Here is a 72,089-nt window from a genome sequence, read left to right on the forward strand (position 1 = left end):
CTGGGTTAACCGGTTAACGCAAGACAGAATTTAATTATTTTAATTATCATAACAGTGTTAACCAGTTAACGCCCTGGGTTAACCGGTTAACGCAAGACAGAAAACTGTTCCTGCGCTAACAACGAACAGAATGCAGAATTATCCGCATTTTTCGCCGTTGGAGGACTTCCGGACCTCCGATTTCGCTTCCGTAAAAAGCTACACGTCCAGAAAATTACGACTCATCCAAATATAGGTTCATTCACAGTTTTAACGTAATTTATTCATCACAATTCAAGGGTATTTCTCCAAACCTAATTAGAGTCAATCAATGGCTTATTACTACCCATTACATGTTAATCCATAATACCCATTAAACGACGATAAACCCCCCTTACCTGAGTTAATCCGGCAATTGATTCTTTGAACTTCAATAATCGTGAATTCTCCTCTTGAGCCCTAGCCTCTTCTTCTCCCTTTCTCAGTTTCTTCTCTTTTCTCCCAATTATTACGTGTTCTCTGTTTTCACGTATAAAAACCCTTTTTACCAAATGGGACTCTTTTCCGATTCCAAAAATCGTTCCAATTCCAACTTTATTATTCCAATAATAATAATCCAATAATATTCCAATTATTTAATTAAATTAATAAATATACTAATAATAATATATATATATATGAATGGTTTATCTTTTATTTTGAAAAATAATACCCTCTCATTCATATTATCATCATAATATACTATTAAACTTAAATTAAATAATTATCATATTTTATCGGGGTGTTACATCATGCATTCCGGATTCCCATGGGGAATTCCTCTCAACTTTGTGCCTGAAGGTTTTGCGCTTACTTTTGCTGCCATGCCGGCATCTAGCCCGGTCATGTCTTTTCCACCTCCAGTTGTTCATACGTTGCCTCGTGTTGAAGATACCATCTATCATTCAGAGCCGTCTGAGGGACCAAATGTTTATGAGAAGATGGATGAAATGAAAGACCAATTCCTTGAGTTGCGAAAGGAGTTAAAGACCATGAGGGGAAAAGATTTGTTTGGTAAGAGTTCTGCAGAACTTTGCTTGGTTCCATATGTCAAGATCCTGATGAAGTTCAAAGTCCCTGACTTTGAAAAGTATAAGGGGAACACTTGCCCACTCAGCCATCTTGTCATGTATGCCAGGAAAATGTCGACGCAAACTGATAATGACCAGTTACTGATTCATTACTTTCAAGATAGTCTGACTAGTGCCGCTCTAAGGTGGTACATGGGTTTGGATAGTGTGAGTGTTCGCACGTTCAATGATTTGGGTGAGGCTTTCGTAAAGCAGTACAAATACAATGTGAATATGGCGCCAGATAGGGACCAGCTGAGGTCGATGCCTCAGAAGGACAAGGATACGTTTAAAGAATACGCCCAGAGATGGAGAGAGCTAGCCGCTCAGATTACCCCGTCGTTGGAAGAAAAGGAGATGACCAAGATTTTCCTCAAGACCCTGAGCTCGTTTTACCTCGAGCAAATGATTGCTAGTGCCCTCAGTGACTTTATCGAAATGGTAAATATGGGGATGAGATTAGAAGAAGGTATCTGAGAGGGACGGTTGTCTAAAGAAGGGGTATCATCGAGCAAGAGCTATGGTAACAGTTTCGCTAAGAAGAAGGAAGGCGAGACCAATGAATTATCAGTGGGGAGGTAGAGGAGGCCTCATGTCAGAAGAAGTCCATAACCCTGTCAACACCATCATCAAGTATCATCTGTTATTCTAGTATTTTCCAATAATCAATCAGTATCAATTCAACAACAACGTCAGCAACTGCCACAACAAAGAACAAACAACTACAACTACAACAACATCAATAATCAACAACAACAGAATTTCGAGACGAAGAAGGTCTCTTTTGACCCTATTCCTATGACTTATGCCAAATTGTACCCATCTTTGGTTCTCAAGAACCTTCTTCAACCAAGAAATCTCACAAATACCAGAACCACTTCCATGGTGGTATAAGCCAGAGCTTCATTGTGCCTTTCGTCAAGGGGCTCCTGGCCATGATATTGAGAATTGATATCCGCTTAAATATGAGGTTTAAAAGCTCGTGAAGAGTGGGATGGTGTCTTGCTCATGGTAATTCCTCTGTCAACATGGTAGGTGGTTGTCTAGGAAGTTTCCGAGTATTTGATGTGAGACGTATTTGTCGATCTTTGGTTGAGATGCATAAGACCCTGTGCACCATCAGTGATTGTGAGCATGACCACGACAGTTGTATGATCTGCAGTGTGAACCCCCGTGGGTGTTCAGTTGTCAAGAGAGATATCCATAAGTTGATGGATGAGAATGTAATCCAGATTCAACAATCGAGGGATATAGATGATGTCAATGTAATAGTACCAGTGTTTAAAACTCCAGAGAGGGTGGTAATTCAGTTTGATAGCAGCAACAGTAACAACGTCAACAAATCGGTATCGCCGTTGGTAATACGATTAGTGGGCCCAATCCCATATGCATCCGATAGGGCTATTCCGTATCAGTATAACGCTACTATGTTAGAGAATGGTCAAGAGGTTTCATTGTCTACGACCAATTCTGTCGTGAGTATTGCTGATGTTACAAAGGTGACCCATAGCGGTCGTGTTTTGGGGCATGTGTTTCCAAAGGATGTAGAAGATGTTAGTAATAAGGTTGATGTGCCTACAGTAGATCCAGTTAGTGATCAAAAGTGTCAGTCTGGTGAATCCAGCAGTTTGAAGCCTAATGATGATGATGAGGTGCTCCGTTTGATAAAGAAAAGTGAATTTAATATGGTGGAGCAACTGCTCCAAACTCCTTCCAAAATTTCAGTGTTGTCTCTGCTTATGAATTCTGAAGCACACAGATAAGCATTGCAAAAAGTATTAGACCAAGCTTATTGGAACATGATGTGACAGTAGATCAGTTTGACCATATTGTGGCTAACATCACTTCCTGCAACAATCTGAGCTTTTGTGATGAAGAACTTTTGAAGGAAGGAAGAAATCACAACTTAGCGTTGCACATATCGATGAACTACAAAGAGGATGAGTTGTCAAATGTGTTGGTTGATACCGGCTCTTCTTTGAATGTACTCCCCAAATCAACTCTTTCTAGATGATCATATCAAGGAGCTCCGATGAGATATAGTGGCGTGATCGTCAAAGCTTTTGATGGTTCTCTCAAAACTGTTATAGGAGAAGTGGACCTTCTAGTGAAGATAGGTCCGAGTGATTTCCAAATTATTTTCCAAGTAATGGATATCCACCCGACCTATAGCTGCTTGTTGGGAAGGTCGTGGATACATGAGGCGGGAGGTGTGATGTCAACTCTGCATCCGAAGTTGAAATTTGTGAAGAATGGTAAGCTCGTTATCATTGGAGAAGAGAAAGCTTTGTTGGTAAGCCACCTGTCGTCTTTATTATATATTGAAGCTGAGGATGAGATTGGAACTCCATTCCAAGCTCTATCTATTGCTGAGGAGAAGAAAGTTGGGGCACCCATGTCCTCTTTTAAAGACATGTAGAAGATTGTTGAAGACGATAATTCTGATCAGTGGGGCCGAATCGTAGAGGTCTCCAAGAATAAGAGCCGAGCCGGTTTGGGTTTCCAACAAGGATCGTCAGTTGAAGATGTGCAACCCAGTTTCCGTAGCGGAGGGTTCATTCATGGTAATGAACAACACTCAGTTGTAGTAATCGAGGGGGGTGAAGATGAAGATTGCACTAATTTTGTGACGCATGGAAAAGCTTGCAACAATTGGACCACTGTTGATGTTCCTGTTATTGTTCATCGCTCTAAGTAATTGTTTTTATCATTTTTGAAAATCCTTCTCCTATGCCTAAGGGAGAAGTGAAAATTGTTTGGCATCTTTTAATTTGATCATTCATAAAATGCAATTCTATTCATCCACATCTATGATGTTTTTATTTTTACTTTTTGCTTTTCTGAAAATGGTAATCACAAAAAAACATAAATAAATAAACAACAATTGTCCATCTGCATAATATTTGGTCACAATTCACTTATCTAAAATCAAAATATCAAATCATTATGCAGGTTGGTTTCTAAAGCCATTGAATACAATGATCTTACTCCTACTCCAAACTTTGAATTCCCTGTGTTTGAGGATGAGGAAGAAGGTGATGAAGAAGTGTATGATGAATTGTCTCGTCTACTTGAGCACGAGGAAAAAGCCATTCAGCCATTCAAAGGGCAGATTGAGTTAGTCAACTTGGGTTTCGAGGATGATGTGAAGGAAGTCAAGATTGGGTCTCAACTGTGTCCAGAGGTTAAGAATGGGTTGGTTGATCTTCTTCGAGAGTATTCAGATGTGTTTGCTTGGTCCTATCAAGACATGCCTGGGTTGGATTCTAAGATTGTGGAGCATAGACTGCCATTGAAGCCAGAATGCCCGCCAGTCAAGCAGAAGTTGAGAAGGACTCATCTTGATAAGGCAGTAAAGATCAAAGAAGAAGTGCAGAAGCAGATTGATGTTGGTTTCCTTGTTACTGATGAGTATCCGCAGTGGGTGGCCAATATTGTGCCTGTTCCAAAGAAGGATGGAAAATTTTGTATGTGTCTTGATCATAGAGATTTGAACAAAGCTAGTCTGAAAGAAGATTTCCCTCTGCCAAACATTGATATGTTGGTAGACAATACATCTAAATTTAAAGTCTTTTCATTTATGGATGGATTTTTCGATTATAATCAGATTAAACTGGCACCTGAAGATATGGAGAAGACCACATTCATTACACCTTGGGGAACATTCTCTTATAGAGTGATGCCTTTCGGTTTAAAGAATGCTGGTGCAACTTACCAAAGAGAAATTACCACTCTTTTTCATCATATGATGCATAAAGAGGTCGAAGTCTATGTTGATGATATGATTGCTAAATCCAATGACGAAGAAGGACATGTTGAGCATTTTTTGAACCTATTTCAGCGTTTGAGGAAGTATAAGCTCCGCTTGAATCCTAATAAGTGTACATATGGTGTTCGTTCTGGTAAGTTGTTGGGCTTTATTGTCAGCGAGAAGGGTATTAAAGTTGATCCTGCCAAGGTCAAAACAATACAAGAGATGCATGCGCCCAAAACTGAGAAGTAAGTCAGAGGTTTTCTCGGCCGCTTGAATTATATCTCAAGATTCATTTCACACATGACTACCACGTGTGCAGCCATATTCAAGCTTCTTTGGAAAGATCAGTCTTGTGATTGGACCAAAGATTTCCATAAAGCTTTTGATATTATCAAAGACTATCTGCTTGCGCCTCCGATTCTGTCTCCTCCTGTTGAAGGAAGACCATTGATCATGTATTTGACTATGCTTGAAGAAAGTATGGGTTGTTTTCTAGGTCAGCAAGACGAAACTGGAAAGAAAGAATATGCTATTTACTACCTCAGTAAGAAATTCATCGACTATGAGACTCGGTATTCTATGCTTGAGAAGACTTGTTGCGCATTGGCTTGGGCTGCTCAGCGTCTGCGTCAGTATATGTTGAATCATACCACTTGGATGATATCCAAAATGGATCCAATCAAGTATATTTTTGAGAAGCCTGCTTTAACTGGGAGGATCGCCCGTTGGTAGATGTTATTATCAAAGTATGATATTGAATACTGATCTTAGAAATCGATCAAAGGTAGTATCTTGGCTGACCATTTGGCTCACCAACCAATTAAAGATTACCACTCAGTGCACTATGATTTTCCTGATGAAGAGATTTTCAACTTAAGGATGAAAGATTTGATGAACCATTGCTTCAAGAAGGTCCAGAACCTGGTTCCCATTGGGGCATGGTATTTGAGGGAGTTGTTAATCAGTATGGTAATGGCATTGGGGCAGTGATTATTACTCCTCAAGGCACCCATTTTCCGTTTACAGCTAGATTGACTTTCAAGTGTACAAAAAATATCGCTGAGTATGAAGCTTGCATTATGGGGCATGAAGAGGCCATTGATCTCAGAATCAAGTATTTAGACGTCTATAGAGATTTAGCTTTGGTTGTGAATCAGATTAAAGGTGATTGGGAGACGAATCAGCCCGGTTTGATACCATATAGAGATTATGCGAGGAGGATTTCAACTTTCTTTACAAAGGTTGAGTTTCATCATATCCCTCGAGATGAAAAGTGGATGGCAGGTGCTCTTGCAACGTTGGCTTCCATGATTGTGGTGAAGTTTTGGAATGAAGTTCCTAATTTGACTGTGATGCATCTTGATAGGCCAGCCCATGTGTTTGCTGTTGAAGAGGTCAAGGATGAGAAGCCATGGTATTTTTATATCAAGTGTTTTCTCCAAAGTCAGACCTACCCGCTCGGGGCATCTTTAAAAGATAAGAAGACTTTGAGGAGATTAGCGGGCAACTTCTACCTGAATGGTGATGTGCTTTATAAGAGAAACTTTGATATGGTTCTGCTCAGAGGTGTGGATAGACACGAAGCAGAAATGTTGATGACTGAAGTCCATGAAGGTTCCTTTGGTATTGATTCCAATGGACATGCTATGGCTAAGAAGATGTTGAGAGCAGGTTACTATTGGTTGACAATGGAATCTGACTGTTGCAAGTTTGTGAAGAAATGCCACAAGTGTCAAATATATGCAGATAAGATTCATGTTCCTTCGACACTTTTGAATGTCATTTCTTCTCCATGTGGGGGATTGATATGATTGGCATGATTGAGCCCAAAGCTTTGAACGGACATCGTTTCATCCTAGTGGCTATTGACTACTTCACAAAGTGGGTTGAAGCGGCATCGTATGCGAATGTGACCAAGCAGGTTGTTATAAGGTTCATCAAGAATCATATTATATGACGTTATGGTGTGCCAAGCAAGATCATTACTAACAATGGATCGAACTTGAACAATAATATGGTGGAAGCTCTTTGCAAAGACTTCAAGATTGCACATCATAATTCTTCTCCCTACATACCGAAGATGAATGGGGTTGTTGAAGCTGCAAACAAGAACATCAAGAAGATCATTTATAAAATGGTTGTGACGTATAAGGATTGGCATGAGATGATCCCATTGCCTTGTACGGGTATCGTACATCCATCTGCACTTCAACAGGGGCAACCCTTTTCTCACTTGTTTATGGCATGGAAGTTGTGCTCCCGGTAGAGGTTGAGATCCCATCATTGCGTGTCTTGATGGAAGCCAAGTTGACAGAAGTTGAATGGTGTCAAACCAGGTATGACCAGATGAATTTGATTGAAGAGAAGAGGTTAACTACCATGTGTCATGGTCAATTATATCAGTAGAGAATGAAGAAAGAATTTGATAAGAAGGTCAGGCCTCGTGTGTTTAGAGAAGGTGACCTTGTGCTCAAGAAAATTCTATCTTTCAAACCAGATTCTAGGGGCAAATAGACTCCTAATTATGAAGGCCCATATGTTGTTAAGAAAGCCTTTTCAGGCGGTGCTTTGATTATTACAACTATGGATGGTGAAGAGTTCACTCGTCCTGTGAATGCTGACGTAGTCAAGAAATACTTCGCCTAAAAAGAACAGAACAACTCGCTAAGTTGAAAACCCGAAAGGGCGGCTTAGGGAAAAATGAGCGTCTCGGTGGATTGAAAACCCGAAAGGGAGATCCAGGAAAAAGTTAGAGACATAAAACAGAAGAAAGATTATCCTGATAAATTGAGTACCCCATCTTGGGGCAATTTATGCAAAAATTAGGGATCATGGCAAGTTGTTGATCTTCAGTCTTGAAGACTTTCTTGAGCACAATGTTTGGTTCTGATTCATCTTCAACCAAAGCCAAGAGCACAGTGGATATCAAAGTTGGTAGAAGGATTAGTGATCATTGTACTTAATGTAGCCCTTTTTCATGTAAATTACCATTTTTCAACTTTTGTAATGATCTATGGAGTCTTGTCATTTACAGACTACCATCATATCAAATAAAGTTGAGCTTTTATCCAATTGTTTCTACTCTCATTTATTCGGCTAATTAGAATTAAATTTTATTGTGATCATTTTGAAATTAAATTTTTAAAATAAAAATCATGTTTTCTTAAATAATAAATGCAATTACTTTTTTTAAAGAGCAATCGATTTCATTAAGGGATGTTCACAACGGTTCGAGAATAGGTAAGCCCTAAAATGCAAAGCATTGTTGGTTTTTCCTCAAGCAACTGGTGTGATCTATGTTTCTTCCCCGGCAACTTTCCAGCATCTCCATCCAAATTTTGTTGGTCTCGCCAGCTAAGTTTATATTTGCCTCCCTCGAGTTGTAGGCGCGCCATCGCAGCAGTTTGCACGACTCAGCAGATTGTGTTTCCCCATAAGTTGCCATCAAAGTTGTCCCTAACCTCTGTTAGCCCTGACTCTTGAGCAGTATTTTCGATCCTCTGCAAGGTTGTCTCCCATTTGATATGGTGTTGACCTAAAATTCCCCACGGAATCGATAATGCAGTTTCCTCAGTAGATTCTCTCCTCTTTTCCCCAGCCAGGGTTGAGCTTTTGAGGTGGCCGGTTCTCTCCAGAGATGCTTCCCTCCTGTGAGGATTGGCTGAGAATTGTATCGATCATTCAGACCAGTGACATTTGTATCCTTTATGACCGTTTTGTCAGCATAATCATCATATATACATATACATTCATTTCATTATTGCATTAATAATGCACTTTGAGATTCATTGTTTCTCTGATCCACTACTACGGTGGTATACTTTTTCCCCCGTGCAGATTTGGTTTGTCTGTCCTCTTTCAATTGTAGAGTGTCATCCCATTAAGCAGAAAGAATTTAACCTTTCTCACTCCCTACTGAGTTATTTCCTCGTGGATGATTATCATTTCAGTTTACTCCCCAGTTGATTATCTGGATGGAACCACTCCCCTTGAGTTATCTCCTCATTGGGTTGAGTCTTTGATTGACCGTTTCTTTCTAGATCTTACCTAGATAGATGCTTTTGGTCCCTTGAGAGTTTATCACCCAGTAACTGGTAATATTCTTCTCAACTGGCTAGTGTTTCACTTTTTCCCAATACCTGGCAAAAGTAACCCTTTCCTCCCCAGCGGATTCATTTTCACGTCTCCCCGGAAGTTTATCCTTGATATGTTCATCCTAACCGATGACGGATACTTTCTTCCCCTGCTTTGAGTCTATCCTTGATATGTTCGGCCTAACCGGTTACGGATATTCTCTTTTATGGTATTCTACCCAATAAAAAGGTCGTTGTAATCCCTATTTTCTTTCCCCAGAGAGTTAATCCTTGATATGTTCATCGTAACCGATGACGGGGTTTCCTTCTCTTTGCGGTCTTCTGCCCAGTAACTGGTAGTTGTAAATCTTGCTTCCCCTTGGATTTTATCCTTTATATGTTCATCTTAACCGATGACAGATATTCTCTTTTCGGTATTCTATCCAGTAACTGATAGATGTAATCCATATTCCTCCCTGCAGAGTTTATCCTTGATTTGTTCATCCTAACCGGTGATGGATATTCTCTTTTCTGGTATTCTATCCAGTATCCGATGGATATAATTCCAACTTTTTCAGGCAGTTTATCCTTGATATGTTCATCTTAATCGGTGATGGATATCCTTCCTAATGTCCCCTTTGAGTCTATCCTTGATATGTTCACTTTAATCAGTGACAGATATTCTCTTTCTTTGCGGTATTCTACCCAGTAACCGGTAGTTGTAAATCCTATTTAGCTTTCCCCGGCATGTTATTCTTACCCAGTAACTGGTAATGAATACACCTTCTATTGCCCCCAGCGAGTCATCCTTGGTATGTTTACCCTAACCGGTAACGGATGCCCTCTATGTCAGAATTTGTTATCCCCTTAACCAGTAACCGGTAGTGGATAATATACTTCTGTTACTCCTGTGTTGAAGATCATTTCTTCCCCAGTTTAGTTTGAGTTCATATTTCCTCAGTGAAATCTATGTTTCCTACTTGGGTCGAGTATTTCAGTTTTATTCTGATCTACCTGTTTCCCTTGTAGATGTTCCTTTTATTCTCCGGATGCGTCTTTCCATTGATTTATTTTCATTGAATCCCTCGAGTCCCCCAGCATTTTTTAAAGTCATAGCCTGGCCTACACACACCCCTTTTACCCCCCCCCCCCCAAGAGTTTTTGTCTCCCAAGTGAGTTTTCCTTTCGGAATGCATTGTACTCCTACGGACTTTCGGTCTCTCCGGATTCTTTTCCTTTGTGGCAACTTTTCCCCACAAAGATTATTCTTATATTCAATCATATGCATCATTAGGTCTCTTAGGGACCAAAATTTGTTTCTATATGTTGTTATTTAAGTCCATTATGCTGAGTCGATGCGAAGATTTTAACCTTCATCTCCTCAGCTAGAACGTCCTTATATAGGGGCAGCTGTGAGACCCCAAATTTGACCCTAAGATCCCTCATGCTATTCTCATCATATGCACTAGCATTGGGATCACACCTTAGCATCCTCCTTACACCTTATTCATTGGGTATGCATTAGGAGAGATCAACAAGCACCATTTGATTGTATCATATTTTATTTTTCTTTATTTTTACTAATCAAAATACCAAAAATATGTCATTGTATAGTTTAACTCTTTTGTAGGTAGTGCACATGCTCATATATGCCCTATCAAGCTCACATATAGGGTTTAAGATCCTCATTGCAAGGAGCTCAATTAATAATTGGTTTACTATGGCTCTGAGTATCATATATGGATCCTCATGATCTTCACATGTTATTTTGATCAAGAAATCATCAAAAGTTTTGAGTTGGTTTGCCTTGGAAACCCTAATTCATCTAGGTATCTTATGTGACTTCTTCAACAACTTTCTTCACCAATTGATCAAATATTTCAAGGGATACTTCATATTTCATCATCTTATGCATATATGATCCTTTATGAGTCCCAAAAGTCAAGAGAATGTCAAGCTAGCAAGTTGGTTCATGGTGGTTGACCAGAGAAAGTCAACTGATCAAAACTGGGGTTCCCTAGACCGTATCTCCTACATTTTTTGTCATATGAAAATGATTCCAAGAGAAAAGTTACTCTAAGTGACATTCCAAACAACTTTCATATTAAGTTCTAGAGCTAGTTTTGCTTGGAAAGTCATTTTAATGGTGAAAGATTATAGGTCATTTTGTCTAAACCCTAATTTAGGGGTCAACTTACCAAGACCATAACTTGCTCAACTTTTATGAGATGAAATCCATTCAAGTTTCATAATCAAATTCGAGATGTCTACTTCGATTTTTATGTTTGGAGTAAGTGCAAATTCAACTTGCATATACATGTGATATAAGGAAACATTATAGGTCATTTTAGCCCAATACCATTGAACAAGTGATTTTCCTCAACTTCTAAAATGCATAACTCCTTAATTATAAATCCAAATGAGGTCAAATTTGTTACCAAATTAAAGGGAACTGGAAGACCTACAACTTTAATGAAGGAACATTTCTCATTTGAAGCCCATAGAAAACGTTACTCAAGGTGGAAGAAGTGAACATATGGTTTGGTACTTAGAATTTTTTTAGATATGTTTGATTTTCCAAACTTCCACATCAAAATTCATCATTATCCAAGCTTCAAATGAAAAAGTGTTCAACACGAAAGTTCTTACTCTTAATCTAACCTTTCCAAAAAGTCCAAATTCATCCCATTTGGACAAAGAATGAATGACTTGCGCATGGCTTAAAGTTGAAGGACCATTTGGAAGATTTGAAGTTCCACTTTCCATACACGAATGCATGGCCTTTCCACATGACTTCAGCATTGTTTACACTCAATTTTGGACCTAAATGCATCATTACATGGGCCTATCACACGCCCATGCATCCATGCAAAGGTAAATTGCTATTTTTGGAATTTTGAAAGGAGGGTGTGAAACCAATTGCATTGCCTATAAATGAGACCCTTCATGCTCAAAATTATGGACCCTGGCGTGCAAGCTTTGAATCAGCAACCCTAAACCCTCACATTCAAAGGATAAGCTTGGTGATTTTCATTGAAAATCGAGTTTAATCTCCCACTGTTTTTGAGATTGAAACTCCAAGAGTCCATCACTTTCCTTGATCCATTTCCACTCCATCTAGCATCTGAAGCAAGGCCAAGCATAATTGAGAGCAAGATCGTGCCAATCTGAAGTTGCAGTGAAGGTGAATTTCTGAATTTTCCATCTCTTCGATTCTCACTCAATTCTCCATTATTCTTGTTATTTTTGGTTGTCTGAAGTCCTACCAATGTAGGCAACAAGATTAAGTTACTTGAGGTCAAATCGAAGCAACCCAGATCATGATCCTCAAAATTCAACTCCCTGTATATTTCTATATACTTTGAGTTAGGTGAAATGGAGGCCAGATTCGAGCTCCTGGGCATTTTTACTTTAAATTCATGTCCTCTTTTTTTAATTTTGGTGATGGTTGAGGGTGGACCAGTCCGGTGAGGTCCACCGGAGCTCTGACTCCGGCGGTGTATTGGCACGCTTTTGAACCACATGATCCTTCTAATTTCTTTTAATCTTGAGCGTCCAAAGTGATTGCCACGCGTGTGGAATATTTGACTAGGGAACCCATGGATAGCGCGCTATGATCCACTTGATATGTCACCTCAATTAATGAGGGAGATCAAGTGGTCCACGTTTTTTTGTAATTTCTGATTTTCATTTTAATTGACTTATTTTTATTAATTCATATTAATTCATATTAATTTTAATAGTGATCCAAAAAATATGGGACTTTCACCAAAAAGTCTCAAATATTTTTCTCTTTCATTTTCTGAATTAAAATTATTTTTTGGATCAATATTAATATTTTTCATGATTTAATTGTTTTTGTGCATATTTTTAATTGTTTAAAAATACTTTTAAGTTTCCAAAATTTATGAAATTTTTTCTCCAAGGTCCTTCAACCTTGTTTGACATATGATAAATCTCTTGACCATTTATTTGGTGTTTTGAAGAGGTTTTAGGTTTTTGATCAACCATATTTTGATTTAATGCATTTTTTAATTGAATTTTAATTGTTTAATTGTAAATAAATTATGTTGAGCTATCTTTGTTGACTTCTTGAGTTTGACTATTGTTGTTGGGCCTTGGTCAAGGTTGATTTGACTTTGTTAGATTAAAATCATTGAATTTAGGGGATTGATGAAATATACATTTCATCTCCCAAAATAAATGAATGATTTTAATTTGATAAAAGTCCTCCACAAACCAATTTGAGTTTATTTCGTTTCCCCTCCCTCTTCATCTTCAATCCCTTTCTATCCCTTCCATTCCATTGACCTATGGTATCTCTATATCCTCCTAAGACTAATTGGTTCATAAACCAATTTAAGTATGGATAAGATTAGGTCCACCCTTTTGCCATTTTCTTTTAAGTGTGGTATGTTTTAGGAGTATGGTTCATAATATCGTATCTCTAACATGCATTAACACTAAAATTTCTATTGCTCAGCCTCAAATAGTTGTGACTTCTACATAAGTCCAATTACGATTGTTTAACATAGCGCTAAATTTTGACCCAAAAGCATAGCATTCTAGTAAGTGAGATTGTAAGTCTCCCCCCTTTCATGGTATTATATGGAAACTTAGCATTTTTTCCTTCCTTTGGAAGATGTCTTAGTTCAAGGATCCATGCTTGTGAGTAGAGGGTTGAGTGTTCTCCAAAGAATGACTTAAACAATTGAAAAGCAAAAGCAATACTAGCTTCTAATCAACTAACATTTGACTAACTTTTAATTTCAAGTCATTTACTTTATGCACTTTAAATTCAAGTCTTTATCTTTTGTCATTATTCATACCATTTAACTTGTTTATTTTAATACCATTTTCACTTTGCTCACTTGAGTCATATCTTGTGATTATACTTGTTTGTGTATTTTGTTTGTGTTTGTGGTCTTTTGACCTTAATGTACATAATAACAACAAAACCCCTAAAAAATATTTGTGCGGACTGTTGGATTTGATCTGATACATTGGACTTAGAATTAGGCAACACTCCCTATGCAAAAAGGACTTGGCCAATGCCAACTTTTCTGAAGCCAGTCATTGTGAATTGAACTTTCATCTGAAGCAAGTATTGAGATCCCTTTTAAGTTCATCTGCAACATGGTATTGATGCAATTGTTATTCTGAACTTGTGACTAATGAGTTATTTTGAGCCATTCAAAGGATTATTTCATCTGATACATGGGGAAGATTATGAAGAAGATCATAAAGTTGCTAAGCTTGGATGTGGCTATCTTTATTTGATGCCTTGCTCTTCTTGCTATTTGTGTAGTGATATTGCTTGATTCTAAAAGTTCAAGGGAAAATTGAGTTTCTATATGACATTCTTGTCTATTGGATTGCATCCCATTGGTCAGATCTTTTCAACTGTTAACTTTTAAATTTCTACTTAGGCTTAGTCTCTTCATCTCCTCCCAATTCTTAAATTTCAAATCTCTCCCCCTTTTCAAAATCTTATTTGTTTGTGATTTTTAAACTTAGACTCTTTATTGCAAATTAGAAACTTTGGCCTTATGTCGTTGCATTTTTTAAAACTCTTTCTTAAACAATTATGTAAATGAACCTAACTATACATGACTTAAAATTTCAAAAAATACAAAAAGAACTAACACTCACTCAAACCCTTTTAGGCCTTTTGCTGCCTCTCTCAAACTTAAAATTTTGTTAAAAGCAACTCACTCACTTTGAAATTGATACCACGAACTACGAGGTTTTGATCCCTCATTTTATGTTGGTACGTAGGCACAAGTCTGAAGGTCTTGTCAAACACAAAAATATAATTAATGAATTCTTTTCTTATCCCCACACTCTATTTATTACAAACATCATTTTATACCAAAACACATGTACAAACAAAAAAGGGCTCCTTGGGAGTACCTAGGACACTTCGGGTGCTAACACCTTCCCTCTGTGTAACCAACCCCCTTACCTGTATTCTCTGGAATTTTATTAGTTTTGATTTGAAAACTTCTTATCTTTGGGTTTTGTTCATACTTTTCCCTTTTCCCTTGGAATCAATAAAAGTGTGGTGGTGACTCTGGTTTAATTGACATTAAGTTTATCCATAGCTTAATGGTCATGAATTTACCGCTACAAAAAGTACACCAAAGTTGGGAGAGGGATACATGAAAAATACAAGGGATATATGCGATAAATAAAGGGTCTCATTGTAAGATAGCCCAAGAGAAATCCTTGTGTGTGCATTTTATCATAAGCTAATAAGTGGATAATGGAATCAACATGTCTCCTTAGGGTAATGCCATGAGTGAAAGCCATTCTTGCAATAAAAGATTATAAGTCCTCAAAAACTCCAAGTTGTGCATGGGTCAATCACAATTGTCCAAGGCCCAATGCAAGTGTCCTAACAAATCCTCTATATCTCAAAGCTTATGTCATATACAAAGTCCATAATAAACTCCATGATATGCTAAGGTAATACACAAAGTCCACTATGTTCATAATACCCCATGCTTAGGTTTCAATGAAGATGAATTAAGTCTTTTTAGTCTTTTTCATTTTATCATGTATTTGTTCATTTTAGATTAGATGAAAAAATAAATAACAAAAGGTCAATAAAATAATATGAAGATAAAGTGCATGAATGCTAATGTGTAAGATAAATAAATTGAAAGAATCTAAATTGCATAAATTTAAATGTTAGGAGTTAGAAGTTAGCATTGCATAATATAAAGGTTAGAAGTTAAGTGTTAAAAATAATCACCTAGCGATCATCTATCAACAAATCAAAGAACCTGAACATATTTTTCTCAAAGGGATAACCTATCATCAACTCAAAGTGTCAAAAATGATCAATTGATCATTTACCAACATGTTTGAATTGAAGAAAATTGAATCAACCGAAGGATATTCATCTATGGATGATTTGAGATGATGAAGATTAATCAACCAAGAAATCACAAAAGATGAATAAAAGGTTGAAAATAAAAAGAATTTAAAAAAGTTAGTAGTTAGACGTTAATTTGCTTTAAAAAATAAATCAAGTTAAAGTGTTAGCAAAGATGCACAAAATAAAATCAAGATAAAAACAATAGCATAATAATAATAAGAGAGGAAAAATTTAACAACATGCTTCATCAATGTCTCTACACCTCATGTGTAAAGTTTCATGTCAAGAAGAAACCACCACCGAGCTCCGGCACCACCGGGTCGAAGGCGGCGGAATTAGCCAGAATCAAAAAATAACACCACTCTTCTACTCCTCTCAACCTCCTCTATCTTAATCTCTCATCTATTCTAACCAAGAGTTAACCAATTCTGAAAGTTGAAGCATTAAAGTCAAGAACCCCAAGCACCAAAGCTGAAATTAAATGGAGATGGGGATAACCAAGCCACCAAACCTTGTGGCTTTGATTCTCCAATGTAGAAGCTACATCGTGGTATAAAAAAATCAGCAAACAAAGAAGGATAAAAAATAGTTGACCTACAAGACGGAGGATTATCTTGGAACTTGCTGAAATTTGAAGGTGATGAAGTTGAAGAAGATAGAGGTATGCTTCTTTAATCTTCTACTTCTACTCTTCAATGATTTGGCTCTGAAATTGTTAAATTGAATTGTTGTTCTTGATGTTGATATTTTGAATTTTGAGGAGTGTAGAATGTAGGAGGTTTAGCTCAATTGATTACAAGCTTCAATTTGAAGTCTGCTCCAATGGTGATAGAGCTTTAGTGGATGGACATTCATTACGAATAAAATAATAGTAAAAGGGATTTGATTACGAATAAGCTAAAACGGCTAATCATATTGATTTGGGTTCCGACTTATCACTGGCTATTATAATTCCATTCCCCTAAGCGGGTTATTTATTCTTATTCTATTAGAAACTCACTGACAAACGCAATTGGGTTTGTGTGATGTAAGTTCCTATTATCCGAATTAAGAAAACAGATTTAAGCTCTCGCAAATTAAGAAAATGTGACTTAATCAAACACGATAACGAAAAAGATACGCTATAAAAATCGAATTAAACCAATTGAATTACAGTTAAGGAAGAATTAAAGAAATATTTGATTATATGTAAGTTCCTATTTGATTACAGTTAAGGACCATATAATAAACAAATTAAACCAATATACTCTATGGAAGTCTAATTAAGCATACAAGAGTCACATAATAAAATTTAAAGGAATAGAAATTACATTAAAATTATTTTAACCTCAAAGCGGTGGAACCCGTAAATCAGTAGAATTCGCCTTATGGATTAGTTCTCCATGAAAATTACAAAGAAAATCTAATTTTCATGAATAGTGAATAATGTGTATAAAGGAGACAAGGATTTGGGTCCTAATTCAAACCAGGTCAGAAAACATAAAAAATGGTCTAAAATTGGCACAAAACTAATTATTTTCTAATGTATGAAACTAAAATAATTTATTCGAGTCTTCTAAACTTCGAATTTGATTCCGACTTCATCAAGAAACTTTTGGCCTATCCTCTCATATTTCTGACGCCTATTAAAATGCATCAATCCAATTCTTGCAGCCCAAGTTATGACCTGAGAAGCGAGAGGGTGTAAATAGTTATTTATTCAAAAAATACCATACGAAATTAAAACATATGTAACAAAAAAACAAGATAAGAAAAGTTTCAAAAATAGTATAAATAACAAAAGATGCTCTAGAATTGTTGCAACATAATAGTGAAAGAATATGCATGAAAATGCACTGATCACCTGTGTTACGAAGCAAGTCTATGTTGTGTTTGAGTGACACCCTATGTGCATAGTCGTTTTAATTTCGTATTGCTTCGTGTTGGGGTTGTTAGGGTGTTACCCCGAACATTGTCAACATCGTGACATATCCTTGGACTTGCACCTGCTTTCTTGAAAAGCCTACCAGCAAACTCTGAAAAGGTTATAGGGGACTTCGACTAAACTATACGACATCGACCAAACTATCGGGGTTCACCATGATCCTTTTGACATTCCAATTGTGCATTTGTAGACTAATCACCATGGGGTCATTTTTGTAAGGTATGGCTCTATTTGGATCTCAGCTGGGGAAGCTATTATCTAGCGAGGCAGTTATTTTTTCCATGTGTGGTGTGTTGTTGATATGCATTACTATACAAACATATGTCTTTCTTGATGAATTCTACTTTCCACTTCCCGTGAATTCCCCTCAATCATATCCAATGTGTGAGTTCCTTAGCCAAGATTATGCATTTCTTTACGCCTCCTACTCCTTTTGGGTTGGGATGTTATTTCAAGATCTTCTATTGTATGTGGTACTCTCCTTTTTGAATTACGTGAATTTCCCTGCATGTATCTCTGTAGAAGGCCCTCCTGGATTAGACTTTCAATTTCTCACTTCAGGTGGTGGCAATCATTAGTATGGTGACCACATATCAAGTGATATTTGCACCACTTTTGGGGAGCACAACCCATTAACTCTCCTTTGGGGGGAAAAGATTCGGGAATGACCTAGGTGTGATAGACATCCTAGAGTATCTGATCCCTCTTTGTGTTCAGTGGGGTGGAATGCTCCAAATGGCCTCCTAGCAGTTTGAACGTAGCCTTCATTCGAACTGGTATTGTGTTCTGATTCCTTTGTTGTTCGGACGCTTCATATTTTTTCCATTCTTCTATATTACATATCGAGCTCTCTCTCCTACATTTATTTCTTCTCCTTTAATATAGCATTCAGTTCTTACCATGATCTCTTCCATCAAATTTGTCGGCGTTTAGAATAGGGACTCGTAAAAGTGCTCGGCTTTGAGTCCGTTCTAGAAAATCCCGATGAGTATCTTCTAGTTTGGATTGGCGACCTTGACAGTCTCTTTGTTAAACTTAGCCAAATACTCACCCAGCGATTCAAAATAGTATTGGCGAACATTTAAATGGCTCTTCGTGGAAATCTTTATGTGTTTGTTGGTCGAGAAATAATGGATCATATCTCTTGTAGATCTTAGTAACTTGATATTGAGAATCTTAGGAGGCTCATATACTACAAGAGGGTTACCTCCTTCAAATTACTAGCCATTAACTTGCACTTTAACTAGTCAGCTACCCCGATGATAGTCATTTAAGTGTTGATGGAGATTATGTACTCATGGGTGCCAATATTGTTGTCAAATGATACTAGGGATAGCGGTTTGAAATCTTTAGGGACTGGAGCATCCTAAATTTTGGCAACGAGTAGTTAAGGATTTGTGGGTTTTTTTTTTGCTCAATCACATCTAGATATGCTTGTTGCTACTATAGGTCACCGACATTATTCTACACATTTCATTCTAGTGATGAAATTCCATAGCGGCTAGCATCTTCGCCATGGAATCATTGTTGATATTACTTGTGATATCCATCAACATTGTGATATGGGATTAGAGTGTTGTTAGTAATTTTTTGTGCTACTAAGGTCCATTTTACTTGGGCCCATAGTGAGCGTCAAATATACTAGAAAAGTGCATCATTGTAACTCTACCAGCTGAAGGCCATTTAAATTCTCAATTGTCTCTCCACTGAATTGTGTATATCTCCTCTTTTGGTTATCAATTGTTTATATAGTAGTTTTAATGCTCTCCATACTCAAAGCCCATTAAAGATTATTAAGGTGATTGTACCTAATTAGTGTGACCTCTTATGGTGATTGAAATCGACTTTATTGACATATCATAGGCAATAATGTTATCAGTTGGTCAAAAGTATGTTATCAACATATTAGTCTTCATATTTGAATAATCCTTCCATCGAGCTTGTTCCACCAGCTCGCTTAACCCAACATTAGTCTTTCAGACAATTTACACTTCGAGACAGACTCTTTTGACTCCATCCTATATTTCAGCCCACTCTTAGTGTGTACTTCTCCCCGGGTCATCAAGTACTCGGTTAAAATAAATCAAACATGTGCAAGTTGATTTCAAAAATCCCATATCTTTTCAAAATATTATGGGGGTGTTTCAACCCCCGTGTAACCTTTGTTTAGTTTCTCTCTCAGTTGAACTTATGCACACCTTGTAATAAAAAAATTAAAATAAACACGTTTTTAAAAATGAAAAATGAAAGTAAACAATGTTTTCAAAAAGGCCCATTAACTTCTAAATCATATTTATCTTCCAGATAATTTACTTTAGAAGAAAAGAATTGAAATAATATGAGAATTTCTTAAAGCACCATAAATCTTTCTACTGCATCATGTGAATTTCCATAGTCATTGTTGACATAGTTGGTTTTCAACCAAATCCTTCACCCTAATAATTGTATGTAATTGTGTCTCAATATAAATGAAGTGTTATATATTCACCTTTTGATCATATTTTATATTTTATACATTTTTTATCTTCCCCATGACAAAATTTGTGTTTTTGTCAATTAAGAAATAGGTTATATTTTAGTGTTTTGTTTTGAAACTAGTTCAGGACAAGTTCCGGAAATGCATCTTCAGAACAAGATAATAGAGTGCGATTCCATAAATATATCTTTGAAATCATCATATCAGTCATTGAGTGGTCCATATTGATTTATAGTTTCTATAAACTAAGGTGCTCTTATATTATATTCGCACAAACTAAAAATATCTCAAATGTCGTCACTAAACATTGACTGGTATGTCGCAAATGTCTCCTTCTCCAATGGAGCTCCCGGACGCACATTCAAGCTTAACGACTTCACCTCCCTTGATGATATCAAAGATGAAATTCATTATCTCTTATCTTATGGAGATAATTGAAAGATTAAAAAACTCGAGTACCGTTCATCGTCAATTGTCAATAGATGGAAGATTGAGTTTAGCAAACTTGAGCTCAACACGCAAGCGGGTGTAAGGGTTATGTGGAATACGTTTTCCCGTTTCGAAACAAAAGTTCTGCTTGAGTTGAAAGCGACGATTTCAAGATCCGTCAAAGATATTATGAAGATGTTGAAGCGTCCACCTGGATATTGAAGTGTAATATTGCATTTTATATTGAACTCATTTATGTAATCCTAATTTTATTTTATGAATTTTAATTTCAATTTGGAAGAATCATTTGTGTTTTAGTCTAGTACTGATATGTCTGACTTGCGGAAATGTAACTATGAAAAAATCCCGAAAATATATCTCCAAAATAAAATAAATCAAATAATAAAATATCATTTTCAATAATCTTAATTAAATGTGTATTGGAGTACTTCCGAAAATGTATCTCTAAAAACAAAAATATTTTTAAAAATTTGCTGTGTTACGGGAGAAATTTATAAAGTAGGTAAAGAAACTCTACTTAGTTTTCCAAACAAAAGAAATAGAGACATACTTAATGCATATGAATTATGATCCGTAGAGGACAAATAAAAGTCGATTAAGGATGAAGGTAGCACGTGATATTAATTTGAGTAATTTGAATAAATAATTGTTTATAACAATTTATTTTTTTCACATTGGGTATGTTACTTTTCACTTACCTCTCACATTTGTAAATAATAGATGGTAAATAATAAATTTTATATTTACTTTCATTTGTACTTTTCATGACCTTGCAACAGAGAAGATGCATGAGTTGATCATAAGATGTTGTCATCTTTACTTGAATCTCATTTAGAGTCTTTATCTTCTGCTTCTCAAAAATAACTTCAACACATGCGTCTTAGTCATTATCTTTTTTCATTAATAAAGGTATGTTTTTGTTTCTATTTTTAAAACGATTTGTTAAGTTTTTAAAATGTGATATTTGTCCATTTTCTAAATATAATTGAACTACTTTTTATCTGAGTTTTACTAAAAATATTGAACTATTTGATCTTATTTATTCTGATGTTAGGGGATCAACCCTTATTTTGAATATTTATGGGGTGAGATGGTTTGTTTTAATTTCTAGTGTTAAACAATTTGTTTATTCAATTTTACAATATGGCACAAATACAATTTGGGAAAGATATTAAAAGAATACGTTATTCCAATGGTTTAGAATATGTTCATCATAACTTTTTTCAACTTTACGAGTAAACGAGATATCATCCATGAATTTGCATGTGTCAACTCTCCTAAAACAAAATGATGTTAGAGAAAGAAAAAATCATCATTTATTTGAAGTCATACAAGCTCTTGTCTTTCAAATGTTTGTCCCAAAATTATATTAAGGTTCGGTTTAAGATTTCACTTTTTCTTCTGCTTTTATGTTGTAGGATCATAAATCTCAAGTATTTAGGTGAGTAGCTTTTTCCCATATCCATAAGCACAACCAAATTAAATAAGATTCTTGTGCACTTAGATGTGTCATTGTGGGTTATCCTCCTAAAATAAAATGGTACAAAATTTATCCTCCTCTTAGTTGTAAGTTATTTATTTCTTAAGATATCATCTTTCACGAAAATGTCTTATTTCACTCATCCTCATCCTCAAGGGAAAATATGAATGAATTTATCTTTAGTCATAGCTTCCATAAAAACACATGTCTTAGTTTCTATTTTGAGTGAATTTACTCCTAGTCATATTAAGTTTACTCCTAATTTTGAGTCTACATTTGAACTTTAGATGTTTATTGTGAGTGAACATACTCTTAATCATAGTCTTAAGTGTGCTCATAGTCTTCTTTTCGTTTTGCAAGAACCGACACTTTCGATGCCAATTATAGGTATCAGAGAAAAAATAAATTAGATTAGCTCCAAAAACGACAACAGTTGCTTGAGTCAGAGGTAAATATTGAAAATGATTCTTTTATTGGTGATTCTAAGAATTATCCTACTCAAGATACTGATTCGAATGTTTATCCATTACTTTGAAAAACGAAAAAATTTCATCCATCCGTATGAAAATTGAGCTCTCTTAAAAAAAGTACGTGAGAAATTGGTGAGAAACAGAGACAACAAATTAGTTAAATGCAAATGGATCTATATTGTAAAACGTTGGAGCAGAATTTAGGATTATGACACTAGGAATTTGAAAATCAGGTGAAGGTCACCTATGAAATTGTTATGTGACAATAAATTAACCATTGAGATTGTCAGATTGTGTTATGCTCGACCCTCTAATAACGCACGCCCTTAATTTCCTGATGCAGCTAATGACTAGAACGTAGAAATAGTTATGCTAACGAGGCACAAGATAGGACCACCCTTGCTCTAAGTGTTACAATCAAGCGAGTGACTGATTCGCAAGCTCCAACTTTATAATAACGGCATACATAATCTTCAACTTTAGATTTGGTAACCAGATATTCTCAAATACCATAAAATTATCAATTCAAAGATAGCATGTAAATTATTTAATTTAACATCATAAAGTTTGAATAGTCAAATCCTTTTAATGAACTCAATCACGCTCACTTATTGCAGTCAAGTGCTCATCAATTTCCTCAGTGGACAAAACTCTAAATTCTGGATTATGCTTTTGCACAACTCCAACCTAGAAAACTCAAAATAGTCGTTTGCATCAAAATACAGCCACTTGCATCAAATCACTTAGAAAAAGTATTTGTTAGATGGAAATAACCAAAAAGAATCTTTAACCAATAAAATAAAAATAAAAATAAAAATGCCAAAAAAAATGCACAGCAACCACTCAATCATTCTAGGAGGACAACCAATATTACAATACAAAGCTTCAAGAACGGATCAATATATGCTTAAACCCTGAAAACAAAAATCATAAACCAGACTATTTTTCTATTTATCATATTAAAGAGTAAAACTAATGGATTTGTGATTACAACAACAACCAAACATTATCTCATTAAATAAGTTCCGCTGTATTGATCAAACTACGTTATAATGTTCTATTAAAAATCATGTTTCCATCTACTTCGTTAATCTCAAGATATTTCCTAATAGTTTCTCTTATAATTTTTCTAGATCTACCCTACCTCTAGTTGTTTGACTACAGTTCATTTGATTTATTCTCCTTATTACAGAATCTACCGGTCTTCTTTCTCTTTGACCAAATAGGGGTGGCAAAACAGGTCTTGCCCATCGGGCATCTCCTTATTACAGTATTAACATAAAATTTTGCATTTAGGATTTAAAGGTGCGGTGCTCAGGGACCCGACCTGCCCCACCCTTTTTTTTCGAGGCGAACGTTTGCACCCTTAATTATGCCCAACCTATGCTCAATCCACCTAAGCTATTTTCCATCATCTTTTTTTTACTATGGATGGTATAGTATTATCAAAGAAGAAATAATTATTTAGTTATGAAAAGAGGGGACATAAAGGCAACCACTGGACAGCAAACAAAACTACAGGCCTAATTGTTAGATGACAAAACTACAGTACAGTTGTATCTGATCTTCAAAATTAAAGGCAAAGTAATGTTTTGGCTCTTCAGGAATGAAACAGTGAAACTAAAATGAAAATTGATGTTTTACTGAATGTCAATTAACAGTGACATAAAGGTATTTGAGCATTAAAAGTTAATTCCCACCTCAATCTCAGTGGCCTTAAAATCCTCTTGAAGAACTGATTGCAAGGCAGAAATGGCAGTCTGTATAAAAAAAGAAGAACGTGCAATTAGAACCTTAAAAGCATATGCAGATGACTGTTTAACAAAATTATATTTACAATTTATACGGTCTTCAGTGACGATATAGATTTAACAAAACACAGAAAGATCCAATAAATATTTGGGGTTTGATTTTACTACATTATTGGACTGATTAAGCACTCAGAAACACAATAATTATCAACCTTACTCCCCGTCAGTAAAAATCCAACACTAAGATCACTTGCATCATGTTTCACTATGTTTAACCAACTTCTCACATTTTACTAAATATGGCCAAATCTTCAGCATCCACATCCAATATCTTTTCAAATAATTCTAATGCAGATTCATAGTCATAATAGAACAAAAAATATTTATTGAAAAATTTTAAGAGTTGCTAGAAAAGAAACAAAAAACAGTATGATAAAAAAATTGATTGTTTATCCACATTGGACAAGTTGTAAAGTTGTTCCGACGAGAACTAGAAGTTCTGGAAAGGAAGTTTATACTGAGCTTCATTGGTCTCAGGAGAATTTGACAAAGCACAACGGAAGATGCTTCAGCAACAATAACAGAAGTTGTAGAGGCCAGGGATTTCTTGCTAAAATTTTCAAATCTAGCTTCATGACCTAACAGTAAAGAGTAGAATCTCCTATTGATAGAAACTAACTACCAGTAACTAGCGCATTGAATAACTGTAATGTAACTAACTGATTGTGTTTCATTTAGTTACTATATACTAGATAATTCCAAATGAGTCTCGACCAAACAAGAAAAGTCTATAGGATATTTGATTACCAGCAATAAGGAGTAATCTCTCATTTTATACCAAGAAAAAGGTTGAGTGAAAGACTGTCAATTTCTCAAGCTAGACAAATGGAGCCCCATTCCAGTATCACTTTAATAAAAAGCACCTACATCTTTCACACAACATATGGCCTGCAAAATGGGAGTGGGAAAAATTAAACATATATTACCTGAACTGTCTCCTCATAGCTAAATGAAGGGTCATTCTTCATCTTCTTTTCCAAGAAATTGATTGCTTCTTGGTCCTTCAATCCAGCACTTGTGGCCTGAGTACACAATAGATTGTTAGAAAAATACACACTTCAGTTTCTGACTGCAGGTGTATGGTAACTGATCATGGACACGTGAAGTGATAAAGAAAGTAAGAAAACAAAATGTTTTTCAAATGGAAAAATGGCATGCAGAGGCATCACTGTAATATGCAAGGAATCCCAACTATGTTGACACCCTAGACATTACCTATTATGATAAAGAGGTAAATACTAGAAGTTACAATTTTTTAAAACTAAAATGGAAGTTAAGAAATTTATGCAGTTATTTAAAAAAAATCATTTGTTTGATTGGGTAAAGGACTCGAATATAAATAAAATACTTCAAAAGAAGGGTAAAATTGTAAGAAAAAATCACAATGCCAAAGCTTATTATCTCTTTTATATATTATATATAGGTATAGATAAAATAGTAAAAATAAAGGATAAAAATTGGATATAATAGTAAATATTTGTAACTGATAATGTATGTATTAGATTTAAATTATAGTTTGCTGAGTAAATATCACTATGATTAGGTTTTTTGGTTTTATCCCTATGACAGATAAGCTACGCCCCGAAGAGCCACTATCAACTGCTATCTCACGCGCTGTCACAGGCGTTTCCACTGCCTCCAATCTTGCCAACATGTGAAGTTCGCACGCCGCCTTTTAGGTCTCCTCCGTTGGTTCCGATAGACTCACCTCCCCTTCCTGGTTCAGTTAGGACCACTTCCAGTCTATAGGTCCTGCCACGTTTAAGGTGTTCCAGAGGTTTCCTAGTTGTTTCATAGGTTTTTTATGGTTGAGAATGCATCCAAGTAGCTTTTCTATAGTATTTTGCTCTCTCGTCATTGTGATTGCCTCCCATTGTATGTTGCTTCAATATTTTAAGTCTTTGGTGATAATTTTGGACACAGCTTATTAATAATGTTTTTAGTATTTCAATGTCTTGTTAGCACATTCCTCTTAGGGCCAATATAGCGCATCTTTTCTATTCTAAGTTGCTTGTTAGCAACATCAATGTCGAGTATGCTGTGATATGTTAAGTCACTCAGCACACAGTCAATAGCCTCCAGTAGTCACTTCGCCTAACCAAAGTCAAGGTTGAGTCGTTGGCATCAGCCACTTAAGTTAGTTTTTCCTTTAATGGTAGTCGCATTGTCCAACTATTCACAATATTGATTCACCAGCACTGATCTCACACTTAAGTTGGTTGTTTCAAGCAAAGACAACTTCTGACCCAATATTGTCACTGCTATGTTTGAATGTAGTTTGTGAAGGTTCATTGTGTTATAATATTGGTTGGTTTGGTTTGATTTTCTTTTTCAAAGGATATATTTGTTACCAGGTTAAAGCTTAGTAAGATTTAGCTTGAGGGGGAAGGTATGTATTAGATTTAAATTATAGTTTGTTGAGTAAATACCTCAATGATTAGATTTATTGATTTTATCCCTATAATCGAGGGATTTAATAGTACATTATATTGTAATCACTTGGCTATAAATAACAAGGCTGAGAGCAATTTCACTCGAGCAATTCAAATCATTTCACTGACCACTATAACTATTCTTCCCTAGCAGCCTCAAGTTACTTCTGTTGTTATTGTATTGTACAGTTCAGTTAAAACAGAAGCCCATATTGGTCCAAACAAAAAGAAGTCCATTAGGTTATTTTTTCATACTACGGTAACCCTACATTTTTCACCAAAAAAATGTACCGCGTTCCAGGAGCGCTGCGATTATGCGATATACCGCCGTGAAGGCAGCCGCAATGACTGCCACTCCCACTTGCAACGTCGTGTGTGGGCGCGGCCACCCACCGCGCTATGTTCCACTATTGACAGCAAAGTTTATGATAAATCCAAGGCTGCTAAAACAATTTTAAAATGACAAGATATTAGATTTTCTAACTGCATCTATAACATCCCACATTATCCTATTCTAATAAATAGAGGTGTTATGTTGTGATATTAATCAAGGACTTGTTGTGCTTCTCCTATTCTAATAAATAGAGGTGTTATGTTGTGATATTAATCAAGGACTTGTTGTGATTCTCCTATTCTAATAAATAGAGGTGTTATGTTGTGATATTAATCAAGGACTTGTTGGGATGTATTGAAGGTGTTTAATGTGTTGTGAATCAAGGAGATATAGAGGATTATGGGATTAGAAGATTGAAGGGTAAAATGGGCATTTGACTTTAAAGGATATCTTGGTCATTTTACAAATGTCTTATGGCACTTCAAGGCGAGTTAAGACTAATTAGGTCTTAAGGAACATAATTAATCCCTTAAATTTTAATTAATAATCAAGGAAGATTTGGGAATTTAACAATGAAGTGAGGGCACTTATGTAACTTTCAAGTAATGAAGGGTATTTTAATCATTTTGTGTTGCTATTGGATAACTCAATACGAATTAAGGTTTAGTAAGTTTCAAGAAGGTGATTAAGTCATTAAACCAGGAGTTGTGATCAATTGATCAAATTAGGAATATTAGTTATGAGGCCAGGGCATTGAAAGAAATGCACATAGCTTAGCAAGGGCAAAGACTTTTTTCCAGAGCATGTATAGAAGGGAGTGAGAAGAGAAAACCAGAAATTTCTCTCTTCTCCTTCATTCCTCCTTACACAATTGAGAGAGAAGAGGAAAAAGTTGCTTGAACATGGATGTTGACTTAAGCAAGACAAGGCATCTCTTATCCTTCTCCATTTTCCAATTTCTGTCTTGATAATTTAATAACCCTCTCTTCTTTCTGGTCACAATAATAACTTCGAATCTAAGGGAAGGATTGATCATTGCTTAAAAATTTAATGGAATAGTTAAGAGATTGGAAGAACAACTATGGAAAAGTGTTGCATGCAGCAAGGAATGAAACAAGTTCCCCGAGGTGGATTTTCCCTTCCCTAAGGTCATGATTCCACTCAGTAGGAACCCTAGATTATGAAATAGTGATTGCATGTTAAATCCCTAGGTTCTTAGTTGTAGAATGATGTGCAAGTTATGAATTTATGGGGTAACGGATCATGTTAGGATGCTAGAAAAATTGAGTTTGAATGAGGGTCGAGAGTTGGGAATTTTCTGATGAGATTGTGTTCCCGGAAATTTGGTGTGTGCGCCCTAGGCCAATTACGGCCGTAATAAGTATTACAGCCAAGTCGTAATTTACTCTGACTGGTCACCAGGAATATTACCACCGGGCAGTAATATTCTTTGGTGGCTGACCATAAATCCTAATTTATATGTTTTAAACTCTAAATTAGCTAGGTTAATTATCCCTTAAGTGACTCCCATAATGCTAACCATAAAATACTCCTAATATGTAATTATAAGAAAGTAATGAATGATAAAGGATTGTTACAAGAAAGTAATGTATGCTAAAGGATTGTTACGAATTAAGAGGAATATGTGTTAGAAATGAAACTAGTTAATATCTAGCAAGTATAAATGCATAAGATTTAGTAGAAACAGGTAATGAGCATCATGACTTCTCTGATGCATTGTGATGAATGAATGATGGGCTAAGTATGTTTCTTGTTTAAGAAAGTCTGCATGTAATTAGATCAACTATTCAATTACCCGCGCAATTAGAGAGAGAGAGAAAGATATACCGCGTTTTAAATGGGTTCTATGTTTATACGAGAAAATGAGGAAACAGATAAGTCATGGTAAGTGGGACACCACTTACAAAGATAATCTATCTCCAATCTTAATATGTATCCAATTTATTATGGTGACTACAGTGTCACGAGCCCAAATCTGACTTGTAAAGGTAGCTCTAATTACTAGGCTCCTTCATGTTTACATATCATATAGGTTTAGACTTTCGGATTATAAAATATAGAAATAAGAAATTTTTTAAATGTGCTTGAGTGAGTAAAAAATCAGCATCTATGATATTGATACACACTATATAATTAATTACATATTATATTTATAAGGAGAAATAAATAATAGTGCAACTTTCTAAATGCATAAATCTAAGACTTAAATGCTCATTTTAATGGAAAACATACGATGCATTTTTTTCTATTCCCAACATTGGATAATTCTCACGTGCGGAGATCTGAACATTTATGCTCAAACCAAATGGAGACCAAAATTCATAATAGGGTTCACAATCATTCTTAGGAATCTCAGTCAATTATTCTTAAGACCTCAATTAATTATTCTTAGAAGATACGAGATAGATTGAGTGAATTTAACTCAAGACCAGAAAAATCGAGACTTTCAAGCTTATCTTTCTTAAAATTCTCCCCCTGAAGATAAGGTTAAGTGAAGTACGGTTCCTCCTCGTGAAAGATAACATCCCAAAACACAAAAAACTTTTTAGATGGAGGACGGTTATATCCCGACAAAAACACATCTTAGGGCTCTAGGGTCAAATTTGTTTGTCTTGACTATGCACATGGACAAATGAGACACACCCAAAGATTCTAGGTTTAAGATTACTACTTATTGAAAAATTTGGATAGAAGGAAGAAAGAACATTCATAGGACTCTTAAACCTTAATACCCTAGAAGTTAATCGATTAATGAGATATGTGCTAGTGAAAACGGCCTTCCCCCATAAATATTTTGGAACATTTTGATGAAACAACGGTGCTCGGATTTGGTCTAAGAGATGCCCATTTTTTCTTTCTGCAATTCCTTTTTGTTGTGGTGTTTTAACACAAGTAGACTCGTGGACAATTCCCTCTTTTTGACAGAAAGAAGTAACATGATTGAAGTACTCTTTGCCATTATCAGACATAAGCCTTTTGATGTTTACTCCAAATTGATTTTTAATTGTGTAGAAAAACTTTGGGAAAACATCACTGACGTCGGACTTGTTTTGGAGTAAAAACACCTAAGTAACTCGGGTACAATCGTCTATAAAAGTAACAAACCACCTAGCACCTATTACATTTAGATTGGTAAACATTTGAATGAATAAGATAGAAAGGGGAAAGACTTCTTTTGTTGTTTAATGGAAATGGTAAACGCTTATGTTTAGCAATCTCGCACACATCACAATGAAGACTTTCAATATCTACCTTATTGAATAAAGATGGAAACAAAACTTTAATGACTCCAAAAGAAGGATGACCTAATCGACGGTGAAAAAGGAAGGTTTTTTCCATTTTAGAGAGTACTGACTCTGACATAAATGAGTGGGACAAGTGGATTTTTCTACACTGACTTGATTCTTCAAGATAGTAAAGGCCATTCCTTTCTCTAGCATGTCCAAACGTCTTTCCCGACTCCTTATACTGAAATATACAACAATCATATGAAAAGTCACACTACAGGATAAATCTTTTGTAAGTTTTTGTATGGAGACTAGGTTGATGAATAATTTTGGAACATGGAGGACCATTTTTAGGGGTATAGAATTGTTAAGAAATGTGGTTGGACCTAACTTACCCTACAAAACTGGCTTCTAGGGTGAGGATTCCCCCCACTTATAAATGCATGTTCAGGCCATATATTATTTGATATGGGACTCTTAACACACCCTCACGCCTAGGACTGGACATCTGGAACGTGGAAATAAATGGTGGGTGGTCCAATAGCGGAAACCTCATTGTAGGTGGCTCATCAGATATTTAAACTAGGCTCTAATACCATATCAAAGTTGAATAATTTGATATATTATGATTAAGAATATATAAGTGCTAATCTCTTAAAATAGAGTATTCTGACCTAATGGGCCTTACTAAAGACTCGAACTCAAATTACTAATAAAAATAACAAATTAATTAATTACTTATAACAAGAATGATTTATTTGGATATCTCCAATGTCAGCTACAGTTACAAGAGTACCATCTGCAGTAGAATTTTTTTTATTACCGGAACAAGGGGAATATGTGGAGATCTGTTTCGAAGAGGGTGTCATGTGGTATGTGGCTCCTAAATCTAATATCCAAAATAAGTAAGACGGTGTTTCTGAGACATGAAATCCAAATGAGAGTGGAAGCTTACCAGAATACGCCATGTTAAGAAATGTGGTGGAGCATAACTCAATCCTACAAAACCGGTTAGTAAGGTGAGGATTGTCCCCACTTATAAACACATGTTCAGGCCATATATTATCCGATGTGGGACTCTTAACACGCCACACTACAATTACCTAATGACTTTTCTATAATATTGGTCATAAAGGAAACAGAAGCAACCACCAAATATTTATGTATAAGATATCAAAGAAAACAAGATTCGATAAAAAAATCAACCCAGAAAATGTAGAGACAGCATCTGGTGCAGACGGCTGCTGAAAAAAGTGCAGAGTTGTGCCGACGGTAGCAAAAAACTATACGAACGGCTTCCGGAAAGTGTAGAGACAACGGTTGGACAGTCAGCTACAGGAAGAAGTACGAAATTATGCAAATGGAGGCCAGAAAGAACAAGCCGTGTTTAATTGGAAAAACTTGACAGCAAGTGTTGCCCAGTCAAGATTGAAGGATTTTAACAGCATAAAAATGCTCAGTCAGATCTCTAAATAATGATTAGCGGAAGTAGAGTCCCCTAGATTAAAAGTTCTGATAACATGTGAAATATAGAAATAAGAAACTTTCTAAATGTGCTTGAGTGAGTAAAACACTCAGCAACTGTGATATTTATACACACTATATAATTAATTACATATTATATTTACAAGGAGAAATAAATAATAGTGCAACTTTTTAAATGCATGAATCTAAATATACATGAACCTAAGACTTAAATGTTCATTTTAATGGAAAACATACGATGCATTTTTTTCTATTTCCAACACGGATAATTCTCACGTGCAAAAATCTAAACATTTAGGCTCAAACCATATGGAGACCAAAATTCAGAATAGGGTTCCCAATCATTCTTAGGAATCTCAGTCAATTATTCTTAAGATCTCAATTAGTTATTCTTAGAAGATCTTAGTTAAGATGTTGGAAGTTAGACATGTTATCATCAGAAAATTCTTAAGACCTCAATTAGTTATTCTTAGAAGATACGACAAGTCATTCCTAAGATTTTAGTTAAGATGTTAGAAGTTAGACATGTTATCATCAGAAAATCAGTCTGTATAGAGAGGTAATGACCAGCGTTTTTGATGATGGTGTGAGTAGAGTTGAGGTTTAGTAGAAACCCGACGAAATTAGTTTTCACCCCAAGTTGTTTATCATTTTTATTCAAGCGAAGAATCAAAGACATAAGACTAGAATTTATTTATTAGGTTATAAAAGTGAGATTGTTAATAATGTAACTCCGCTAATGTATTTTACTTCATTTGTTATTTTCATTTTCCCTCTGAGGTGGCCTTCAAGATTAAGTTCCAGAAGATCACATCTGAATATTGTTATGTTTAACATTGTATAATAATTTCTAAATTTATACGGTGTTACAGCATCCATCCTCTGCCACCGCACTTACAATCTCTTATAGTAACATTCCTTTCTAATAAATGATAAACAATATTTTCTCTCTTCATTTACGAAGTCCCTTTCACCACTATTGACTTATAAAATTCCTTCTTCTCGGTTTAGATGCATAGAGGCCATTGTTGTCATAGCAATTATATAGATAGTTAGTATTTTATCATGATAACTTCTTTATTGAATTCTTTACCTCCTCGTCAATAATCAACAAACAAATTTCACAAAGAAAATCTTGCTTTAGTCTCAGCCATGATTTGACATCACAAATCTATGGTGAGAGCACATTTTAGAAGAGACAAGTTCAATAAAGAAAAAACAATCATAATTACTACGACCAAATTTTTCATCTTCTCCTATTAAACAACTCAAATCATCTGACAGCAAAGAAGAAATGATCTTGTATGTACCTTGTGACCAAAGTAATGACCAGCAGGGTCACATTTGTAAAGTTGGGGCCCATATTCGTCATCAATACCCAAAACCATGGCAACTTCGCACCGCAATAGATTAAAAATCACAGAATGAGAAAATGACATCAATAATGACAAAAAGTAGTTGAGTTATAAAATATCATAAAATGAAGTATGCAACCTTTGCAAAAGGTTAAAAACTGCTCATCAGTAAAAACATCAAAGGAAAAGAAACGCATACCTACTCCAAGTGGTCTCATATAAGCATGTTGGGTATAGACTTGTGATTTGTCTGCAACCCTGTCAGCATAAAAGATTACGAACTTCAGATGCAAAAAAATGGTATCAACAAATTGTAAAACTATTTAGAGCATATGAAATATCTCATAATATCTTTGTTATTATGTTATTTTATCTCCTAGTATCAATTTCTAATCTAGGAGTATTTTAAATTATCTATGGAATTAGTCTCCATATTTCTTAGTTCTAATCATTATTTGTTTCTTGATTTTCCTATTTATTTAGGGCTAGGAGTCTTTTAAAGCCATAATTAAGGGTTTAATGATAGCATCAAGCATACTTCACCATAATTTTTCTTTCTTTTCTTCTGCTCTTTTGTTTCAAAATAGTGAGTTTTAAAGGTAGACATGAAAGAGTCATAAGCACCAAGGGTCTAGTAATATAGCAGCATATGTATAATATTGTTATAAACTTAACCACCTACCATCTAGACAGCACATCGACAGGCATCTCATATCCATATCTAAAGTGATACTCAGCTGCTTCATTTCTTGCTTGTTGAACTAGTGTCCTGGCATCAGCTGAAAAGAAGAGAGAAATAAAAATATTTTAGTTCAATATAAATGTATGAACATATGTCAACTCAGAAAACAACGCTATCATTGTCTATGGTTGAAATTAAATACAATTTATCACATGCCATAGTTCAAAAAATATTCATTTTCAGCAGTCGGAATCTAATGTATTTTATCATATAAAGTTCAACTCATAGAAAAACAATATGTTTAAATAAATATTTCGTCTCTGCAAATTTCGGTTTTTGTTCCTATAAATTTGTCTTTTGGTTTTCTTCCCTAGAAAGTCAGATTTCATTGTATTTGGTCTCTATCATCATCTAGCGTTACAAAAATGATGATGTGGCAAACAAATGTCTACTTGGCACTTCCGACGTGTCATTTTATTTCATGTGGCACCCATTTTAATCAACTAACTCGCCATTATAATTTTAAACAAATTATAAACTCAATAGGTGCTTGTGCCATATTTGCTCTTGAATGTAATGAAGGGCAAGGTCATGAAAGGTCGCAGAAAAGGGTGGTTGGAGACCAGTCCATCATGTAATAGGTCCAATCCAATGGCTGTGGTACATCATAAGTGCAGTAACATTTCGGTTGAACCACTGGTTTGTGTAGTCTGTGTCGGTGCGAACGCCACTGCAATTTAATATGGTTTAATCATTTTTTGATTCACTATTTACTGGGAAGTAGAATAGATCAAGGATGGATCTTAGGTGATGGAGAAGAGGAAGTTCACCTTTTTGAATAAGGGAGGAGGAATCTTGATGCTGATTTCCTTTATTCTTGATATTTTTTCTCTTAATTTTTTTGGTTTTGTCTACGTTGTTGTTTTCTGGAATGATGGTTTGATAAAAAAGAATGGTCGTTCATAGGTGACGGCAAGTGGTTGTTCATAGGATGACACATGATGATGGGTGGTTATTTAAAATCAATAGCATCATCAATTGACTACTCCTCTGGAGCCAAACATATATTTAAACGAAAACAGTATTTCTATATTGTGAATTTGATCATATGTTGGCCATAGAGATTGTACAACTATGACAGTAACATTCAGATCTACACAAAAAATGTGTTGAAACAATTTCACAAACCTAGAACAAAGTATTTATAAATAGATGAAATGAAGAACATACCTGTGATGCCAGTGGCCAGCAAACCAAGGTACTTTGTGATGGGAAAGAGATGTGTTACACTTGTCTGGTCCAAGAGCTTGTCCTGCATTCAACATTCCGACCTAAGTATCCAGCACAAATACTTGTACAAGCAAAATAATAAAGTTAACAGTCAACATCCTCTACTCACCGGAACCTTTTTCTGAGTAACCACACAAACCGAATCTTTTCCCCTAACGCCAATCGAGGTTATCCCTGCAGATTTAACTGCCTTGAAAGCATACTCTGTTTAACACATTCAAAAACTACCCCAACTCAGAAAAATACATCCTAAGTCCTAACAAACTACACAACCCATTTCAAAACAAATAAAATTAAGCCTAGTTTAAATACAAGTAACGCGTCAAATCATGAATTCATGTTAACAATAATGTTGACAATCACAAATTGCAAAAAGAAAATAGCAGCATGTTTGAATTCCGCTGTACTACAATGACAACACTTTAATAAACTAAACAGCGTATCATATATCATATAACAATGGCTATTTGTTCAAATTACACTTTAACAATTGCAATCAAAATAATTGAAATGAACAAATCAAGAAAAATTACAAACCTAGCTCAATAAACAACTACCTAGTAAGTTAAATTTAAATCATAAAAATTAGAAGAAACGAAAACTGAAAAGAACTAAACAAAAAACAAAAAAAACGTAACCGTTGAAACACATTCTTCTGAAACGAACAAAAACAAAGAGTCACTGATACAAATTACGTACCTACTTGAAAGAGACGGCCCTCGGGGGAGAAAATGGTGATGTGACGATCGTATCCACCTCCGCTTCCACGACTCATCGTTTCTGGTTACTTCTTCTCGAGGGTTTTTCGGTAATTTGACGTGACAGTGCTTGCTGTGGTCGATGGCAGTGACGAGAAGAGACGGAAGTTTTTTTTCTCTCTTTTTCAAAACTGAACAGACTAATGCGTGAGTGGGTGTTTTTACAGGCTCAACTTCCTGCTCAAGAAAAGAATAAAAGTACCTCGATACTACGAAATTCTAAATCTCTAACTGTGTTTGGTTATCATAAGAAATTACAAGGAAAGAAAGTGAAGGAAAATAAAGATAATGAATAAAGTTTAGATGACTATTAAGTAATTATTATTATTGAATTTAAAGTAAATAGTTTTTACTTAAAAATAATATTTTTTATAAGATTTAAATTTAAATATAGTATTTCTAAATATTTTAAAATTTACTTATAATTTAAAAAAAGAAAATTAAAGAACGGTCATCTTTATATTTCTCATTTATATAGCAATTTATATATGGCATTTTCTCCTTGTATTTTGGCAAGATACGGTGAAGATTCAGTTAGGATTTGTTTCTAGAAAAAAACTTCAAAAAAGATTTGACTTGATTTGAATTCTTATTTAAATCTCATTCATTTAAATTATTTAATTAAATAATCAAGTAAAACAAATTGTTAAAAGATAACAATAATCCTTGCTTCACAAGTAACAGAAAGTGCATTATAGACAGTTGGAAAATGAGCGCATACAGTAACAGCCTTGTCCTACAAACAAGGACCACATGCTGAAACATTTGTTCCCACATGTGTTAGCTGACCAATTCCTGCCAAAAAAGGAAATCATTTCGACTAAGGAACCCGTCGGAACAGCATCGACAGGAAGGTGAACAAATCCATGGGTCGACATTTATAGTCTCTGGTCGAAGTCGAAATGTCTAAATGGCGAGGGCGATCATTGGCAGTCAAAGAACGTGGGTAGTTATCTACATACATGGGGGAAGTGGACTGACACGTGTCATCATAAGATAGGTTCGTAACCCCCCGACGGTTACTTTTTATTAGTATTTAAACAAGTGTTAGGGATGATTCCAAGGGTGACATTTTTAGCTTTGCAGTAGGAGTAAACTTGAAGTACCAAAGCGTTTATGAGAAAAGAGTCATCTCCCTATAAAAATGTACCTTTGCCTCCATTTACATTCATAGAGCATTTAATCTTACCAATTTACCTTTACTTTTTTGCTTTACTTTTAATACATTCCCGTTTGTCATACTTTTTACTACATCCCTAACTCATCAACAGTTACATTTATGCCTTTTTAACTTCTCAAAGACATTGCTTACCAAAACACCATACGCTCAAACACTAAGTCCATGACTTTGTAGCCAGACCTGCAAGTAACCCTCTCATAGGAAGGCTAGAGATTATTGACGAAACAACAAATTGGCACACCCGGCGGGACTCGAACAATGTTAGGTGTATGCGATTGCACAGTGGCAAAATGACGTCTCCTAGACCACACGAAGAAACGTCTTCGGTGGGAGGCACGGCGACGCCCCAAACTGCCGATGTCGCTCTAGCGTGGCATCAACGTTTTCGACATCGCTTGTAGGGCCAATTATGACAATGTGTCAGCCACAAACGCCGACGCCAACAACCATGGGAACTGTTGGGCAACATATGCCCAATTTCACGGTCCCCATGCACCGAACGTTAGGAATGCCGACTGAGTTTATGTCAAGTATGCATAACCTTGGTTTGACTTACAACGACACATCATCATCGCCATTCCCCCGTTACTAGGGGTTAGACCTTTGGCAACCCCATTTGTTCGACCCTCAGGTTTTGGACTGACGTCCTAGTTAGTCCCAAATTTTACGTCAAGTTCTGTCGTCATTATGAGACAACAGATGGACGAGAGTAATCATGAAATGGTACACATGCTAACTCAGCAAATGGGTACCATATTAAGGCCTTTGATCCAAGATTCAACACAGAGTTACCAGCAATTGGCAACCCAAATGACAAGGATATGGGACTTTTTGGGATCCCCAAGGGCTCCGGTCCTTCAAAACCCTATGCCTCCTCCTCAATCGGAAACACCGGCTCGACAAGAGGAAATGACTAATGATACTGTCGAACAAGAATATTAGGAATTCGAACAGATCCCAAGGGTGGCACGAAGGCCCCCCGTGGTAATGGTTAATCGTAACCAGGATCTTGACCAAGTGGTCAGACAAGTCTGACACGAAGCAGCCGTGGGGGAACAAAACCTAGAAGTTATTGTCGAACGGATCATAGTACGAAACGGAATAAGTCATTGCCTACAGCGGCTGACTTACTCTTCCGTTTTGCCAAATTTTGTTTTACAGACAAAATTTCCTAGGGGGTGGAAAGTCCCGAAATTTACCAAGTTTGATGGGGATACTAAAGAGTCCATCGTCGAACACGTGGCCAGGTACCAGACCGAGGCTGGAGACATAGCGAACAACGAGGATTTAAAGTTAAAATACTTCCCAAGTTCTCTTACAAAGAACACATTTATGTGGTTCACAATGTTACCTCCATAATCGATCCAAATGTGGACACAGTTGGAGAGATTGTTCCATGAACAATTTTACATGGGGCAATCGAAGATTAACCTCAAAGAGCTAGCTAGCGTAAAGGGAAAGGTTGTTGAGTTAGTTGATCAGTACCTAAACAGGTTTAGATTGTTGAAAGCGTGATGCTTTACTCAAGTCCCTGAGCACGAATTAGTCGAGATGGCGGCTGGGGGTTTGGATTATTCTATAAGGAAAAAGTTGGATACTCAGTATCTTAGAGATATGGCCCAATTAGCTGACATAGTTCGACGTATCGAACGCTTGAGAGCTGAGAAGTCCAAGACGGGTCGATATCATAAGAAAGAAAAAGTGTCATATATCGCAGTCGAAGGTTGTTCTTCCGACGACGAAGATATAATCAACAAAAGGGAGGTTAACGTTGCAGAACTTAAGCTCGGGCCTCCGTATGCATGTAAGGTCTTAAAACCCTCAAATGGGAAAAACCCTACTAAACCCGAAAAAACAGACAAATATGTTGCCAAGACATATACGTTCGACGTGTCTAAGTGAGACGAAATCTTTGATCTATTAGTGAAAGATGGTCACAATTTCCCTGAAAAGAACACATTGGTGAGTTTAAAAGATCCCCCCTAGAACAAAAGAAAAAAAAGGGATTATGTAAATTTCATAATTTCCTTGGTCACAAAACTCACCAATGTGTTCTTTTCAGGGATTTGGTGCAAAAAGCTTTAAAAGAAGGAAGGCTCCAGTTTGACGAAAGGCCAAAAATGCAGGTGGACTCTGACGCCCTGAAGGTGGAAGAAACTTTGTAAGCGGAGCCTCTCGAATGCATGATGGTTGAGACTACTGATGGTCTCATAGAGGTTCTCGAAGCAACTTCCTTAGCTGAATCTTTTGAAGTGCTGATGGTCGAAACTACTAAGGGTTTCGGGAATAAGGCCGAAACGAAGGCTGAGTCGGCTTATCTCCAACCAGGCGAAAGTTTATCAGAATTCCAAGAGAAGTGCAAAGAGAACGGGTCAAAGGCTCTGCTATGCCCAAAGTCCAGTGCGGTGTTCGACGAGAAAACTGCCAAGAAATTGGAGGCCAACAACAAGGTTGTGAAAGAGGAGAACTTGTTATCCCACGATTGGTATTAGACAAGCATGGGGTACCTCGAAGGAACGAAGATTATAGAAGGCAGTTTTAGCGCTCCCAACCAAAGACCTTTATTCCGCCGATTGATGTTCCACAAGAAAAGTGGATAGAGTCTATCAACTAGAAAGGGGGCAAAAAACCAAAATGGAGAGTGTTAGAGAAAGAAACAACATCTCTAGATAAGAAAAGGGGCTGCACAATTTAAAGAAATATAAACCTATGCTACAGGAGATCCAAATCCGAACATAACAAAATTCATTGATTCTTTAAAGTGGCCCAAAAGGCATTACAAAACATGGTCGACAAACCTTACAAGAGAGATAAAAATAAGGAAGAGATCAAATAGGGAATCTAGACTTAAAGTCCTCAAAAGAGGTTATCTCATGACTAATCCTATTGTCTAGAGAAACCTTCTTTCCACACAAGTATTTTATGTCAGCCTCAATCTTGAGGGCTCTTTTCCCATGGGATTCCCCTTCAGAACCTCACTTAGATTGCTTCTTGCGCTAGAATTCCCTCAGTCGTCTCCAAGGAAGCTTTTTGCGCTTCTACCTTAGCAATCTTTTTATTAAGTTTAGCTATATGGGCTTGCTAGTAGGAGATCTGTTGGTCGAAGGCTTCCCGCTAACGAAGACGTTCCTCCTTCTTGTGTTTAAACTCGTAGAGCTTTCGTTCACAAGCCTCACTGGAGTCCCATTCAAACTTTGCCTTATTAAGTTTCGTCTTAATCTGAAGGTCATCATTTTGTCAAAGGTTAAGGTCCTTGACAAATTGGGTAAAGAAGGCCTCAAACTCGACGAAATACTTGACCATTGAGGCAGAAATATCGTGAAGGGCAAGTGAGTCGAGGAACTTAAAAATGTCATGAGCAAGTTATTCTTTTTTTTCAAGAGCACATAGAAAGTCTCCCTCGAAGAGTGACGCCTTTAGTTGTTGAAGAATGAAAACAACCTTAGCATGTAGCTCTACGGGAGCAACGACGGTCGAAGATGGGAGTGGTGCATTAGTTGATAAACTGAGGACTTGTTGTAGCTTCTGAAGGGCCTCAGCGGGGTTCCTTTGTTTGATAATCCTGATTTCTCTCGAAGTTAAAATGTTGGCCGACACACTTTCATCAACAATGTTCAGCGGATTAAGAGTTGGTGGAGAAACAGGACTTTGGGGAACCGTTGGTGAGGCACTTTTAAACTCAGCTCGCCGCTGCGGACTCAAGACAAAGTCGGCAGAAGGATGGTCGGTCTTATCTTTGACCGCGGTTTCAACCTCAATCGAGAGCCTACAGGCCCATGAAAAATAGAAGTCTTAGATCACACGACGAAGAGAACCCCATAGATGGTGGAGATAAGGGTGGACGAATACCTGAAGATCCACAAGAGGTGGAGAAGAGGTGGGAATCCTCTATGAATCACGAGGAGTGAAAGCTTCCTCGATATCATCTTGGATTGTCGGGGTCGGGGCCCTTTGAGCCACCTTCGACGGATTCTTCTTGGCTTGAGCCTTTTTCCGCCGCATAAGGGTTTTAGGTTTTGACCAATTTAAAATGTTTTGAAGGGATTTTAGGTTTTGACCAAATTAAAATGTATTTTAATTCATTTTTAAATTGATTTTTAATTGATTAAATGTTTAAAAATGTTATTGAGCCATTTTTATGGTCTTATGATGTTTGACTTTCTGTTTGGGCTTTGGTCATGGTTGATTTGAATTTTGTTAGATCAAAATCATTGGATTTAGGGGATTGATGAAATGTACATTTCATTTCCCAAAATGAATGGATGGTTTTGATAAGATGAAATTCCTCTCATGATCAATTTATGTTTCTATCTCCCATTCCCTCTTCATCTTCATCCCTATTCTTTCCCATTCCCTCATTTGACCAATGAAATCTCTAATGTCTAAAGGCTAATTGATTCATCAATGATATTGTGTCAGATGAATCAATGCAAGTATGACTGAGATAGATCCTTCCCATTTTTTTTAGTGTGTGGTATGTTTTAGGAGTTTGATTCTTGGTACTAAATCTCTAACATGCATTAACACCTATATTTTTATTGCCCGGCCTCAGATAGTTGTGACTTATACATAAGTCCAATTACGATTGCTTAACATAGAGCTAAATTTGACCCTCAAGGCATAGCATTCTAGTAAGTGAGATTGTAAGTATCCCATTCTTCATGGCATTGTGTGGAGACTTGACCTTTTTTCCTTTCATGGGAGCTAGTTTCATACTTCTTGAATTATCCAAGTTGGAGCCCTTCTCATGGAAGATGTCTTGGTTTAAGGATTCATACTTATGAATGAATGGTTGAGTGTTCTCCAAAGAATGACTTAATCAATTAAAAATCACCACTAAAATTTGACTAACTCTTGTTAATGTTGCTTTCCTTTCAAGTCATTTACCTTTATGCAGTTTAAATTTCAGTCATTTATCATCCATTGCCATTTACATTCCATATAACTTGTTTATGTTTCAAGTCCTTTTCGCTTTGCTCATTTGGGCCATATCTTGTGATTGTATATATTGTTTGCTTGCTTTTGGTTTTATTTGTGGTCTTTGGACCTTAAAACATTTAACAACAAGAAAAACCATAAAAAACATTTGGTGGACTGTTGAACTTGATTTGAACTTCTGGACTTAGAACTAGGCAACATCCCTTGTGCTAAAAGGACTTGGCCAATGTCAACATTTGAGACCGAGTTATCTTGAATTATCCCTTCATCTGATGTAAGACTTAAGAATTTCTTGTATTCATTTACTACTTTGTCTTTGTGCTTAATTTTTATTGCATGTGTCTGATGTTTTGTTCTGAGTTGCTTAAGGAATATTTCATCTGATACTTTGGAAGAAAATGAAGACGGCTAGCTATTGGAATGATTGCTTGGATGTGGCTATCTTTATTTGATGTCTTGATCTTCATGATGTCTGGATATTGCTCATTGCTTATTGATTATTGCTTGATTAAAGTCCATGGGAAAATGGGTTTCTATATGATATTCTTGTCTGTTGGATTGCATCTCATTGGTCAGATCTTTTCAACTCTTAACTTTTAAATTTGTGCTTAGGATAACCTTTTCATCTCCCCCCACTTCTTAAATTTCAAAATCTCTCCCTCTTTTCAAAAACCTTTCTTTTCTTGTGATTTTAAACTCATACATTATTTAATGATTAGAAACCTTGGCCTTATGCGATTGAACTTTCAAACTTTTTCTTAAATCAAACTTGTAAATAAACTTAACCATATTGACTTAAATTTCAAAAAGACAAAAAGAATTAACAACTCCATTCAAAATTTTGGCCCTTTTGTGCCTTTTCTTGTTAAACTTTTGTTAAAAGTAATTCACCAACTCATTTGAAATTTTTACCACGAACTACAGGGTTTTGATCCCTCATTTTTATGTTGATACGTAGGCATAAGACCGAAGGTCTTGTCAAACACAAAAATATAATCAATGAATTCTTTTCTCATACCCACACTCTTTATTTTTTTTAAACATCATTTATACCAAAAACACATGCACACATAAAAAAAGGGCTCCCTAGGAGTACCTAGGACACTTTGGATGCTAACACCTTCCCTCTGTGTAACCAACCCCCATACCTGTAATCTCTGGCATATGATTAGTTTTGATTTGAGAAATTCTTATCTTTGGGTTTTGTTCATACTTTTCCCTTTTCCTTTGGAAATAATAAAAGCGCGGTGGCGACTCTGGTTTTATTGACGTCAAGTTTATCCATAGCTTGATGGTCATGAATTTATCGCTACACTTCTCATACTTGTCCTTCAGCTTGTTACTCTTCTTTTCTTTAGCCTTTGACATGATGAACTCATTCTTGGAAGGGAAGGAAAAACTTGACAGAAGGGAGAAAGAATGATATTCTGAGTCCAAAAGAGATAGACAATATTAGTAGCCTTGCTAGTAAAGAATGACCATATAAATAGAGAGTTAAAAAAAGAGTTAATCACCCTCATTTCACGTTCACAATAGAGCATATGAGAGAGATACTTGCTTGGTCTCTGATGACAATTTACTAGCAATTGTACAAGCGTTGTAATCGAAGTAATAAAATAAATGTGTCTCCATAGGGATTATGAATTTAGAATAAGGTATGTTGTGCAATGTAAATAAACACAGTAAACAGGGGGGTCAGGTTGTTTAGTCAAAAATATAAGAGATAGGTTTTAATAACAATCATGATAAAGGCAGTCAAATCTTATTATCAGGATTTTATATTTCTATTTGATTGATGAAACACACTTTAACAGACATGCAATGAATATAGAGTTATATAACAGACTAACTATACCACTACACTCAATCCCTTGGTGTGTAGCTGACTACTCTAGGCGTCAACTCCTCAACCCCTTGGGCCAATTGTAGCGTCAAACTAGGCAACAAAGAGCGTTAATCCCTAAGTCACAATTCTTAATTATAATATGCCTAGTCAATTAGCGAATCCAAAAGTTTAAGTATATCAGATAAACAACCCTAGGGTCAATAGTCACTACCTATCAAAACTAAAATGAATGTTATAACAAACAATAGGCAATGAGCGTAATCAATACCTGGATAATAATAAAGAGTCGAGAGACAATTACATTAACATCACCCGATCATATGTCCCAATCAAATAGAAATAGACTCATTATCAAATAAGACCTAACCTAAGAGAAATCTAGCTGCTCATGTTGAAATTAATCAATACCATAAGCTTAGATTCGAAGAGCACGAAGAATCACCGAATAAAAAGCTCTCCAATGGCTTCCGAAAGCTCCAAAATCACCAAAATATTTCACTTTTCTCTCTTGGGAATCGAAACCCTCTTTCTTCTCCTCTTTCCTTATAAAGTAGTCGAAAAAATGTGTCAGCAAAAAGCTATAATGCAGGCGCACTGGCTTTCAACGCAGGCGCGTTGCGCAACCATAATCTTAATGCAGACATGTTGTCTTTCAACTTGTATGTGTTGCGCAATCATGATCTCAATGCGAGCGCACTATATCTTAGTGTGGATGCGTTATTTCTAGAGGCAACCCAGCTTATTTTGTTCCTTTTCCACAGTTTTATCAATAAGTGTTTTTCTTTGCCCAAAAGTGATTTTTTCACTCTTTTGCCTCTAATTTATTCATTTCTTGTCATATTTGGTCAATTTTTCTTGCAAAATGACATGCACTGATAGCTCATCATCACAACCCCAAACTTGAAATATTGTTTGTCATCAAGTAACATGTATGCAATATAACACCCCATATTTATTTTAATAGTAGTAATGTATGTTACTATTATTGGAACTTTCGGTGTGTTTATATGATTATGTATTTATTTGTTTATTTTGGACAGTGGAATAATTAATCAGAAATGGTGAGTGTTTTAATTAAATTAATTAAATTTAATTAATTAGTGAGAGTGGTGGAATTTAACTGAATTAGAATAATTAATTTAATTATAATATTAGAATATTAAGAGAATATTAGAAGTCATGGAGTTTTGGAATTAAAATGAGATTTAAATAAAATAATAGAAATATTAGAGTAATATTGATTTATTAGAAATAATTAGAAATTTGAAAATAGAGAATAAATGAGAAGTTGGGGTGTGGAAAGTAAAAAGAGGTGTAGGGAGACTTGAATATAAAATAAAGAGAAATTAGGTTAATTGGGGGTTAATGATTGTTGGGAAAAAGTCAGAACGTTAGAGAGATAAGAGTTAGAAAAAGAGGCAAGCTTGAGAGAGTAAGAAACACCATTAACAAAGCTTAGAAATGTTGCTGAAAATCAGAGGTAAAGGGGGATTTTGGTTCCAATATATGTGTTTAATGTCATATAGGATAGAGAATGTCTCTGGCCTTCTTCTTCTTCCCTTTCCCTTACTACATTGAAGGAGTTTTTGAGTGTATGGATTTAGAGATGGTTGAGAAAACCTCTCTAAATCGATATATGTTATTTTCTGCAATTTGATTATTAATGTATACTGAGTTATATGTGGAATTTCGTATGCCAATTGGGATGAAATTCTGAGTTATGATTTCTTGTTAATTTGCTTAAAAGTCGTGAATATATTCTTGAATTGATGCTTAATTAGTGAATGGATATATGATATTTGTTTGATATGTTATTTTAATTATTTTATTATTATTATTATGTGTTGAATTTTGAGAGTTTTTCTTTTTACGGAATCTAAATCGGAGCTCCGGGAGTGCTCCAATGGGGAGAAATCGTATTTGTGTACAAATCTAGCCTGGAAGCTGCCACGACCCCCTGGTGTTAGTACCAAGCGTGTCATCAAATTTTGTTTTATGTGTAACTTGAGTTTCATGATTCCATTTGAGGCGCAGTTCAAAGTTGTGGAAAGCTAACGCAAAGGATTATCTTATGGTAATGTTCCTAGATGTTGAATGTGTACTTGAGGACGTGATTATGCTGTGTTACTTATTTTGTAACGTTATTTGATGGTTAGTAACGATGAAAACATTTTTGATTGGGATTGAATGAATTAATGATTACCCCATGAATAGGGATGTTTATAAGACCCCAATTTTGACCTTAAGATCCCTCATGATATCTCATCATATGCATTAGCTTTGGGATCACACCTTGGCATCCTCCTTACCCCTCAGTCATTGGGTTTGCATTGGGAGAGGTCACCAAGCACATTTGATTGTATCATACTTTGTTTTTCACTATTTACTAACCAAAATACCAAAAATATGTCAATATATAGTTTACTTCTTTTGTAGGTAGTGTGTGTGTTCACCCATGCTCCATCAAGCTCATATCTAGGGTTTGAGACCCTCAATGCAAGGAGACTAATCAATATATGTTCACATTGACTCTAGACATCATATATGGATCCACATGGTCTTCACATATCATTTTTATCAAGAAATCATCAAGAGTTTGAAGCTTGTTTGCCTTGGAAGTCCTAATCCATTTGGGTATCTTGTGTGACTTCTTCAGCAAGTTTCTTCACCATTTAATCAAATATTGCAAGGTATACTTCATATTACATCATCTTATGCATATATTGTTAAACTATGGCACGGATCTAAAAGCGGGGGTTGAATAGATCCCAATTAAAAATTGAGTCGGTGCTACCAATTTAAAAATTGGTTTTGAAAATTTGTTTTAAGTGCGGAAGCGGCCGAGGAAAATATAGTCTAAAACGAACTGTTATTGGAAAACCGGATATGCATCAAGCCTATGGATTTGTGATAATGTAGAATACGAATCACTACACTAGTCACACTATCAATGGTTTGTTTCACTTACTAGGATTCCTAGTTCCAATGATTCAAAGAGCAAACCAAACTAGATACACAACTAAGATAATTTTGGTTTAGGCAAATTATCAAACACTTGGTGTGCAAAAACACTCCAAGTGATATTTATGTTGAGTAAGTGATTTCAATCAGTCTAGTACAATATTTTATTGTACTTTGGATTCAAAAACAGAGTTTTAACTTCTTACTCAATTAATATCAAGGTTTGATAAAAGTGCTTATACAAAAATCACTTATTTTTAAGCCAAAACACATATGCTGAAAAATAGAGAAGACAAAGATTTGATGAGGCAGTTCCCCCGTCGTCCTCGCTTCGGGGTACGTCTGCCCTCAATTCTAAAACTAGAATTGAGATTGCTTTAATAGATATCACCTGTTGAGTTTAACCGTTTATACAAGGATTGCAAAGCAAATATACAACAGAACTCTCAAGACGTTGAATGTTGCTTCCACTCCTTGTTCCTTGATTCAAGGTGAATCAAGTCCTTCGATTGTTGTTGATAGACCTCCGATTCCAGCCCCTTTGTTGAATAACCCTCAGTTCTTCAAACCCTCGGCCCGGCTGATCTCAACTACAACAAATCGAACACGAAATCTTCCCTTCAATATCACTGAATCCGCTACTAGATTTATGAAGACTTCCTCTTCTCAATCACCTTCGCTCAGCTGAAAATTGATGAAGAAATTCGTCCAAAAACCCCCCAAAACATACCAGTCTTGGAGGATAAAACCCTAACGGTTTTATTCAAGAAAAAACCTGTCACAAGGTTCAACCCGAACCGGATTCCCCAATCTCGGCTTCGAACGTTATCACCTTTAACCAATCACAAAGCACTTCAAAAATGGTTGTGTATAGTTGATGTGTTGTGAGATGTTGAAGATGAAGATGATGAATCTTGGACACCTATTTCACTTTTTCTTGTTCTTTGAACACTTGAATCAATTTGACAAATGTTAGTTGATACAAGTAACTAAACTTCTATTTATAGTAACCAACCAACCAACCCACTTAACAGCTTTTTAAACAGAGTGGGAAATACTTAAAAACTGAATTTGCGCACGAACGGTCGACCATAGCAGGTCTATGCATCGACGCATAGCCTGCAATTTTGGACAGACTGAAAAACACAATAGTATGCGTCGACCATAGGTCGGCGTACGCTGACCCGTGGTTCATGCGCTGACCCCAGCGGTCGACTCAAGCCTTTTGTGCGCTGACCCGTGGGAAATGCACTAAGTTATACGCTGACCCGTGGTTCATGCGCTGACCCTTGCGGTCGACTCAAACCCTGCAAATCTGCAAAAATTCATATTTTTGTGGTTTTCATGCATTTTGTCATGACCACATTTTATCCACATATGTTGTATGAAATATAACAATTTAGATGAGCATAGAAAAGGATATGATAGGTGATATGTTGCATTTGTTTTGTAGAGGTGGAATCGACAATGTCGATTCATCCATGGTGGTCATTTGTCATCATCGAAACCTATGATCATATGTTGTATGACAGTTTGCCCTTACATACTCCCCCTTTTTGATGATGACAACCTATGTGAAACCAAGGAGAAACAACATGCAATATTTACACAACACTCCCCCTTTCTTTCGTAATCTAAGGCTGACTGCAAACCAAACTGTTAATTGTTGTGAATATCTTGGCTTGGCTTTGGTACATGCTCTTCTCCCCCTTTGACAACATCAAAAAGAGAAAAAGAATGATTATTCAACATAACATGATATTCAACAGGAGATAGCGAATCATATAACAATATCACACCAAATATTATTACTGAACAAATTGAAAAGGAAATAACATTAAACTAGATTAACAAACAAGCATAATAGATAATAAGTTCAGTCAAACAACAAAAATACAGATGCACATGCAGTTTTATGCCCTAATGGCCTCGTCCTCGACTGAAACAAGCATCCGATATTTGGTCAGCAACACTACTTAGATACTTGAGGCCCACATCGACGGACCGCTCCTGTCGTTCAAATGTTTCGGTGAATGCTGCATACCGTTCATTCATGCTGGTAGAGAGATTATCGATCCTCTCATTTTGTGCTTGAAGTTGGCTGCTAATATGAGCATAGCGCTCATCCTGAGTTTGTATGAAGGATTGTTGAGCCAATTGCATATTTCGCATCATATCTAAAAGTTCAGAAGAGTTTTCTTGCTGAGGAGGATACGATGGAGATTCTTCGGCACCATATTGATACGGCTGATAGAATTGGCGTTGTGTTAACCAGCCCATATGTTGCCATTCACCCCAGCCACCATGGTTGGGGGCATCTTCTGCAGTTGAATAGGTATTCTGAACCCAAGCTGAGTTTGTGTAGTCGTGAGTGTCAGCTTGTGTAGGACTATCATGCTGCTCAAATGCTTGTCCCGCTTCTTCTTCTTTGTTTTCCTCTTGGTCTTCTTCTTCACTTTCATCACTTTCATCATCTTCTTCAACAGTCGTAGGAATATACCCTCTGCGAACAAATTTGTATATTCTCCGCTCATCACACCAAAAATATCCCATCATAGACAAAGTTTTTGGGCTGAATTCTTTATCTGAGGAAATAGAGGTATACAGAAAGGAAGGATAATCCACGTCGGCTGCAGTAAGAACCTCTTGAATAAAAGATCCGTAGGCAAGAGCCGTTCCTCGTCCGGAGTCTCGTAAACTGAACATCCTACTAGCAATGTAGTAGGGCCAGTTGATTTTGTGTTGATTTTTCAGAATGTATATGAGATGAACCTCAGCCTGTTCAACTCGGGAAAGGCCACCCTTCTTCGGTCGCAGGATGCGTGACACAATCCACTGGAGAATGCGCTCACCTGTTTTCAGCTTACCGGCAGTGACAGTTCGTGGGAACGCATCACTGTTCACAATGTGGTCTGGGTAGGGTCGTTTCAGCATAGCGTTCAAAGCGCTCTTAAACTCATATCCTTCTTTCTTGTGCCGATCCTGGAGTGAAAATTTTGCCCACGAAATTTGTCATGAAGGCAAGTGTAGAACACACGGACCAGGTCTTCGCTATATTTGGCATTGCATTCCAGGAATTTAACAATGCCGTGATACTATAGCAGAGACATGATTTCTGCGAGATGCATGCGTTCTGCTGTGAGTTTGTAGAAGGCATGTTGCCTCACAACTCCTCTTTTACCAATGTCTTTGTTGAAGGTGTCGACAAGAGCCGGTGGAACTAATGATACAGCAGTAATGGGTAAGGAGGCAGAGGATGATTCCCTTGATCTTTTACCGGTAGGTCTGCGGGATGATGAAGCCATGGGTAATGATTCTGAAGCTTTTTGTGAGAGTAGAGATTTTGAGAGTGATTTTGAGAGTGATTTGCAAGAAGGAGGTTTACCCTTTTTATAGATGAAGATTTAGGGTTTTGGGAAGAGGAGAGGCCAAGAGACAATAGGCACTAGGTAGATGCAACTCACAATGTAGTGGGTTGAATGCACACTTAATGAGAATTTGAAATGTAAATGCATGGGAAGTTTGAACGTTTTCTGCAGAGAAAAAACTGAGTTTTCGTGCGACGTGTCGACCATACCCTCTGCATGCGTCGACGCATACTGTTTGAATTTTGAAAAAGAGAAAATTTTTGAGGTGTGCGTCGACCATTGCCCTGTTATGGTCGACTCATACAGGCAAATTTTGCAGTTTTTCACTGTTATGCACATATGCTCACATGTTTGATGCATAAATAGAATGCCACACAACATTAAACATCCAAACAGATATGGTATAAGAAACAAGTCATATATATATATATATACAATATTATCATGTAATACAACTATTTAGCCATGAAGTTTGGGAGAGAGAGAAGGGTAAAGGAACAATATCACCTCGATGCCGGAATAACTTGATGAACAATATAATTGTGATTGCAACAACATTAACTTGTTATAAGTACAAGATTATAGTGTTAAATGAAATAAGATAAAGCAAGCAATTTATAACGCCCGTTCAGAAATGTCGAGAATACCAAGTTCTCGGCGAATATGAAAGAAAGGCTCAGTAGCTAGCGGCTTTGTGAAAATGGTTTTCAGTATTAACATGTTCAAATACAACATCACCTTTCTCTACATGATCCCGAAGAAAGCGGTGTCGAATTTCGATATGTTTGGTGCGAGAATGCAACACTGGATTTTTGGTAAGATTAATGGCACTTGTATTGTCACAGAAAATGGGAATACGTTCGAGTTTGAGATTAAAATCCAATAATTGTTGCTTAATCCATAGGATTTGAGCACAACAACTACCGGCGACAATGTATTCCGCTTCGGCGGTTGACAAAGCAACTGAAACTTGTTTCTTGCTATGCCAACTGACCAAGGAATTTGAAAATAAGTGACAAGTGCCACTAGTGCTTTTCCTATCCGATTTGCAACCAGCAAAATCGGAATCAGAGAAACCTACCAATGAGAAATCATTACCTTTGGAATACCATAGTCCATACTTCGGAGTACTGGATAGGTATCGAAGTATTCGTTTGACAGCTTTTAGATGGGATTCCTTGGGACATGATTGATATCTTGCGCACATACACACGCTAAACATAATGTCGGGACGATAAGCAGTAAGATAGAGAAGTGATCCAATCATACCTCTATACCTTTTTACCTCTATGTCCTTACCGTTTTCATCTTTATTCAAGTTTGTACATGTTGGCATGGGGGTGTCAATGGCCTTGGCTTTTGCCATGTCAAATCTCTTGATAAGGTCCAAGCAGTACTTTGTTTGACTCACGAATGTTCCTTCTTTGAGTTGTTTAATTTGCAAACCGAGAAAGTACGTGAGCTCCCCCTTCATACTCATCTCGAATTCACCCTGCATAAGATCCGAAAACTCTCTCACGAGATTCATGTTAGTAGACCCAAATATAATATCGTCAACATGAATTTGTACTAGTATCAAGTGCTTTCCTTGACGTTTAATAAAGAGGGTTGTGTCAACCTTTCCTCTTGAGTAACCTTGATCAAGTAAAAATTTACTTAGTCGCTCATACCAAGCTCTAGGAGCTTGTTTGAGACCATATAAAGCCCTTTTTAGTTTGTAAACATGATCGGGATACTCATGAGATTCAAAACCCGGAGGTTGTGCGACGTAGACCTCTTCATTTATGTAACCGTTAAGGAACGCACTCTTAACATCCATTTGGAATAGTTTAAAGTCTTTCGCACAAGCGAAGGCAAGGAGAAGGCGTATAGCCTCGAGTCGGGAAACCGGCGCATAACTTTCCTCATAGTCGATGCCTTCCTCTTGGTGATACCCTTGCGCGACTAAACGCGCCTTGTTACGGGTTATTACCCCATTTTCGTCCAGCTTGTTCCTAAACACCCATCGGGTGCCGATTACTCGATGATCTCACGGAGGAGGGACAAGGTCCCAAACCTCATTTCTAGTGAACTGATTTAGTTCCTCCTGCATTGACAAAAACCAGTGTTCATCGAGTAGGGCTTCTTTAGGGTTTTTAGGTTCCATTTGTGAGACGAAAGCAAAGTGATAACAGAAATTACTTAGCTTCGATCGAGTTGTAACGCCCTTTGAGATATCTCCGAGAATATTGTCAATTGGATGGTCTTTGAGAGACTTCCAAGCTTGAGGGAGATCATCGTTTGAAGGCGGATGAGCTACCTCGGTTTCCTCATGGTGTACATCTATATCCTCCTCAACTTTGACTTTGTCGGGTTGGTCAATCCCCGACTCGCCACCCTTGAATATGTCTTCCGTAGATGTACCTGCACCATGAATAACACTACCCTTTCCGACGTTTCTCGGATAGGATTCGTCAAAAGTGACATGTACAGACTCTTCCACAACAAGTAGTCGTTTTTTATATATTCTATATGCTTTACTCGATTGAGAGTATCCGAGGAAGATACCTTCGTCGGCCTTGGAATCGAATTTGCCCAAGTTTTCCTTTCCATTATTTAATACAAAACATTTGCAACCGAAAACATGTAAGTGAGAAACATTTGGCTTTCGCCCTTTTAAAAGCTCATACGGTGTTTTATTTAGAATGGGGCGAATGAGCACCCTATTCAAAACATAACACTCCGTACTAATGGCGTCGGCCCAAAAATATTTTGGTAAACCACTTTCGTTAATCATTGTTCTTCCCAATTCTTCCAAAATTCGATTTTTACGCTCCACAACCCCATTTTGTTGAGGAGTACGTGGAGCGGAGAAGTTATGATCGATACCATGGTTACCGCAATATTCTTCAAATAAATGGTTTTCGAACTCACCCCCATGGTCGCTTCTAATTGAAACAATGTTTGTATTTAATTTATTTTGGGAAAGCTTAGCCAACCTTTCAAAGGCGGCGAACGTATCGTTCTTGCTTACTAAAAAGATAGTCCAACAAAATCTAGAAAAATCGTCCACTATTACGAAAGCGTAATAACTTCCTCCTAGACTTTTAATCCTAGACGACCCAAATAAGTCCATATGAAGAAGTTCGAGAGGTCTCGTTGTTGAAACGATATTTTTGAATTTAAATGAGATCCTCGTTTGCCTCCCTTTTTGACAAGCATCACAAAGGTGATCCTTGGTGAACTTTATTTTGGGGAGACCTAGGACTAGATCTTTTGAGACTACTTTGTTTAGTAAGTCAAAGTTAACATGTGCTAAACGCTTATGCCATAACCATGAATCTTCACTCATTGTTACAAGGCATTTGTCACTTGTTAATGATACTTCGTTCAAGTCTAACATATAAACATTATTCACTCGCAGGCCATTAAACATATTCTTCTTATCATCATTATGTACAATTTTGCAACAATCTTTTGAAAACGATACATTGTATCCTTTGTCACATAATTGACTGATGCTAAGTAGATTGTGTTTAAGACCTTCGACAAGCAATACATCAGAAATAGTAGTGGAAGAAGGGTTACCTACACTACCTTTACCTAGTATTGCTCCACAGTTGTTGTCACCATAGGTTACATATCCTTTCTTCTTAGCCACGAAGTCAATGAAGAGTGATATGTCTCCTGACATGTGCCTTGAGCATCCACTGTCGAGAACCCATCTTCTTTCGGTGGTCTCGAGGCATTGTACCTATGGAAATGCAATTAAAACGAGAAGGTATCCAATGGCTTATTGGATCCTGAATGGTGAGTAACGAAATGGTTGCATTTGGGTAGCCATTGACAAATGCCTTTAGGAACTAAGAATCTCCTAAATCTGCATTTAGCAATGGAGTGGCCTTTCTTGCAACAATAAAGACAAGAGAAATTTACATTTTGATTGCCTTTGCTACCTTCATCCTTTATAACATATTTATATTTTTGATATGGATTAACCATACTTTTTCGAAAGTTTGATTTATCGATTGCAAAGGTAATCTTGGGCTCAAGAGCCTTGTCAAGTTTGGCCTTTAGGTTTCTTACTTCACCTTGCCAAATATAACAAGTATCACACCCAAAGTTAATTATCCTATTTCTAAGGTCCTCACAACCTGCTTTTGTGCTTTCTACTATATAAGCTTTGAATGCCTCAAGTTTCCTTTCGGATTCTCGATTTTTTTGTTCCAAATGGGTAAAAATTTGGTTATTTGAGGCGAGCCTTTTAAAGGCCTCTTTCACTTCACAGTGTAAAGTATCAAATGCAGCTTGTAATTCATGATGAGACATACTAGAGGATTTTTCATATTTAGCATGTCGTACCTGTTTCTTTTTGTTCTTTTGATGAGCAGAGAGGCATAGGTTTGCAGCTTCATCTTCATCACTAGAACTTTCATCATCGGAGGAGTCGCTATCGCTTTCCCAAGCTATGTATGCTCTCCTTGGCTTTGATGATTTCTTGTGTGATTTGTATGATTCCCTTTCCTTTGTCTTCTTGTTCATCGGACAGTCCGGTTTGTAATGACCGGGCTTCCCACAAGTGTAGCACGACCCTCTAGTCTTTTTACCTTTTGAGTCATCATCTTTAGAGTACCTCGATTGTTTCCGGAAGTTTACCAAGTTCTTCTCGGAATGTTGGATGCCGTTCTTTCTCACATAACAATTGTAACGTTTAACGAACAACCCCATATCTTCGCTCTTTTCCTCTTCTTCTTCGTCGCTCGAGGAATAATCACTTTGCTCTTTTGCTTGAGACTTTGAGGAGGAAGTCTTAAGAGATATTGATTTCTTTTCACTCACCTTTGTTTTGTCCTTCTTTTCTTTCTTTTCGTGTTGTTCTAGGCTCAAGAGTACTTGTTCGTGCTCTTGTAGTTTGCCAAATAATGTTGTCAAGTCTAATATGGTGAGATCATTTGCTTCTTTGATGGCGGTCACTTTCGGCTGCCATTCCCTGTTAAGACATCTCAAGATCTTATTAGTAGCAACATCATTTGAAATCGGCCTACCTAGTGAATGTAATCGATTGATGAGATGAGTAAATCTCTTTTGCATGTCAGCAATGGTTTCCCCTTGCTCCATGAAAAAGAGATCAAACTCTTGTGTTAGTGTGTTGATTCTTGCCAACTTAACATCGTTCGTCCCCTCATGGGCAATTTGTAGTGAATCCCACATGGCCTTAGTAGTAGGACAATGGGATACACGATAGTATTCATCTACACCTAATGAGGAGATTAGGATATTTTTGGCTTTCCAATCATAATTGTATTTCTTTTCATAATCATCGGTCCATTGTGCTTCGGGCTTTGGCACTAATTCATCATTCTCATTGGTCATGGTTATTTCAATTGGACCATTGAGAATAACGTTCCATATTTTTATCTATGGAATTTATGTGCACCCGAATACAGTCTTTCCAATAACTATAATTTTCACCATTGAAAACGGGAGCTCTATTATAAGCCCCTTTAGGTTCGTTAGCCATTTTCTATCAAAGTTATATTTTGAAGCACGGAGTAAACCGGAGCTCCTGATACCACTTGTTAGACTATGGCACGGATCTAGAAGGAGGGGGGGGGGGGATTGAATAGATCCCAATTAAAAATTGAGTCGGCGCTACCAATTTAAAAATTGGTTTTGAAAATTTGTTTTAAGTGCGGAAGCGGTCGAGGAAAATATAGTCTAAAACGAACTGTTATTGGAAAACCGGATATGCGTCAAGCCTATGGATTTGTGATAATGTAGAATACGAATCACTACACTAGTCACACTATCAATGATTTGTTTCACTTACTAGGATTCCTAGTTCCAATGATTCAAAGAGCAAACCAAACTAGATACACAACTAAGATAATTTTGATTTAGGCAAATTATCAAACACTTGATGTGCAAAAACACTCCAAGTGATATTTATGTTGAGTAAGTGATTTCAATCAGTCTAGTACAATATTTTATTATACTTTGGATTTAAAAACAGAGTTTTAACTTCTTACTCAATTAATGTCAAGGTTTGATAAAAGTGCTTATACAAAAATCACTTATTTTTAAGCCAAAACACATATGCTGAAAAGTAGAGAAGACAAAGATTTGATGAGGCAGTTCCCTCGTCGTCCTCGCTTCGGGGTACGTCTGCCCTCAATTCTAAAACTAGAATTGAGATTGCTTTAATAGATATCACCTGTTGAGTTTAACCGTTTATACAAGGATTGCAAAGCAAATATACAACAAAACTCTCAAGACGTTGAATGTTGCTTCCACTCCTTGTTCCTTGATTCAAGGTGAATCAAGTCCTTCGATTGTTGTTGATAGACCTCCGATTCCAGCCCCTTTATTGAATAACCCTCAGTTCTTCAAACCCTCGGCCCGACTGATCTCAACTACAACAAATCGAACCCGAAATCTTCCCTTCAATATCACTGAATCCGCTACTAGATTGATGAAGACTTCCTCTTCTCAATCACCTTCGCTCACCTGAAAATTGATGAAGAAATTCGTCCAAAAACCCCCAAAAACAAACCAGTCTTGGAGGACAAAACCCTAATGGTTTTATTCAAGAAAAAACCTGTCACAAGGTTCAACCCGAACCGGATTCCCCAATCTCGGCTTCGAACGTTATCACCTTTAACCAATCACAAAGCACTTCAAAAATGGTTGTGTGTAGTTGATGTGTTGTGAGATGTTGAAGATGAAGATGATGAATCTTGGACACCTATTTCACTTTTTCTTGTTCTTTGAACACTTGAATCAATTTGACAAATGTTAGTTGATACAAGTAACTAAACTTCTATTTATAGTAACCAACCAACCAACCCACTTAACAGCTTTTCAAACAGAGTGAGAAATACTTAAAAACTGAATTTGCGCACGAACGGTCGACCATAGCAGGTCTATGCGTTGACGCATAGCCTGCAGTTTTGGACAGACTGAAAAACACAACAGTATGCGTCGACCATAGGTCGGCGTGCGCTGACCCGTGGTTCATGTGCTGACCCCAGCGGTCGACTCAAGCCTTTTGTGCGCTGACCCGTGGGAAATGCACTAAGTTATACGCTGACCCGTGGTTTATGCGCTGACCCTTGCGGTCGACTCAAACCCTGCAAATCTGCAAAAATTCATATTTTTGTGGTTTTCATGCATTTTGTCATGACCACATTTTATCCACATATGTTGTATGAAATATAACAGTTTAGATGAGCATAGAAAAGGATATGATATGTGATATGTTGCATTTATTTTGTAGAGGTGGAATCGACAATACGGATTCATCCATGGTGGTCATTTGTCATCATTGAAACCTATGATCGTATGTTGTATGACAGTTTTCCCTTACATATATGATCCTCCATGAGACCAAGAGATCAAGATAATTTCAAGTTTGCAAGTTGGTTCATGGTGGTTGACCAGAGAAAGTCAACTGATCAAAACTAGGGTTCCCTAGACCCTATCCCCTACAATATTTGTCATATGAAAATGATTCCAAGAGAAACGTTACTCCTTATGACATTCCAAACAACTTTAATGTTTAAGTCAAGAGCTAGTTTTTCTTGTAAAGTCACTTGTTATGGTGAAATATTATAGGTCATTTTGTTTGAACCCTAGTTAGGAGGTCAACTTCAAAGGACTATAACTTGCTCAATTTTTATGATATGAAAGCCATTAAAGTTTCATGATCAAAATTCTTGGAAGAAGTTCAAATTCAACTTGAAAATGCATATGCCAATAGGAAACATTATAGGTCATTTTGGGCCATTACCATTAAACAAGTGATTTTCCTCAACTTCTAAGATGCATACCTCCTTGATGACAAATCCAAATGAGGTCAAATTTGTAACCAAATTGAAGAGGTTTAAAAGAGATACAACTTTCATGAAGAAAAATTTTCCATTTGAAACCCATAGAAAACGTTATTTAAGGTGGAAGAAGTGAACATTTGACTTGGTAGTTAGAATATTTTCAAATATGTTTAATTTTCCAAAATTCCACCTCAAAATGCATCATTATCCAAGACTCAAATGGAAAAGTATTCAACATGAAATTTGTTCCCCTTAATCGCACCTTTCCAAAAAGTCCAAGATCATCTCATTTGGCTAAGAATTTGAGGACTTGCACATGGTTTCTCTTCAAGGGTTCATTTGGATGAAATTCACATTTACATTTCAATTTCCATTGCATGATCACATGACATGCTTTCAGCATTGCACATGAGGGATTTTGGACCTGATTGCATCATTTCATGGGCCTATCACACACCCATGCAAGCATGCAAGATGAATTGTTATTTTTGGCCAATTTTGAAAATATGTAGAAAGCAATTGCCTTGCCTATAAATAAGACCCTCATTGCTTAGAATTAAGGACACCTTGCCCAAGCTTTGAACCTGCAATCCAAACCCTCACCATTAGAGGATAATCTTGAAGGTTTTCGTTTGAAAATCGAGTTCCAAATCTCCTTCTGTTTTGAGATTGAAACTCCAAGAATCCAAGCCTTTCCTTGATCCAATTCAACTGCCGCAAGCTTCTAAAGCCAAGCCAAGGCCAATTGGAAGCAAGATCAAGTAAGTTTGAAGCTCACTCGAAGGTGATTTTCCAGAATTTTCATTTCTTTGATTCTCTCTCAATTCTTCACCATTCTTTGTGATTTTTGGTTGGCTGAAGTCCTACCAATGTAGGTAACAAGATTGAGTTGCTTTGAGGTCAAATCGAAGCAACTCAATTCATGATCCTCAAAATTCAAATCCCTATATCTTTCTATATACTTGGATTTAGAGAAAATTGAGGCCAGATTCGTGATCCTGAGCATTTACTCTTTGAAATAGTGTCCTTGTTTTTCATTTTTCATTGAGATGAAGTTGGACCAGTCTGGTGGAGGTCACCGGAGAAGATGAACGGAGCCCTAGCTCCGGTGGTATGTTGTCACACTTCCTAGCCATCAAATCATGTTTGAATGTTCTAATCTGGACCCTTGGTTTGCATTACCACGCGTACAACACGTTGACTTGAGTCCACCATGGAAGGCGCGCGTGTGGCCATCAGATTTGTCACCTCAATTAATGAGGGAGATCTGATGGCCCTTGTTTTTTCTATTTTTATTTTAATTTTTGATTTTATGTTTAATCCTGTTATGTTGTTTAATTCATATTAATTTCATTTTTAATACAAAAAAATGGGACTTTCACCAAAAATATTTAAATATTTTTCTCTTTCATATTCTAAATTAAAATTATTTTTTGGATTAATTTTTATATTTTTCATGAATTAAATGTTTTTGTGCATATTTTTAATTGTTTAAAAATACTTCTAACATTTCAAAAATCATTAAAAAAAATTGTCTAAGGTTCTTTGACCTTGTTTGACCTAGGATAAATCTCTTGGCCATTTATTTGGTGTTTTAAAGAGATTTTAGGTTTTGACCAAATTAAAATGTATTCTAATTCACTTTTAATTGGATTTTTAATTGATTAAATGTTTAAAATTTATGTTGAGCCATTTTTATGGTCTTGTGATGTTTGACTTTCTGTTTGGGCCTTGGTCAAGGTTGATCTGACTTTCATTAGATCAAAACCATTGGATTTAGGGGATTGATGAAATGTACATTTCATCTCCCAAAATGAATGAATGGTTTTGATTTGATGAAAGTCCTCCCTTGGCAATTAGTGTTTCTATCTTCCTCTCCCTCTTCATCTTCATCCATATTTTTCCCCATTGCCTCGTTTGACCAATGAAATCTCTAATATCTTAAGGCTAATTGGTTCATCAATGACCTTGAGTGTGATATGTTTAGGAGTTTGGTTCTTCATACCAAATCTCTAAATGCATTAACACCTAAATTTTTATTGTCCGACTCAGATAGTTGTGACATCTATATAAGTCCAATTACAATTGCTTAGCATGAAGCTAAATTTGACCCTAAAGGCATATCATTCTAGTAAGTGAGATTGTAAGTCTCCCATTTTTCATGGTATTGTGTGGAAACTTGACCTTTTTTCCTTTCATGAGATCTAGTGGCATACTTTTTGAATTATCCAAGTTGGAGCCTTTCTCATGGAAGATGTCTTGGTTTAAGGATTCATACTTGTGAATGGATGGTTGAGTGTTCTTCAAAGAATGACTTAATCAATTAAAAAATACCACTAACACTTGACTAACCTTTGACTAACATTTGACTAACTCTTGTTAATATTACTTTATTTTCAAGTCATTTACTTTATGCAATTTAAATTTCAATCATTTATCATTCATTGCCATTTAAATTCCATTTAACTTGTTTATGTTTATGTCATTTTCCCTTTGCTCATTTGAGCCATATCTTGTGATTGTATATATTTGTTTGTGCATTTAAATTTTGTGTTTGGTATTAGGGCCTTAAAATACTTAATAACAATAAAAAACCTAAAAAACATCTAGTGGACTGTTGATCTTGATCTGAACTATTGGACTTAGGATTAGGCAACATTCCCTGTGCAAAAGGACTTGGCCAATGCCAACATTTTGAAACCAAGCTATTGTGAACTAAGCCTTCATCTAATGCAAGCCTAGGACTTTGTTTGAATTCATATGCTACTTTGTCTTAGTGCTAATTGTTATTTTGATCTTGTGTCTGGAGTTTTGTTCTGAGTTGATCAAGGAATATTTCATTTGATACATTGGAAGACAAAGAAGACTGCTAGCTATGGGTATTTCTTACTTGGACGTGGTTATCTTTATTTGATGCCTTGATCTTCATAATGTCTGGATATTGCTAATAACTCCTTGATTATTGCTTGATTCAAAGTCCAAAGGGAAAGTGGGTTTTCTATATGACATACTTGTCTGTTGAATTGTATCCCATTAGTCAGATCTTTTCAACTATGAACTTTTAATTTTATGCTTAGGATAGCCTCTTCATCTTCTCCCACTTCTTAAATTTCCAAATCTCTCCCACTTTTCAAAAACTTTATTTGCTTGTGATTTCAAACTTAGATCTTATTTTAAGTAGAAACTTTGGCCTTATGCCAATGGATTTTCAAACTCTTTCTTAAATCAAATTTGTAAATAAAGTTAATCATATTGACTTAAAATTTCAAAAGACGAAAAGAACTAATAACTTAATTCAAACTTTTGGCACTTTGTGCCTTTCTTATTAACCTTTTGTTAAAAGCAACTCACCAACTTTGAAATTGTTACCACGAATTACGAGGTTTTGATCCCTCATTTTTATGTTGGTACGTAGGCACAAGTCCGAAAGTCTTGTCAAACATAAAAATATAATCAATGAATTCTTTTATCACTCCCACACTCTATTTTTTCTCAAACATCTTTTATACCAAACACATATGCACACATAAAAAAGGGCTCCCTAGGAGTACCTAGGACACTTTGGACGCTAAAACCTTCCCTTTGTGTAATCAACCCCCTTACCTATAATCTCTGGCATTTTATTAGTTTTGATTTGAAAAATTCTTATATTTGGGTTTTGTTTGTACTTTTCCATTTTCCTTTGGAAACAATAAAAGAGCGGTGACGGCTCTGGTTTTATTGACGTTAAGCTTATCCATAGCTTGATGGTCATGGATTTACCGCTTCAGAAATTAAGTGGCGACTCTGCTGGCGAGTAGTCGTCAGTGGGTTTAGCCTACTTTTTTTATGTGTGTATATTTGTATATTTGATGTTTGTATATTGATTGTGTGATATAATCTGTCTATTGTGCTTGGTGATCTCTGAGTGGTGAGATAAATTCTAACCCGAACTTGAGTGCAATTAAGATAGGAGGATGATATAGTCAAGTTCAATTTGTGTGGACTAGTCCTTAACAAGTTGGCTTGAGACCCATCTACTCAGTGGAGACCCTTTTGGAGTTACTAATGTCATACAAGTTATTTGTGGTTAGGCATTATTTTCTTTGATTTGGGGTCTGAGAAGCTGAGGACCATAGAACATTTAACCCAACTTGCCCTATTTAGAACGTAGTGTGGAGGCTGTTCAGGTGTAGACCTGATAACAGTTGTTACGTGATACTACACTCAGACGAGTTTCTCTTGAGAATATTATGGGTTGATGAGTCAGTCATCCTAACCTATAATATCCGACAAATGGGATCAAGACTCTGGGAACTTCTTAGAACATGATCTACAGGTTCTTAACCTGACTCCATGCTCATGACTCACAACAAACCCTTTGATTCTTGGTTGATCTGATCATGTCTTATCAATATCAATGGAACTTGGATGTTGATAAGGTGAAAACCATAATCCACCAAAATGGACGGTTGATCTTGATGGTGACTTGATCCATCCCTTGACCTTTGTTTGTGTTTGCCTTGTGTGTGATTCCTTGTTTGTGATTGTTGCGTTCATGAATACATGCGCATCATAATATTTATCACAGAAAAATAAATTTCAAGGAACTGAGGTCTTGTTTGCAAATACTTTCAGACCATGGATTGTGGAAGAAGGAACACTAACAAGTACAGTTTTAGATGTCCTGATTTGAAAGAGCTAAGGAAGTTGTCATCCTTTGTATTAGATCCCTTGGACTTCAAGCAACGTCATGGGAAGCTTTTGTTTGTATTATCTATTGATGTGGTTGAAGGATTTCTGAGTGTTTTGGTTCAGTTCTATGATCCTCTCTACCGGAGAGATAATCATTTGGTGAAAGGACCTCACTAGGGATAGACAACTTCTCAGAAAAGACTTCCATTTGTCATCCAAAACGAAATAAACTTCTCAAATAAAGAGACTGTCACTTGTTGTCGAATAAATTTCCACACGATTCAGGTTGTATGCCACGAATGGATTTCAATCTCTTCTTTAATCAAGACTTCCTATTGAAAAGGGTAATAAAACTTCAACAAACAATTTGGGTTGTATGCCATGAACGAGTCTCTTATTTTTCTTTAATCAAGTATTCCACTTTAAAAGTGTAAAAGAGCTCCAACAAACTTCTCTAACGGGAATTTTCCAGAGAGATAATCATTTGATGGAAGAATAAGGAAGTTGATATGTGTGCTAACTTCATTGGGAAGAGACAAACTTCTCGGAAAAGAGACTTCCATTTGTCATTCGAAACAAAGTCCGGGAACAACAAAAGCTTCTCAAATAAAGAGACTGCTACTTGTTGTTAGGTAGGGATTTCAGAGGGAGTGTTACAAGGACACTACTGGGGAACAACATTCGTCTTTGATGGGAAACCATAAACAAGTTTTTCACGGGGGATCGAAGTATTTGGGGGTACAAAATAAATGTACCATCAATCTAGGTTTTTACAGCCTAGAGAGATTCGATATCAGACCTGTCAAAGATCAGGTTCAATCCAGGAATAAACTAGAGAGGGATGGTCAAACAAGACTCTTCTTAGTGAGGAATGATCTCAAACTGGGGGTTTATCCTATCAAAGTATGGAAAGGAGAGCTAAAGAAAAATCTTCCACGAGGAATAAACTCAGTGGGGATTTAGAAATGGTATACACTTTCTGCTTAAGGTCGACGACTCTACTAAAGGAAGGAAATATATATTACTTGGGGGATAAACACAACCAAGTTAAGTAAAGCAACACGGGGGATGCAATATGAATAGGAATTATGAATTAAATTATGCATGATGTATATGCATGCGTGAATGCGTGTTATGTTTATGATGACAAAACATGAAATAGTAGATGAGCTGGAGATGAAATAAACATCTCAGTACAAATGAACACTCGGCTAATCTCAATAGGATGAAAACCTTGCTGGAGATAAAACAAGAAGTCATAAATGGAGTAAAGTTTGCTTTTAAGCCCAATATTCTATGGGGATACTAACATAATGGTGCCAAATGGAGGGAAGGTCTCCTAAAGAAGCAAGAGTCATCCACTGCTGCAATTCCATTGGGGATAATAAAGACATTATTAAGAAAGCATTGAGCTTCACACATCAGGATCCAACCTTTTATGGGATTACTGTTGACATTCCTTATTGTGTTCATATATTAAAAGAAACACACACACACTCTTTAAAAGCAAGAACAAAATATTTTAAACTTTTTATTTCAAGAATTTTCTCATCAAAAGTAAAAAAATCATTTTGCAAGAAGGAAGTAAAATAAGAGTTGCAAACAAATGGATAAAGTCTCGAATTTTATTGAAGGAATGGTAGTCAGCAAATGGCGGGACTCTATAGATCATTTACAAAGACGAAAAATGGTAAATACAGGAAAAGGCTACATTAAAATGCAATGTCCACTATTCTCCCTATCAACTTTGAAATCCACTGCGTTCGAGCTTCCGAATAGAGTAATTTGATTGAGAAAACTTTGATGGATGAAGTTGCTTTAAGTTGATCAAGTCTAGCCTGATGCAGTTACTTGCCATAATCCCCAACTTTTGCCTAGATTGCCCCCTGCGGGTGTCAATCTACCGGGATAATCATTTTCTGTTTATATATCTAACTTTTGCATGGACCGCCCTTTCGGGTTTTCGGTCCACCGAGACGCTCTTTTTTTGTCTAAGTTGCCCTTTCAAGTTTTCAACTTAGTGAGTTGTTTTTTTTTGTTTTTTAGGCGAAGTATTTCTTGACTACATCTATATTTACAAGACGAATGAGCTCCTCACCATCCATGGTCGTAAGGATTAAAGCACCGTCAGAGAAGGCTCTCTTAAAAATATATGGTCATTCGTAACTAGGAGTTCACTTGCCCCTAGAATCAATAATGAAAGGCAAGATCTTCTTGAGTACGAGATCACCTTCTCTAAACACACGAGGTCGGACCTTCTTATCAAAAGCTTTGTTCATCCTTTGTTGATACAATTGACCATGGCATAAAGACGTCGTACTCTTTTCTTCAATTAAATTCAATTGGTCAAATCTACTCTGACACCATTCAACCTCAAACAATTATGCTTCCATTAAGACTCTCATTGATGGGATCTCAACCTCCACGGGGAGCATTGCTTCCATATCGTATATAGGAGAGAAAGGGGTTGCCCCAGTTGAAGTGCGTAAGGATGTACAATACCCATGTAGAGAAAAAGGGAGCATATCATGCCAATCCTTGTAAGTCACAACCATTTTCTGGATGATCTTCTTTATATTATTATTCGCAGCTTCAACGACCCCATTCATCTTGGGTCTGTAAGGAGATGAGTTATGGTGTTCAATCTTGAATTCTGCACACATTTCTTTCATCATTTTGTTGTTCAAGTTTGATCCATTATCAGTAATGATCTTACTTGGAACACTATAACGGTAGATTAGTTGATTCTTGATAAATTGGACCACCACCTGCTTGGTTACATTGGCGTATGATGCAACTTTGACCCAATTGGTAAAGTAATAAATGGCCACCAAAATGAAATGATGTACATTTTAAGCTTTAGGTTATATCATACCAATCATGTCAATTCCCCACATAGAGAAAGGCCAAGGAGATGAGATAATGCTGAGAAGATTTGGAGGCACATGAATCTTATCAACATAAACCTGACATTTATGGCACTTCTCCATATATTTGCAACAGTCAGATTCCATTGTTAGCCAATAGTAACATACTTTTAAAATCCTTTTATCCATTGCATGTTCATTGGCATGGGTACCAAAAGACCCTTCATGAATTTTCGTCATCAACATATCTGCTTCGTGTCCATCCATGTATCTGAGCAAGACCATGTCAAAGTTTCTCTTGTACAACACGTCTTCATTCAGAAAGAAGGCGCCATCCAACCTTCTAAGAGTCTTTTTATCTTTGTTTGATGCCCCAGGTGGGTACTTTTGTCTTTGAATAAAGCATTTAATATCATGATACCATGGTTTGTCATCAATGACCTCTTCTGCAGCGAACACATGAACAGGTCTGTCAAGGTGCATAACATTTATTGTGGGCACATCATTCCATAGGTTCACAACAATCATTGAGGATAAAGTCGCCAGAGCATCTGCTATCTGATTCTCCTCACGAGGTATATGATGAAATTCAATTTGGTTGAAGAAAGTTGTCAGCCTCATTGCATAATCTTTATAAGGAATCAAACCAGGCTGACAGGTTTCCCATTCTCCTTTGATCTGATTAATCACCAAAGCCAAATCTCCATATACATCCAAAATTTTGATTCTCAAGTCGATAGCCTCTTCAAGACCCATAATGCCCGCTTCATCCTCTGCCACATTGTTCGTACAAGTGAATGTCAGTCTTGCGGTAAATGGAATATGAGAACCTTGAGGAGTGATAATGACTTCCCCAATTCCATTTCCATAAGCATTAACAACTCCATCAAATATCAAGCCCCAACGAGATTCTTGATCTGGCCCTTCACTTGGCAACGGTTTATCATAAACTTTCGCTTTTAAGTACATTACATCCTCATCAGGGAAGTCGAATTGAATGGATTGATAGTCGTCAATTGGCTGGTGAGCTAAATGGTTAGCCAAGATACTTACTTTTATTTCCTTCTGGGTATGGTACTCAATATCGTATTCTGAGAACAACATCCGCCAACGAGCAATTCTTCCAGTTAAAGAAGGATTTTCAAAGATATACTTGATTGGATCCATTTTGGAGATCAACCAAGTAGTATGATTGAGCATATATTGGCGGAGACGACGAGCAGCCCAAGCTAAAGCACAACAAGTATTTTCGAGCAAAGAGTATTGAGACTCATAATGTGTGAATTTTTCACTCAAATAGTAAATGGCATGCTCCTTTCTTCCAGTTTCATCTTGTTGCCCGATCACACAATCCATGGAATCTTCTAATATGGTCAAATACATAATCAAAGGTCTTCCTTCCACTAGAGGAATTAAAATAGGAGGCTTCAACAGATACTCCTTGATACTATCAAAAGCTTTCTGGCAGTCTTCGGTCCACACACCACCTTGATCTTTGCGAAAAAGCTTGAAAATTGGCCCATAAGTAGCAGTCATGTGAGATATAAATTGGGAGATGTGATTCAAACGTCTGAGGAATCCTCTGACTTGTTTCTCTGTTTAAGGTGCAGGCATTTCTTAAATGGCTCTGACTTTATCAGGGTCCACCTCAATACCTTGTTGACTGACGATGAGGCCTAGGAGCTTTCCTGAACACACACCAAAAATACATTTGCTGGGATTTAGACGGAGTTTGTACTTCCTCAGACATTGAAACAACTTTAACAAATACTCGACATGCTCTTCTTTAGTCTTGGACTTAGAAATCATGTCGTCTACATAAACTTCAATTTCCTTGTGCATCATGTCATGAAATAGCGTTTGTCATGGCTTGTTGATAGGTTGCACAAACATTCTTCGAACTAAAAGGCATCACTCTGTAGAAAAATGTTCCCCAAGGTGTAATAAATGATGTTTCCTCCCTATCTCCGGGCGCCATTCTAATATGATTGTAGCTAGATAATCCATCCATTAAAGAAAAGACCTTGAATTTGGCAGTGTTGTCGACCAACATATCAATATGAGGCAAAGGGAAATCATCCTTTGGATTGGCCTTGTTCAAATCCTTATAGTCGACACATATTCAAACTTTACCATCTTTCTTTGGAACGAGCACTATGTTGGCCAACCATTGAAGATACTCATATGTAACAAGAAAACCGACATCAATCTGCTTTTGAACCTCTTCTTTGATCTTGAGAGCCATGCCTGGGCGTGTTCTTCTTAATTTCTGTTTGACTAGCAGACATTCTGATTTCAACGGTAAATGATGCTCCACAATATCAATATCAAGACCTGGCATGTCCTGATAAGACCAAGCAAACACATATGTATATTCTCTGAGAAGATCTATCATTCTCTCTTTGACATCTGGGACAAGTGATGCCCCAAATCTTGACCTCCTTTCTATCTTCTTCGGAACTCAAGTTAATCACTTCTATTGGCTTTTTGTGAGGCTGAATGGCCTTTCTTCTTGCTCAAGTAGCCGGGAGATCTCATATGGAATCTCTTCATCACTTTCTTCTTCAACCTCAAATACGGGGAAATCAAAGTTGGGAGAGGGCATATGGTCATTTCTTTCAATGGGTGTGACATTTATTAATCCGCACACATGATTTATGCTTGTTTTTTAGGATAAAAATAAAAAAATGGAATGTGCATGCAGATATTAAAAGTGATTTTTGTTTGTTTTATTTTAGGTTACCATATTTCGAAAGGCAAAAAGTAAAACAAAATGGAAGACAAAGTGAACGTTTTTATTAATGATAATGAGAACTTTAAACAAAGCCCAACAAAATACTCTTTCATCTTGGGCAGAATGAAAGAGAGATTTTTTTGAAATAACAATAAAATATTATTTAGAAACATGAACCATTGTAGGAACATCAACAACTATCCAATTTTGGCATACCATCCCGTGCATCACGAAGCTTTGTGCTTCTTCTTCGAGATTCTCTTTAATGACAACATTTGTTTTAGGTTAAGTAGGGTCGATGGATCCTCCACTTCAGAAAGTCTCTTGAATATGACAGAGAACCATGTCTTGTTGAGCAACCTTTGAAGATGTAGGTGAGAAGCCAAGGACTTCACGAAATTTGTTTCCAAGGAGACTCACAACTTGTCCCCATCCACCTACTGAACCATCTTCGACTAACTGTCATGCATTATTGAAGGAACGAATGAAAGCTCCATTCTCTTGTACATTCTTGTCAGCAATAGATAGAGTCTGAAATTAGGTTCCAACCTTGTCCTCTGCATCAACAAAATAAAATGATGATAGGTGACTCACCACCAAAGCTTCTTCTCCGCATACTAGGACCAGCTTCCCCTTCCTTACAAACTTGAGCTTCTGGTGAAGAGTTGAAGTGACAATCATTGCCTCATTGATCCATGGGCGGCCCAACAAACAACTATAAGAAGCATGGATGTCCATCACTTGAAAGGTGACTTGAAAGGTATGTGGGCCAATGGTCATGGGGAGATCCACCTCGCCGATGACAGTCTTTCTGGAGCCGTCAAAAGCCTTAACAATAACCTTACTAAGTCTCATAGGATCTCCTTGAAAAGTCAATCTAGACAAGGTTGATTTTGGCATGACATTGAGTGAAGAACTCGTGTCCACCAACACACCAGATAGAGAATTAGTAAGGCAATTCATGGAAATATACAAAGTCATGCTGTGATTCTTGCCTTCTACTAGGAGTTCTTCATGACTGAACCTCAAATCTTTGCAGGCAGTTATGTTGGTGACGATGTTGTCAAATTGTTCAATCGTTACGTCATGGTCGATATAAGCTTGCTCAAGAACCTTTTGTAGAGCCTCCCTATACTTGCCACAGACACGCCCCTTCAAGGAGTACAAAGGATGTCTACGGTGGTCCACGAGACTTATGTCTCTCATTAATGATGATATCTTTTGGTATAATCGTGTATATGATGGTGTGCAGATTATTGACTCTTGTGGTGAATTCTCCAATGTGCCTCTTCTTGGTACATGTGGTGAGATTAACTACAACCCTGTTTTGGCACGTCGTCAGCTTGGGTTCCCCTTAAAGGATAAACCTAATAACATTTTGTTAGAGGGTGTGTTCTTTCAAGAGGGTAAAGATCCCCAAAACTTGAAGGGCAGGATGGTCCGCGCTTGGCGCAAGATTCATAGGAAGGGAAGGAAAGAGCTTGGTCCGAAGAATTGTATTGCTTTGGAACCCTATACTTCATGGGTTAGGAGGAGAGCTTCCGAGTACCGTATGCCCTATGATTACCCGAGACCTACACCTATGGTTATGGCTGGGCCTTCAAACCTCCCTAACCAAGGAGTAGAGGAGTTGAGAGATGAAGACCGTTCGCGCGCTTGGGTCCGTGAGTGAGAGAAGCTACTTCAACAACTTAGAGATAAGGATGTATTGATAGAGTTTCTGGAGCATCAGGTTATCGATGAGCCTGATGATGTGGTGACTTCTCTTCTTCCTCAGTCTTCCAGGTTTTGGAAGAGGAAGTACGATCGACTCGCCAAAGAGAAGGCGGATATGGAGGTAGCCTATGAGAGAGAGGTGAAGAGGCTTCGTGCAACTTATCTTCCGGTCTCGAGAGCCTTGGACGATTGTGTCTAGGGTTCCATAGAATGTTCATTTTCCTTCTCCCTTGTACTGTATTTGGTTACCAAGACTGTACTTCTTTGGTGTAAAATTTTTTCCAGATACTATTGATATGATTATTCCATTATATGTATAAATGATTAATATTTTCAAATATTTGAAAATGGAGCTCTAAAGTTCCTCTGATTAAAAAAAATAAAATCATATGCACAAGCATTGCATGCATCATGTGCATAAGCAGGTTTTGTTCCAGGCTTCTTGATGAGTGGTCTAACTCTGTGTTCTTCATTTATTTTGAAGACAAGTTGACGCACCGGTACTACACCAGATCCAACTCATCAAAGCTAATGGATCACCTGGAGAAAGAGAATAGAGAACTCAAGGAGGAAGTGGCAAGATTGACTGCCCTGATGGAGTCATTCTTGGCCGTCCAAAGCCAGTCTTCTCCAATGCCTTCAACTCCTCCTCAGAGGACGGTCATCTTAGAGGTTACTTCCTCTACCGTGCCTGCTGCTAGTGCCCACTTTGCGCCATCTGCTATGCCAGCCGGGTTTCCCTAGGGGATTCCCGCTAACTTTGTTCCAAAGGGTCCCACCCCTAGATTTGCTTCTTTACCGGCATCTAGCCCGGTCCTTGTTGTGCCACCTCCAGTCGTGCATACTTTGCCGAGAGTAGATGACACCATTTACGACTCTGAGCCATCTGAGGGCCCAGGTGTCTATGAGAAAATAGATGCTATGAATGATCAATTCCTTGAGCTGCGCAAGGAACTTAAAACTCTCAGAGGGAAGGACCTCTTTGGCAAATCTGCTGCTGAGCTTTGTTTAGTGCCTAATGTCAAGATTCCAGTCAAATCCAAAGTGCCTGACTTTGAAAAGTACAAAGGAAACACTTGCCCGCTCAGCCATCTTGTGATGGAGTCTCGGTCGAGAACCACCCAAAGGGAGTGTACTATGGTTAAACCAGACAATCATGTTCTACAAGAAGTTCCCATAGTCATCATCCCATGTTTCGGATATTATCGGATAAACGACTACTCGTATTCCAAAAATATTCTCAAGAGAGACTCTTATGAGTGTAGTATCGCATAACAATCATATCAAATCTTACAGTTGAACGACCTTCGCACTACGTCCTAGAATAGGCCAAGATGGGCTCGCTAAACTAAGGTCCTTGGCTTCTAAGGCATATATTGGAAAGAGTAATGCCTAACCACGACTACTCGTGTGACATTATTGATCCCAACATAACCTCCACCAAGTGAATGGGCTTGTAAGTCAACTTTCTAAGGAATAACTCCACACAAGTCAACAAGACTATGCCATTCTCCTATCATAAGTGCACTCGAGTTCGGGTATAGAACTCATCTCACAAGAGACCACCAAGCACACAAGCAATTGATATATCAAGCAATTCATACATTACAAACAATACAGTCATCCCAAATTTGCACAAAAATATGTCACAAATAATATACACATACAATACAACAAAGGTAAAAAGTAGGCAAAACCCACTAGGCAAATTTATCCCCGGCAGAGTCGCCACTTTTCTGTAGCGGGGTATTCGTTACCTTTAGATTTATTGACTAAATCAAAAGTAAATCATACAATTCGAGTCACCACCGTACTTCTATTTATCCAAAGGAAAGGTTAGAAAGCGAACAAAAACCGAGAAGTTTTATCAAATCAAAAACTAATAAAAATGTCAGAGATCTGGGTAAGGGGGTTGGTTATGCAATGGGAGGGTTTTAAGCACCCAAAACATCCTTAGTACTCTAAGGGAGTCCTTTTTACAAATGTTGTATGGTAGGTTGGTAT

At 36.8% G+C, this 72,089-nt stretch overlaps 1 protein-coding gene across 1 annotated transcript; it reads right to left on the reverse strand.

The window, feature by feature from the left end:
• Positions 1 to 23,028: 23,028 nt before the first annotated feature.
• Positions 23,029 to 36,250, reverse strand: LOC127075456 (proteasome subunit alpha type-6). The gene is made up of 9 exons (XM_051016919.1): positions 35,935 to 36,250; positions 35,345 to 35,439; positions 35,176 to 35,257; positions 33,946 to 34,042; positions 33,463 to 33,521; positions 33,219 to 33,301; positions 25,336 to 25,431; positions 24,299 to 24,358; positions 23,029 to 23,285 (listed from the first exon to the last, which is right to left on the reverse strand). Exons 1-9 carry the CDS (start codon positions 36,008 to 36,010, stop codon positions 23,193 to 23,195), a joined length of 741 nt encoding a protein of 246 aa, XP_050872876.1. The 5' UTR covers positions 36,011 to 36,250; the 3' UTR covers positions 23,029 to 23,192.
• Positions 36,251 to 72,089: the final 35,839 nt, after the last annotated feature.

Source organism: Lathyrus oleraceus, chromosome 4 (assembly GCF_024323335.1).
Source record: "Lathyrus oleraceus cultivar Zhongwan6 chromosome 4, CAAS_Psat_ZW6_1.0, whole genome shotgun sequence".
Taxonomy (NCBI): Eukaryota; Viridiplantae; Streptophyta; class Magnoliopsida; order Fabales; family Fabaceae; genus Lathyrus; species Lathyrus oleraceus.

Coding starts and splice junctions, on each gene's coding strand:
- LOC127075456 (XM_051016919.1), bottom strand. CDS start 36,010: ATGAGTCGTGGAAGCGGAGGTGGATACGATCGTCACATCACCATTTTC. Junction 33,302..33,462: donor TATGAGACCACTTGGAGTAG/GTATGCGTTTCT, acceptor TGCGGTGCGAAG/TTGCCATGGTTTTGGGTATT. Junction 25,432..33,218: donor GTCATTACTTTGGTCACAAG/GTACATACAAGA, acceptor TTGTGTACTCAG/GCCACAAGTGCTGGATTGAA.